This window comes from Telmatherina bonti (assembly GCF_933228915.1).
Source record: "Telmatherina bonti genome assembly, chromosome: 6".
Classification (NCBI taxonomy): Eukaryota; Metazoa; Chordata; class Actinopteri; order Atheriniformes; family Telmatherinidae; genus Telmatherina; species Telmatherina bonti.
Window position 1 is genome coordinate 24,618,979 of NC_136624.1, and position 72,089 is coordinate 24,691,067.

The 72,089-nt window shown below is 37.4% G+C and overlaps 3 protein-coding genes across 3 annotated transcripts; 1 reads left to right on the forward strand and 2 right to left on the reverse strand.

Annotated features, from left to right (window-relative positions):
- Positions 1–532: 532 nt before the first annotated feature.
- LOC306757581 (suppressor of tumorigenicity 7 protein-like) lies at positions 533–16,891 on the forward strand (the record flags this gene model as incomplete). Its single annotated transcript, XM_079242672.1, has 15 exons — positions 533–701; positions 1,138–1,220; positions 1,708–1,867; positions 1,952–2,006; positions 2,175–2,290; positions 3,262–3,340; positions 4,383–4,471; positions 4,698–4,798; positions 4,916–5,030; positions 5,120–5,192; positions 5,775–5,877; positions 13,513–13,663; positions 13,810–13,902; positions 14,007–14,146; positions 15,953–16,891. The coding sequence occupies 15 exons, from the start codon at positions 533–535 to the stop codon at positions 16,046–16,048; spliced, it is 1,623 nt and encodes a 540-aa protein (XP_079098798.1). The 3' UTR covers positions 16,049–16,891.
- A 4,967-nt stretch (positions 16,892–21,858) lies between these two features.
- Positions 21,859–30,352, reverse strand: LOC306757421 (protein Wnt-2b-A-like; the record flags this gene model as incomplete). Its single annotated transcript, XM_079242468.1, has 5 exons — positions 30,088–30,352; positions 27,465–27,685; positions 26,435–26,712; positions 24,719–24,983; positions 21,859–22,088 (listed from the first exon to the last, which is right to left on the reverse strand). Exons 1-5 carry the CDS (start codon positions 30,222–30,224, stop codon positions 21,859–21,861), a joined length of 1,131 nt encoding a protein of 376 aa, XP_079098594.1. The 5' UTR covers positions 30,225–30,352.
- Positions 30,353–35,881: 5,529 nt separating this feature from the next.
- On the reverse strand, positions 35,882–50,014 carry LOC306756878 (CTTNBP2 N-terminal-like protein). Its single transcript, XM_079241782.1, has 7 exons — positions 49,914–50,014; positions 47,070–47,174; positions 39,696–39,929; positions 38,019–38,126; positions 37,650–37,838; positions 37,346–37,516; positions 35,882–37,232 (listed from the first exon to the last, which is right to left on the reverse strand). Exons 1-7 carry the CDS (start codon positions 49,917–49,919, stop codon positions 36,279–36,281), a joined length of 1,767 nt encoding a protein of 588 aa, XP_079097908.1. The 5' UTR covers positions 49,920–50,014; the 3' UTR covers positions 35,882–36,278.
- Positions 50,015–72,089: the final 22,075 nt, after the last annotated feature.

Here is a 72,089-nt window from a genome sequence, read left to right on the forward strand (position 1 = left end):
TTGGGCTCTACACATAACAACTTTTTTGTGTGTGTGTGGTTTTTTTGTTTGTTTTTTGTTGTTCATCAAAGTAAGCATCACTGTTAAAGAAACACCATTAGCAACTGTATCTTTACAAGACTTTACAGCTTCTATTGTTGTGACATTAAAACTTATTATTTCCATGATTCACCTCAAAAAGGAAGATATGTTCCCCTTTTTTTGTTGCCCGTTTGTATCTTTCATATAGAAACAAATAATCTGAAAATATGTATAAGAAGGTAATTTTCGTAGAAATTAGTTGAAAATGTAAATATTCATATAGAATTACTAACTGTGGACTTAATATGTGTTGTCGTTTCCTACATGTTTATTAATTGTGATTGTAATGTCGAGTAGTGTTTTTAATAACTAAAAATACAAGTATTCAGCTGTATGGTAATATTCCTACAGTATTGTGTAGAAAGTATTAGTTTCCGGTTGTGACTTCAAACCACAGGTACTTTCTGGGTCACGTCACGTGACTCCTCTGTTTACAGACATCCGGAGAAACATGGAGGACACCACTGGCAGTAATCCCCAATCTCTCGGATTCACAGAAAAATTGAAGTCTTGGCTTTCTTGGTCATGGACTTATGTGTGCTTCATATGGTTCGGCATGGTGCTGATTATGATATATGTCCTATGGAGTCCGCTGAAACTGCAGGAAAGTCTTACCTCAGGTGAATTTAGGCAGCTGCTAGCTAGCTTTTGTTAGCCTTCGGGTAACTGGCTTTAGCTGTCTGCGGTTCATTTGACAGCTAGTTGTCTGAGGAGTGGAGGGACGAGTAGAGTCCACTTTCTGCTTAGATAATATATGTAATGTGTCAAGCAAAACCTATGGTGTTTTTTAAAATATATTCTATTTTTATTTTTGTAACCGTAACAGATGTCCTCTGCAATCAGAATCAAGTAATTTATTTTCATATTAAAGTATGCTTTAGTGGGCTTGAATGCTGGTCACGGTGATCAGCTATCTGTTTCCAGTTTACAAAAAAAAAATAAACTACCAGCGTTTGTTTGTTTTATGTTTCTGTTCCAGTAGCTGTTTTATGGTCACAGAGTATGTTCACAGCTCTGGACACACTTTTCTTGACTTCCTCCCTTTTTATCTTTCAGCCTCAGTGTTTTTGAATACACTCACACCCAAATTTTATGTGGCTCTAACTGGAACCTCCTCTCTCATCTCCGGGCTCATCCTTGTGAGTTATTTTAACATTCCTTGCGCTGATGGATCCTGCCATGTATCTTAACAACTCGTGACATTTTGATAGTCTGTGATTACACTTCCAAAGCAGTGAGAAATAAACCTGCTTGATAAAAAAAAACAAAAAAACTACCAGATATTTTCCTAATTGGGTGGTTCCCAAACTGGAGTAAAGTTGTATTTGGATTTGTGATTGTAAAATTTCTTCAAACAGAAATATGACACATATAAATAAAGGTTTACCTCTTTATTACTAAAATAAAAAAGATTCATGTTGCTTATCAAAGATAAACATCAGAAAAGCTTACTCTTTATTTTTTTGTTACACCATCATGTCTTTTTACCTCATTTTGCATAACTTAAAGGTGACTATACTAAAATTTGGGATACATTTGCCTGGTGATGTAGTAACTTATAATAACTTATCATATTTGTTTTTAAAGCATGTAAATAATGACTGTCATCATATGTTGCCCAAATAGATATTTGAGTGGTGGTATTTCCGGAAATATGGGACCTCGTTCATCGAACAAGTGTCCGTGAGCCACTTGCGTCCTCTGCTGGGTGGAGTGGAAAGCAGCTCTACAACTGGTCTGTTCTCTTCAGTTAATGGAGAAGCAGAGCCTAGGCCTAGTGTCTCTGGTAAAGATATAACATGTGGTACAAACTAACAGTAGCACTATACTTAATACTTTGCACACTAACAAGTTGTCCTCTTTTTGGTAGAATGCAAAGTGTGGAGGAATCCTTTGAATCTGTTTAGAGGCGCAGAATACAACAGGTTTGTGTGGTTTTAAAGGTGTGATTAAAACACACAGTTTCATTAAAAATGATTATTCATGATGTAGTTTTTCCCCATTCCTTAAAATGTGGTGTCTTCAGAGTCAAATATTTAAATTAATTGTCAATGGATTTGTTGTAACTACTGTACTTTACTTATGCACTCCAGGTACACCTGGGTGACTGGGAAAGAGCCTTTAACTTACTATGACATGAATCTGTCTGCTCAAGATCATCAAACCTTCTTTACTGGAGACACTCAACAGTTAAGGCCAGAGGATGCTGGTGAGTTATTTTAAAGTAAAAGTATGTCCATACTTTTGACTTTAAAAAAAAAAATCTATCTATCTATCTATCTATCTATCTATCTATCTATCTATCTATCTATCTATCTAATATATATGTATAATATATATGTATGTATATGTATATTATATATATATATATATATATATATATATATATATATATATATATACATATATATATATATATATATATATGTATATATATACATATATATATATATATATGTATATATATATATATATATTTATATATATGTATATATATATATATATATATATACATATATATATATATATATACATATATATATATATATATATATATGTATATATATACATATATATATATATATATGTATATATATATATATATTTATATATATGTATATATATATATATATATATATTTTTATATATATGTATATATATATATATATATATATTTATATATATGTATATATATATATATATTTATATATATGTATATATATATATGTATATATATATATATATATATTTATATATATGTATATATATATATATTTATATATATGTATATATATATATATATATATTTATATATATGTATATATATATATATTTATATATATGTATATATATATATATTTATATATATGTATATATATATATATTTATATATATGTATATATATATATATTTATATATATGTATATATATATATATATATATATATATATATATATGTGTATATATATATATATATATATATATATATATATATATATATATATATATATATGTGTGTGTATATACATACATGATTGTTTTTATTTCTTTATTATTTTAAATGGGAGATCTGGAAATACTGCAGAAAAAAATTGTGGAGCATTTTAGTTTTGCATGTCACTGCTTTAAGGTCACATGAATAATAAGCTTAATAAGCCTGTGTTCACCATCTTCTTACAGTGATGCAGAAGGCCTGGAGAGAGAGAAATCCTCAAGCTAGGATCAGAGCAGCTTACCAGGCCATTGAAATAAACCATGAGTGAGTTTTACTCTGCTCTTACACAGGTTCATATCAGGTTCCATATATTTCAAAACATCCTGCAGATCATACAGTAAAAATAAAAAGAGTTCATCATATTGCCTTGGCATTGTCATCACAGCACAGTGTCAGAAAGAATTCATCGCAGACTAAGGTTAAACGATAAAGGTTTGTTTAAATTTAAATTGCCATTCATAAATCGCAAATTATAAATTTATAAATTAATAAAGTATTGCATTATGAAAGCAATACTTGATTTTTTTCTACTAAAAAAAAACAAATTAGGTGCACACTGAACCTTTAAAATGCAGAGCTCAGATAGCATGTCAACATCATTTAAAACCTACAAATAATATGGGCTCTATTTTAGGCTGTAATATACATCAGAAATTACTTAAGTGACGAGAAAATTTGGCTTAGTAGATTAAATTCTCTCTAGGTACAAGTAGATTTGTCATAGAGAAAATTTAACCTTCAGACGTGTTTTGGATGCAAGGGAAGCTGTTTATATCTTAACTTTGCATCCTTGTGTTTAAATAAAAAGCAGTTTGTATGTCATGTTGTAATCCTCCATCTGATGTTAGAATATGCACACAAACAGAAGCTGGAATTCAAAAGATGAAAAACAAACAAATTGCAATAATTTTATCAAACAATCACAACATATTATTTTTCTAAGCTGTGCACACCTTTTTGACCCTATTTGAGGGTGGTGTGTCAGCTTTTTCTTTTTTTTTTTTTTTTATGAAGTTCTCAGTTGATTCTGTTATTTACTTTTTTTCTTTCATTTTATTTTGTTGCCAATAGTTGTATGTTTGCTATAGTGGCTTATATCCTGTAATAGGCGCTAACATGTGCTGAATCCTCTTACTTTGTTGTGAAAAACCCTTTTCCTAAAGTTGCAACTGAATACAGCCCACACCTCCCTTTTATTGGCAGTCAATAAAAGGGGCATAAATGGCATCTCGATGTGCTCTGTAAAGAAAAACATGATAGTGGACAGTTATTAAATGCACCCGCATCTTGTTTTCTACTTGTGCAGATGTGCTGCAGCATATGTGCTTCTAGCAGAGGAAGAAGCCACAACCATCACAGAAGCTGAGCGCCTCTTTAAAAAAGCATTGAGTATTGGTAAGGATCATTGTGAATGTACTTTAAGAGTCAAAATCATTAATTATAAAGAAAAACAGAGATAGTCAACAAGAAAAAGGGTAATAACAACAGCTGGTAAGGGTTTTTTTTTACGAACTGGAATGTAATAAAAAGACCAACATCACTGTGTGTGTTTTCTTATCTCCACTCCGCGACATTAATGATAGTTTTCGAATACCTCATTTTTCTTCTTTGTGATTTACAGCTGGGAAAGATATCAACTTACTGGTGTACATTAAACGCAGGCTGGCCATGTGTGCACGCAAGCTGGGACGTATCAAAGAAGCAGTAAAGATGATGAGAGATGTGAGTTTCGTTCATACACTTTAGAATCAATGCTAGCCAGTAATATGTTGACTTTTCAATACTAAAATAGTTTAATAAAGGCAATTGCAGAACAAGCATGTCTTTTCTCTTTTATAGTTAATGAAAGAGTTTCCATTGTTGGGAATGTTAAATATACATGAAAACCTCTTGGAGGCACTTCTGGAGCTTCAGGCATATGCTGATGTTCAAGCAGTCCTTGCAAAATATGATGGTAAGATGTAAACATTAGCCAGCAATTTACTCATTATTACTTGAGACATAAATTGCTTATGTCACATGAAACTTCTGCCTCCTTTTTAGACATCAGCTTGCCTAAATCAGCCACTATATGCTATACCTCTGCATTGCTGAAAGCACGGGCTGTTTCAGATAAGTATGTTATCTTTTGGTTGATATTGTGCCAAATATCTGTTAGTCTCACACACCATTCATTTTCTGCATCCTTTAAGATAACTGGACATGGCTGCACTAACAGCAATCTTTAAAGTAACAGCGTGAAGCTGTTTCTGGCCTGTACCAGTCAGGCCAGCAAACATCTCAAACACAACTGTCTAGCAATAAGTTGCATCGATATTGGTAGGATCAGTTGCATGTAGAATAAATAATGAACACGTTGGGCTTCAATCTGATCATTCTTTCCCACTGATTTTGATTGGAAATGTACTTTTTCTTTTCTTGTCTTTAAATCTTGAGTGAAGTAGATTCATGCACTTTAGCTAATTTCTCTACATTTTTCTTCTTTGTGGCACTGTGAACCATGCTGCTATTTTCTGCACTTTCTTTCTGTAAGCTGGTAAAACTATGTTCATATATGACAATAGCTAAGATAATAAAAAGATAATAAATACAAAAATAGACAAGAATTAAGTTAGTGTTGAGACACTGACAAAAAAAAACCCACTTTTTTTTTAATTGTTAGCAGTTGTAGTCTTATATATAAGCTGTATTTCCTCAGGTTTTCTCCAGAAGCAGCTTCCAGGCGGGGGCTAAGCACAGCAGAGATGAATGCAGTGGAGGCCATACACAGAGCTGTTGAGTTCAATCCACATGTGCCAAAGGTCAGTCATTTGCCAAATAGCATCTTGTGGATTCTTAAAAAATATCTTCTGTAATTTTTGTTTTTTGTTTTTCTTTGTTTTTTTTTGTTTTTTTTTTCCTCACATGGTCATACAAAAGGTAAACAAGACTTTACAAAAAAAAGAAAAAAAAAAGAAAGCCATGCTCGAAAGGGAGCAGAAAAAAGAAAATTCTTGTAATATCTGCCCCCCCCCTTTTTTTTTTTAATATTATTTCTATTTCATTTTGATATTACAATTTGGATGAATGATAGATATTTGAATAGATCATTAGCTTGATGATCATTAGACTCAATCTTATATAACATTAAAGTTCGAAATACAAAGGTTTATTTCGGTAGCACTTTTTAACCTGACCATACCATGCCTAGTCTTTATATATGTATTGAAGGACATGTTGGCTGTTATTGGTGGTGGAAGTGGTCCCCTTCATTGTAGACATACTGGCTGAACAGGAGATGTCAGCGTGGGTCCTTAAACATTAAAATGTCAGAGTTTCTTTTCCTTTCTTTTTCCTTGATAAGTTGTTTAACATTAGATATTAAACATTCATGTGTGTTGTGTTTGTTTGCATTTTATTGCACTCTTGCTCTCTGCCTTTTACCCATATTTACTAAATGCTCTAGCATATTGCAGTGCCATTGGAAGCATGCTTGGCGGACGTGTGTTTACAGTTCAGTGCTTAGTTTGAAGCTTTCATTTGAACAGTTGTGAATATATGTCGTCATGGTCATTAAAATCTGAATCATCTGCAGTTCCATGTATAGCCAAAGCAAGAAGAACAAGGGACTACACCTGGATATGTCAGGCTGTTTTACATCAGTTCCCACAGGATTAGATGTCACATACACACACAGAATAATAGACTGCTAGTTGCAGCAGAGTTTTGTCCCAGTTTAGGCTTTGTAGTGTGATGTTTCATTTTACAGACTCTTTTTTTTTTTGAGAGAGAGAGAGAGAGAGAAAGATAATCAGTGTGTTTATATGTTTGGACGTGAGAGATGACATTCATCACTTTGATCCAGCCTTTGATTTTTAAAGTGAGGGCCCTCATCTTTAGTGTCTTTCCAACTGCTCCCTCCCCATCCTACCCAGAGGCAGCCGGCCTCTCTCCTCTCATCACGTACCCTCATCCTATTTCTTATCCTCTCATGTTCCCTTATCCCCTCTCATCCTCTGTTTGAACCAAACACGCAGTCTGAACTCGACCACCGCTGCCAACTGTCAAAATGTCTTTTTTTTTCTTTTTCTTTTTAATTTAGGTGAATTTCTGAATGACTTTATAAAATTTTAACACATCTTTCATGAAGGATTATTGGAGGGTTCTTCTTTTAGACTTTAATCCAGGAATCTGTTGCATACATAGTTAGCATCAGTGATAAAAATGTAATATTTTGGGGAGGGTGGGGGTCTTTTTGTGTTGTCTGGCATGTCTGAATGATGAATGCATCTGTTACTTGGCTTGGACATTTTTAGATGTGTTCACCATTTGTCTCTCAGAGCAGATTCAGTCTGTTTGGTGTTGCAGGATTTCTGTCTGACATGAAGAGATAACTGCATTAACAGCTAAGTAACTCTGTTAATATTAACTCATAAATAAATTCATTAAAACCTTTTAACAAAAACACATATTCAAATCTGGCTACAGATATGTTCATTCATTTATTTTCTATGCCGCTTAGTCTAATTCATGTTTGCGGGGGGCTGGAGCTTATCCCAGCAATCGGCAGGCAAGAGGCAGCGTGCATCGCAGGGCCAACACAGAGAGAACACACACATACACGGGGAGAACACGCACAAACATCCACATAGAAATGTAACTATTCGACATTTTCCCCGAGCCGAGGCGAGAAACGACAACATTCTTGCTGTGAGCCAGCAGTGCTAACCACCACACCACCATGCAGATAATAGATAATTCTCTTAATATTGAGACGATGCTAAAATACAAATACATGCAGAGAGTGCATGGTTCCATGCACAGTTGAGTCAAGCTAAGGTCAAGACTTTGACCTAACCATTTAATTGGACCAATGCTGTCTTCCCAGTATGGATCTACAAGAGAGGAGTGTAGTTATTGTACATCCAATAGGGCAGCACATAGACCATAGTAGAAAATATTCAAGATACTTTTTTTTGCTTTTATTATGTTCTATTATATTAAGTGTTGCTAAAGTCATTGCACAGGCATTGTTTTGACTTAAATAGTGATTTTTTTGTCGTAGCTGTTGTAAGATGCTGCAGGTAAATGTTATGAAATCAGATCAACAGTCTGGAAATGCTTTAAATAGTAGTCATACAGTTGACACTGGAGTGTTTTCAGTCCCAATTTTCTTTTTTCTTTCTTTTTTTTTTTTTTAACATGTTTGACTTGAGTTTGTACTGGGCATATTCCCAACGTCCATGTGTGTAGCTGGGTGTGAACGGGTTGTTTTTTTTTTAACCTCAAGGCAAAAACTGGGGTACACAGTTGTGGTATGCTAGTATCCCTGTGCAATGGATCTGTGCAAAAGTGTGGATCCCACCACATTTCTTTATATTTAACTTCAGGGAGTCTATCTTAAAAGTTGTTCAACAGTAGTTTTACAGACTTGCTGAAGATTTTCTTTCACTCATTTTCAGTTTAGTGCTCGTTCCAGACCGTTTTCAGCCTGATTCTCATTCTGAGCCATAGACAATGACCTATGAATCATTCAAGTATAAAACAAAATGCACTTAACTCAAGTGTTTTGTCTACATAGAACAGACAACTCAGCAAAGAACAGTGGTTTCCTGGTGATGGTGCATGGCTTTTCCACAGAATTTGAAATGTTTGCTTCAATATTTCGACATCTTCATGATTAAACACACTCCTTCGTTAAGAAAAGTCCATCTGAGGAAGATGGGAAACTATCTCATCTGGTAAAAAAAAAAAAATGCTCATCCTGGACAGGATATGATGGATTAATAGCTAAATTTAAGCATGTACAAGAATTTTTTCAACCTGCTGGCAATGCTAAAGAATTGACCAGCATCAAAAATTTCCGAGAAATTCGACACCTCAGTTAGGATTCAGGTATCTGTGAAGGTCAGTAAGGGATGCTGATAGATGAAGTCATCCAATCAGAGTCAGAGGCATCTTCACTGTCCAGTCAATACGTGATTCCTGATTTCAAATCAGTTCAGGTTAGACTTAAGTAGGCAGCCAAATCCTGATGATCCCTAACATAACATCCCCAAAACCAGTGGCGCCCTTAAATTGGTACACCACTAAAGGAATATGCTTAGCCAGAGTGTTAAATGATGCATGAAGTGATGTGGGTGTATTATTAAGTATGCCAAGCTGATTTATATTTGAATGTCATGCTAGGCCACATCACATCTCTGAGCTATATACACACACTAATCCTACATGAAACACACACACTTTAGTCTATCAGCTGTTTCAATGCACACAGTCCCCCCACACTCTTCCTTTCACTTTTCCTCACCAGTTCTCCTTGCTTTTAATTCTCTTCTGTTGACTTCCATTTTCCTCTCCCCTTCTTGTCTTCTTCTGTTTATCTCCCACTCGTTTATCCATCTCACTGTTCATTTTGTTTAGCTTTTGTTATACCTGCCAGTGTTTAAGTAACTTTCTTGGACTGAGCATTCCTGTTACCTCAGTCTGTTTTACATTTTCATGTACAGCATCTTTGGGTTAGTATATGTTCTTTTCAAGGAGGTCGGTGTGACCTGATCCCCTTTATCTTGCTAGTTTGCTCCACTTGGAAGGCAGTTTTTTTTTTTTTTTCTCACCTCATTCTGGATGACATTCTTTCATCTAGATTGCCTGTCAGGGCTCAGAAAAGCCAGGTTTTTCTTGCTATTGCTCGAAAATTGGCTATTTGGTTTGAAAATTGAGACAGAGAAGCAGCTGTGGGTTTGTTTGGAATGAAGATGGATGAGGTTGGATTCAAAGGGAGTAGTTATAGGAACTGCACTTTTGTTCAGGATTTGACTAGTTTGGGGCAAATACTATGATTTTTCTGGTACTTTTCCCTCTTGTGGAGCAGATAATAACAGCGCTTATGTTGTGTATTGAAGCTCTTGTTCTTGTGTTTCTAAACATGTTCTTTAACTAGACATGTGTTTGTCCATTACTCACGCCGCAGCTACAAAGCTGATGTCATTGTTGACTGTGTGTCCCATTGTGAGTGCTGCAGATTGGAATCAGAAGGAAGCTTATGAGTTATGCTCTGGGCTTTTGACTGCCCAGGGATAAAAGGAGAACACATGAAACCCAATCCCTTCATCAAAGAGGCGGCGGTGAGTGGAGAGGCAGACCTCAGAGCGAGGAGGTGGGGCGGGTGTGTGACTGAGGTGTCACCAGGTCTAATGCCATGGTATGCGATGAAGGACAGCTGAGCAGTCAGTCTCTCTAAATGGTTAATCTCAAAACCCAGAAGACTCAGACCTGTTTGTACTGTACTCATTTTCAGCAGCAGATACTGCAAAAAATATTATAGATGTTGGAATTGCTTAAGGACAATTAGGTTAGATTGTGATAACGCTCTTCCTAAAATGTCAACAGTGAGGTTTAATATTGCAGCTTAAAACTTGTTTCTCTACCTTTAGTAACACTGTTGCAAAATAGTTGTTTTATTCTCCACAACAGACGAGTAATGGGTTTCCACGGTGATGGTCGGGTTGGCTGACTGCCTCAAAACTTGTACCTTGGGAGTAGAGCATGGTGAAATGTTTGTGCTCGGAATAAAGGAGAGCAGAATGGAAAGGAGGATAAATGCAGTCAGTCAAGTGTCTTGGCTGCAGATTTTGCTGACAGTATGAGAGCAAACAAGCAGCGTCTGGTCGTTTTTAGCTGCTGGTTCTTGTTATGGCCGCAGCGGATCTTTAGATAGAAAAGTGAAGGTAGAGTAATTCTCTGGAATGCTTGTGTTAAGAATGGAAAGGTGGGGTGTTTTCTCATTGCTATCTGCTTTATTGAGCTTCCTCAAGGTGAACATTTACAGAAACCCATCTTGACCAGAAAACAGGAAAAAACTGGATTTTTCAGAACAATGTCCCAGGTATGCACGTTTTACTGCACATGCACGTTAGTGTCTGTCACACTGAATTTATGTACATATTTAAAGTGTTTGTTCAGTGCTGTACAGATGAAGCGTATGTGACTGCTGACAAACTCCACTGTGAAGATGTGAAGATAGAAATGTATTGTGTAACTGCAGATTGATGGTGAAGAGGTTTTGTTTTGGTGTTGGAGCATTGGAGGGAAGTAAATTTAAGGACAGGACAAGGACAGCTGTCCATTTTGTCCATCTGTATGTGGGATGGTGGGAGCGGTGTACAATACAAATACTGAAAAATATCAGTCTCAGCATTGGTTTTTGTATCAGATGGGTGCGAACGTGGCAGTCCGATGCATTATTCTGAAGAATACAAACGGTTTGGGAGCAAAAAGCCAAAAACTGAGATGACAGATTGGTAGTGTGTACTTTTGATCAGTTATTTAGACTTTTATTCACAAATAAGAAGAAAAAGAAAAGAGAAGCTAAGAAGATGATGACACACTTTCCCCTCCTTCATGAACAAAAGCGTTTTTAAAACCGGTACTGATGTCAGTGTGAGTGGCATTGAATCAAGTTTTACTGTATTGCTCACTACTAGTCTGGAAAATAGAAACCAGGCTTCTTGCCTGGCGAGCTTAAAAAATGTGAAGACAAGCTGTTTAAAGATGAGGATGATCCCAACTAGAAATCATGGGGGGAAGGATGCAATCCAGGGGCTAAGGGTGGAGACAGACAGGGGGAGATGGGTGAAGCAGCATGGTCCGGCTGGCTGGCTGAGCCGGTGACCATGGAAGGGATTAGACAGGATTAACTGTGGGGTAACCTTCCCAAAGTGTCAGTCTGAGATCCTGCGTGCTGTGAAACTGGCTGCCTGGGAATCCAGCCCAGGGGGCCCCCTGCACATTGGTTTTGTGTAACTTTGTCGCCTGTAATACTGAGCATAATAAAGATTAATTAGGTAGAAGGCCAGGTTTATCAAAGTCAGAGTGTGACTACTAATTACTTTTTTTGGTGTCAAAGCTACACATTATTTACACGTATTTCATTCAGAAAACACTGAACCAAACAGTTAAATCAGATGGACGGTTCTCTAAATTAAAGCTGCTGGATGTGAGTCTAGCACAGTGTTCAAACTGACTCACTGGGACTAACTTACTGAGCAATCTGAGCGGTGGACGTTACACATTCACAAAATGAATTCAGTACACCGTAATAATAACACACAATGCTTTGAGAAGGTTTTCTCTCCCATAATGATTGCAAAATAAGATGACAACAACAATACCTCACATGATGAAAATACATTATCAGTATAAAGGGAGTTTAGTCAGGGGAGTTGCACAAGAAGGTGGATTAAATAAAATCTTAGCCTGGAAACGAGAAGATTGTGTTAACAGAACCATTAAAGCTGCATGAAATTATTCTGAAGCACAAAGTCGAGACTTGGATGAGCAGAGTTGAGCCTCTGCAAGGAGTTGCCTACTTCTGATTGCACACAAACAAAAGCAGCATTCCATCTGAGTTCACTTTCTTGCCTCTTGTTCAAAGTCACAAGGTTAATATTCACGAGGCTGTTTTGGTTCAAAAATATCTGACAAAAATACCAGCGTTCTTTGGCTTGTTTGCCTTAATCCAATGAAAGATTTTCTGTCCTAAATCTAGAGAGGTGGTTCCCAACTTGCACCCAGAGAGAGAGAGAGTTGCACGTATATGAATTTATTGCACATTTACTGGATTATGAGAAGTTTATGTCAGGATTGAATGCAAACAACAATACTGTGTAACACAAGGTACAATAGACTGCACTGGTTGCTGTGGGTTGCAGGAAATAGAAGTAGATTTAAAAGGGTGTTTTTACTGCTGTACAAATGGCAGACTGGAAATGATAATAAAACAGTTTTGCTCTCAGATTGAGTCCTGAATAAAACACCATGCAGTGCAAAGATGCTCGTGCTTTGTGCACAAATTTTTGTAGGTAGGGGAGGAGTTCAATGGAGAAGATCTGTTGAGTCAGAAAATGTAGCAGAAGAGAGGTTGGAGATTTTCTCTAACCAGTGTCCCCCATTAAAACCATTCCTAAAGCAGGCACATTACAACATTTTAGACCACAATGTCAATCAAGTACACCTAGGGTGCATATATCATTTTTATGCATTAAAACATTCTCATCAGATTTTATTGCTCATTAAATATTTCCAAAAATGTAAAGAAAAACTAAATGTAAAACACAAAGGAAGACTTCAGAGAGGTTTAGCACTATCTGACAGCTCCAAAATGTCTCAGCACCAAGTTGGAAGGAATTTAAGGATTGCATTTACAGATACATGTGGAAACCAATGCTGAAAGACCACAAGCAGTCCTCATACAACATAACATGCCTGCATTGTTAAAATTAATACATGGACTAATTTAATTTAATTTAATTGCTGATTTTGCAAAAAGTGTCTTTGGAGCTTGTTGGACTCCTAAAGATATGTGATCAATGTAGGCACAAAGACTGGAGACGTCACACTGTTCAGTCAGACACTGAATATGCAATGTCTTTTTTTCCCCATTTTCCCATCTTTAGTACTTATTAGAAATGAAGAGCCTGATCCTGCCTCCAGAGCACATCTTGAAGAGGGGTGACAGTGAGGCAGTAGCATACGCTTTCTTCCACCTGCAGCACTGGAAGCGAGCAGAAGGAGCCTTAAACCTACTACATTGCACCTGGGAGGGCAGTATGTATCATTTATATTTAACCTTAGGAGTTTTTGTTTATTGGAGAGCTGTCCTTGTAGTGTCTAAAGCGCTTCGCTGAAAACCATCTCAGCAACTATTTGTGGAGTTTTAACTCAATGTCTCGTACCTTTCTTTGCCTTTACAGCCTTCAGAATAATTCCGTATCCACTGGAGAAAGGTCACCTGTTTTACCCTTACCCAGGATGCACGGAAACAGCAGACAGGGAACTACTGCCCTGTGAGTACAGCAGCAGCTTGACTATGTTATGAAGTTTTCCTCTGTACTGTCTGTGACAACGTGCTGTTTCTTTCGGTTTCTTTGCTCTCGCATCGTTGCTCCAGCCTTCCACGAGGTGTCTGTATACCCAAAGAAAGAGCTTCCCTTCTTCATACTCTTCACAGCAGGCCTTTGCTCTTTCACTGCCATGCTGGCCATGCTCACACATCAGTTCCCTGAGCTCATGGGTGTCTTTGCCAAAGCAGTAAGTACCATTTGTCTCAATTTCATCTTCAAGGTTATTGTCTCATCACGTCACATTTGATTGAAAATAAATTGGTTGATCTAATTATTTTTCTTACTGTTTAATTTTTATTTTAATTTCTTATTATGATCATAAAGAAAATGTTGATTTTATCCATTTGTTTATTTAACATTTAAAACCCTGTTGTAACTTTTGCCTTCCTCACTGCCTGGGAGCTCATGGTAGATGAAAGCCTATAAAATATGTAATTTCCCCGAAATATGAGCTGTAAACTAACTTAAACTTCTGGTGAATAGTATTGAGCAAAGCAAGTATCTAGCAGTAGCAAGTACTCTGCCTTAAAGTCACTGAAGCTATAAATGGGTGAAAGGGTTCATTTTTTGGTTTATTTACTGCTAATTTTTCAAATTCTCACCTTCAGTTAATCTTTTGCTTTTGCTCTGCTTGTATATTAGGTCTGTCTCTTCATAGACTTATTGACTTATAGCAAAACAAGGCCAAAGAGAACATCTAGTGCTTTTCCCTTTTGTTGTGGTAAAGATTGGGTGCAGACTGGATTTGTACTGAATTGGTTTGTGTAATTTTCAGAAAGCATGAACCTGTTGAGGGAGGAGCACAGAAGGGAAAGTAGATTTCAAGGACTCGGCTACTTTAGAAAGAAATTGGCAAACAGTGTTTGCCCTTTATTATTTCTTTATTTATGGATACCAAATATACAAAAGTTAAATATGTTATATTGGATTAGTACTTGATTTACCATGGTTAGCTGGGATGATACTCCCACACATAAAACTGTTACTTTCAAATGTATCAAGTGAAGTGCAAGTAGATTAGATATAAAATCATTTAATTTAAAATGGTAACAGCTTGCATTTCAATGCCATAAGCTCACTTTTCTTGCTTGTGTAATTCATAAAAGTAAAACTGATTTGATACATTTTCAGCTTATGATGAAAAACTTAGCACTTCATTTCTGTTTAAGTCATAAGTTTATCGACAGATTATATAAATATATTAATCTCTGCAATAAAAATCATAGAAGTTAAACAACTTGGATGTTGCTACTCTGCCTGCTTCCCTGGTTGTAGCTGCTAGGCTATGTTGAACATGTTCAGGAGTTGTGTCATCACACCTGTCCTTGTCTTTCAAAGGACTGAGTCAAATGAATGTCTTGCAAACACATCAATTGGTCAGAAACTCTTTATATGGTTTATTTTCTTTTTCCATTCACACATTGTTAACTTAATAAGCTGCATCTCAGTGGTCTGGTTGTGAATTTCCCTCTTGTGGAGTTTTGCTTTTTCAAATTTGAAAGTAACTTTTATGTCAGAGTTTTTTTGGGGTTTTTTTTTGTAAGGCTGAACTGCATTCATATGATATCCTTTTCACAAGTTAAGTCAAACTGTGGATGTCATGATGTGTAATATTTATATGTAAAAACTTATTGTTCTCCCAATTTCTCAGTTCTGGTCCTCCCTCGTTCATGTGATTCACCTGGTCTCATTAGCTCATTCACTCACCTGGGTCTCGTTTTGTATTTATACCCCTTGCTTTCTGTTTCCTGCGCTGGTTCATTGTGTTTGAGTTAGTCTCCGTTAGTCCCTGTGGTTCTCCATGTCTCCTGTGTTCCTGCGTCTAAAAGAATAAATCGTCTAGATTATGCATCCCCGCCTCTCTGGTCTGCATTTGGGTCCAGACCTCCAGCAGCGGATAGGATGTTTTAACTTTAATATCATGAAACTATATAAGACATCAGAATGCCTTAAAGAGTGTTTCTTTCTGTTTTTTTCTTTTTTCTGCCTTCAGTTCTTCAGCACACTCTTTGCACCACTGGGCTTCTTTGCAGACAAGATGGAAAGCTTCATGCCGTCCAGTTTTTGGCACCAGCTAACTCGGATCTAACCCCATCTCTGTCTCTCACTCACACACGAACACTGATATCACTCCAAATTGTCTGACAAAACGTCTCTGCTCTCCTGTCTTCAGCATTGCTGTCCACTTGCTGCATTGTTACTGATTATATTGGCGGAGGTTGTATCAACACAGCAAAAGCACTTGTAAGATACTCTCATACACTGTCCCAGCATCCAGAGGATTTCCAAGAACACATTTGGTGAATACTATATGCAACTGCTTCGCGGGGTCATTCACTTATCAGCTTGTTAGCGTGGGGAAATAAAGAACTTTTTTCGGTATCCCATGAATCTGACTTTAAAATGTGAGATGTTCCTCTTTTCATTAACAGTACGAAATTAGGCAGTAAAATCTTCCTGTGATGCCCTTGTTGTCAGATGAGTTAGTTTGAAGAAAAAAATAAGTAAAAAATGTACACAAAGTAATTCTCATGTGGAATATTTATATGTAAAAACTTATTGTTCTCCCAATTTCTCAGTTTAAAGTACTTTACGTGTTTCAAAAAGAGGATAACTCTATGTTCTTAATCAACCACTAGTGACCACCAGAAGTCCAAATCTAAAAATCTGACACCTCCTAAAAACAGAACTGTGATGTTAAAGTCTGTAAGTGGCTGCAGCGTGAACAACACCTCCGCAATGAAGCAGATCTATTCTGTTCTATCAGATATGCTAAAAAGTTTAGTGACAAAAGGTGTAAAAACTGACTGATAATGTAACAGCTTTCCAGAAACAAATGTGCCTGGTTTCAGTCTGTTTTAAAACTTGCAAATGTCATTATTAAGTCATATTGTGCTGTCAAATCATTCCCTTTTTTTTTTTTTTTTAAACATAAACCATAAAGAAAATGTGATAGCATTAAAGTGCCTTTTTTGTACACTAAACAAGAAGTCGGCATGTGCTGCAAACACATTACAGGAAGTATAATCACTGCTATTCTTAATTTGATTAAATACAGGCGTGTCAGGAAAAAGTGCGGTCAGAATTGTTTGCTTATTAGCAATACCAGATATGACAGTGGGTGAACATACTTGTATGAAGTTAGAAAACTGCACTTTGCAAGGGTACAAGATATGTGCTGTAATATGTCTTATTTTCATAATATCAGTTATGTTTACCTCAAATATAGGATTGTTTTTGCATTTTATTCTGTCTTGTTAAAATGGATGACAGTAATACTGACAATTCAGCAGCTGAATGAAAGGAACCTATGCTGAGGACAGGAGAATGTACTGTAATGTAACCACCCCATCTGTGGGTTTGACAGCTAAACTTAAAAATAAATGGCTCTTTCAGTTCAGTTTCCTTGTAATGCATTCTTGTTCCTTGTGATGCATTTTATATATAAACTAAGCTGCAGCTTTGATGTTTGCAGACATTAGTGACTTACGTTTTTTTTTTTCCATTTTGCAAAAATTAACAAAATGATATTCATTGTAACGTGGATATGTCCTGTCTTTTATATTGTGTGATGAAAAAAAGATCTTGTGTTTTGTTCAAACTGGTATTTGCTTTTTAAAAACAATGGATGTCATGGTAGATGATGATACCAGTCTGCCAACATCAGCAGCTGCTTTTATGTGGCATGCTCTTCGGTTCTGTTATCATACTCCAAACACCCTTGTGGTGAGCAGCTGCTATAAAACTAATTGAGGACTGTTAGTGAGACTTCAAGCGTTTCGTCTCAGTGCCAAGACGTGTTTTCAGGGTGCATGTTGAAACTTGAATTGCTCACTGACCCCCATGGCATGGAGCTTCAAAGTCAAGGTAACAGTAAAACAAAGAAAGAACAAAGATGGGGGGGGGGGGTATGTGTGACACAAACAGGCACCTTTTTATTTAAAAGTTGCACGTTTTTCATATAATTAGAAAAAATTGTGACATATTTCACCACAGCCAGTGGGATAAGTAAGATGTTCAGGTGTATAAGCTCATATTAAAAAGTCACATGTGGGAAATAGTGCCATATTGTAACATGTCTTCAAATGAGGGAAGTCATTTTAGAGGTAGAATGGTGAAGAAGAGGTTTAATTACCAGGTTTTTGCAAATGTAATCTTACCAGTTTGATGAAGTCATGGCCGGGAAACCATGCCAAACCAACTTGCCTCTTGTAAAAGAACACACTGCTTTTACTTAATTCTGTGGAAATCAACACTGGTATATTAACTATATTCTCAACTAGTTCACACTATTCCCATTGACCACCCAAATAATAATCAGGTCACCTTGGTTAACCTCTAGTGTGTCAGAAATCACACAAACTTTCCTTTTATTTGCAACATATAACAAACAAAACTGTGTTGCAGAATTAAAAAGGATGTGTTAAATTAATCAAAATGTTTATTAATACATTTACATTTCGTTATTTGCTGCGATGGACTGGCGAGCTGTCCAGGGTGTACCCTGCCTGTAGGCTACAGCTTCCCCACAACCCTGAAATGGATTAAGCGGTTAGGATAATGAATGAATGAATTTTGTTATTTAGTTGAATTGTCCCATGTTGTGTTTTTCATCTTGGTACAGCTTCTTTTTGGAGTAGTAAAAACAAGTTTTGCTCACAACTCACTGATTAAGTCCTGTTTTGTTAAGCCCCACTTGGTTTAGATATACAGATAACAAATCCTCACTCAAATTCATATGCATTACTCATCTCTGCATGAGAGCTGCTCTATCATTTATGCCTCTGTTACACTTATTTCCTATCCCAGTACTTTACTGCATACAAATACTGACTGCTTATCAGGGATTTATAGATCAGAGCGTAATTTCTGCAGAAGCAATTTGTTTTATATGTGCATGTTCAGAATAATCAGCTTCGCTGCTGTAGTAGTTTGGTAGTAGTAGTTCATCACTTTACAAGCTGATTCTGATCCTTTATGATCAGCGGTGCTTACCAGGAAACTAGCTGCACTTCAGCTGTAAATCAACCCCTATCACTGTATAATTCCACCCGAGTCACTGCTGTGCTGACAGTGGTGAAGGGGACTAAAGAGGAAATGCCAAATAGTAGCTTTACACAGACTCTGTATTCACACAATAAATCCAGTGCATGTGAGTTGGCTCAATGAATTTAAGGATTATTATGCATCTGACCATTAAACATACAGTGCACAGTGAAGAACTGTGTTACCTCCTTAATTATCTTTGAGAAAGGCACTGAATCTTAAAGTTATTGCCACTGACACGTGGACAACCCGCTATAACACCACTTACCAAACTAAATATGCAGCACCATAGCAGTTATATAATTAACTACAATGTCACAGTTATTTAATTATCCCTATTTTTGGTCACGAGAGCAATCCCCTTCCCCAGACAAAAAAAACAAAGAAAATCATTTCAACCCAACATTTTCAATTCCGTCTTTAGCCAAGAGAAGATAAATGGCATCAGCATTACTCATTTTGGTGTTGATTGGTTACAGTTTGTAAGCATGGGTGACGGTATTTCATCCCCTTGGTGTCCATGAATGTGAAGGATCTGTATGGACCACTCTGTCCCCGATGACCGTTTTAGATCTGAAATGTTGTTAAATTGAGATGCCCCTTTGATATCACTATGATGGCAGAGAATGCCAGCGATGCCACTCCTGTTACTTTTACAGATTTTAGCTGGATGGTGGGGGACAAAGCAGCTCGCCTACTTTATCAAATATAAATGTCTGATGAGTATTTGCAAAATCCACTGTCTCTTTGTGTAGTTTAGCAGGTTGCCCTTTAAGAGTCCTTATACATAATAGAATTGGCTGTTACAAGTATTTTGAGATTGTTTGCTCATACTAGCCATGTCTATCATCTGTCAGTCCTCTTACATTACAGGAAAATATACTCTGGAATTCCCTGACATTGAACTGACTGAACTGTAAACACTAACCTGGCTGTCTACATTATTTTTATCCTCTCCATGCCATAGCTGCATCACAGGGAAAGCACAGGAGGCCGTATAAGCTTGAAGAGAACGGAAAAGCTCTAATAGGAGTGACAGAGGGTGGATCAGCAAGGTTTAATATAGAGCTAGTAAGATATTTCCACACTTGCATTTCCAAGGTGAAAAAGCTTCCAGAGATTGTCATACACACCAAGACACTGTCCCACCAACCTTTGACAGACTACAAGCTTATACTGGACATAAAAATGAGTCTTTGGTTTTGACTAAAGGATATTACCGTCAGAATACTTTATTACTTTTTTGTCATAGAATAAAGCTACAAAATAATAATTCAGATAGTTTTTAATATTGTACCCAATAGATTACCTCTAGTTCCATCGTATTTCATCCAATCCCAAACTCCTGACACCAATCAGTACAAATCCAGAGGGGTTCTGATGTGATTTAGCTGATAAACAGACAGAAGCAATCATTGTTTCACCATTCTAATCTTTAAGAAAAATAAAGCCGCCATGCTTCCATTGACATTCAAAACAGGCACTTTTGCTTGCAATTGACTTTTGACTCACTGCACCATTTGGTCTTGTTTGAAGCACTTTAGTTTGGCTCTCGCCCTTCATTACGTGGACCTGAAACAATTCCCCAACTCTTAGCTTTCACAGCTTGATGTCACATTCATTTAGATCCATTAACCGTGTTGTCTGGCTGAATGACCAGATGTTAGAAAGTCTCATTCAAGTTCTGTAGCTACTTCTCTCTTTGCAACGTCTTGGCCCGGTCTCATGAAATACTTCACTTCTCACAAACCAGCCAGGGGCGGTGGACATGTGCACAAAGGGCTGAAAGCATGGTTGCATAAGATTGCGTTATAAATGCGGTCTGTCACAGTGTGATGAGAGAGTGAACATGCTGTGGAAGCTTTTGTAATGAAGACAAAGCAATGAAAAAAGCAGAATTTATAATGTTAAAATAGAGCCAATCAGATAGGTTTAAATTGGCAACAGAACTACACAGAACTCACACAATCGGAAATGTAATTATTTCTTGATAATTCAGGCTGAATGCGGAGTTTTCTTGTATTTAGCTGGCCTTGGTGCTTTGTTGAATGGTAAGCATTGTGCTGCTCTAGACTGAGCCTTTAGTTTATTTTATATTATTTCTAATCAAATATGTTAAAATGACTCATTGGCTGTTTCTGTGGTACACTTACCAATCTGAATAGCCGTCACCATCAAGAGGTATAGAGAAGAAATATTTAAATGAAGCAGCACAGCTAGCATGTATTACATGCATGCAGCATGTTGTACAACAGTACAAACACCAAGGTTCAGGAGACATTTTAGTAAATATATTTTTATGGCTCAACATAAAATAATCGAACTTAAGTTAAGAAAGGAGTTTTATATCCTGATGCATTTTTAATGTGATGTATGCACTGAATAGTGACTGTTTATTTTAAGGGATTTGTTGCCATACAAAAACATCTTGTCCTTCTCAGTAAAAACAGCATCAACATTGGGATACTCTTGTTTTAGACTAAATGGTATTGTTATAATAGTCATCTGTTTCACTCCTTATGCTCACACAATTTTATACTGTCAGACAAACAGATACTCATATCAGCCTTGGTAAAGGGTACATTTACAACTGCATATAATATAGTCAAGCATTTTACATCAAAGATGTAAAGTCGGTTCCATAAATGCTTGACAAATTGCTGTTTAAAACTATACATGATCTGTAACTGGACTAAACTTATGGTTTACCACCATCCAATAAGAGTTTGTGAAGTGTCTGCCCCAAGAATTGTTCAAATATCACAAGCTGAGGTAAAACAGTCACAAGATTAGAAAGTCATAAGAGCAGAAGCTAATGAGTCAGTTGCTCCAGAGTTTGGCCAGGTCTCCCTGCTAGGTTATGTCCAACCAATCAGGCCGCTTGTGGGGCTTGCAGGTGTGAACGTCCACAACGTCCTCGCAGTCTTTACACTCCACAGCACAGCACCACTTGAACTTGCACTCACACTTGGTGACCCGTTTGACACGCATGGTGTCATAGCCTCGTCCGCAGCACATGACTTCGCAACCATCCGTACCTCTTGAAGACTTGCTGCACACTCTGCCGGCTGTACCCAAGGAGCCTGGAAAGCCACAAGAAAGGTGAAAAATCTAGCAGTGTTTGTGTCCTAGGGGGTACATTGACCTCTGACCCCAAGCTCTTACATGCCAAATTAACTGGATAAACTTTATTAAAGTAATGTAACTATTTATTTATCTGACAGAAACAAAAAAAAAAAATCATTAAAACATTCTAAGAATTTTGTTGTGTGATGCATAAACTAATTAAAAATTCACATAGGCCTACATATAATTAATAACCAATTTCACACATGCAACTCACAGAGCAATAAGGAGAAGATTGTGATCAGAGCCACTAAAAAGCAGAAACAAGGGGGGTCTTCAACTCTGGCTCTGACCCTGATGCTACACATCCAAGACATCTAACATCTAACATCAACTCTCCACCCCAACTGGTCGAGGCAGATGGCCATTGTTCCTGAGCCATTCTCTGCCAAAGGTTTTTACTTCCTGTTAAAAGGAAGATTTTTTTTTTCACTAACTTAATGCATGTTCATGATGTGGGATTGAATGGAAGTCAAGATTTGATGCAATCTGTTGGTTTTCTTTATCTAGGCTACTTATTAAGACATTGTTGTGAAGTGGTGCTGTACAAATAAAGCTGAACTGAGCTGAAGTGAAAAGCTGAACACATGCTAGCAACTAGTACAATGAAACACATGCTAAATGCTGTTGACTCAAGGTAAAGAGAATCTTTGATATTTGTTTGTTAAAAAACAATGCTGTGCTGCTTGTTACACATATCCATAATCATCATTGATGTTTTGGTCTAGTCCATACACATTCAGCTTCTCGACAGTCTGTTAGGATGGCAAACACGTTATAGTGGTCAAGCTATGGAAGCGTCATAGGACTGAGGGCTGGAGTTAACTAAAAATATAAAGACAAAATTTGAAGACCAACATTTCAGAAAGGTAAGACTGCCCAGTTTCTGGGACTTAGCTATAATCAAAAGCCATTTTTACACTGTATCTGTTGCAAAATAATGCCTCCAAAGCAGCGATAGGAAACATTGGTCCTTAAACGCTACACTTCCACTTTGGACCCCTCAACAGCTTGTTGTCATGTTGTGCCCAGTCATGTTGACCATTAATCTGAATCAGGTGTGCAATAGGAAATATCCAAAACCTGAAGAAGTGCTACCCTCAAGGACTAACTTTGGTCCTAGTGTGACTTTGGTTGTGACCACCTCAACTTTAAGTTGAAACACTGAAAAAACAGAATATCTCAAAAATAAATGATTTTTTGTGACCACTTTCTGGCCAACAATGTGCTCTCAGCTTCTTAAGCATTTCACCATCAGGCAGGGGAAAACAGAAGAGATGAAGAATCAGCATAGAATTTCATTCAAGTCAGCTTTACTCATAGTGTAAGCAAAGACACAGTTACATTTCCTAAAATTGGACCTTCTCACATACAGTAATTCATCAAATTGATTTATTCCTAACACAAAAAAAAAGTTCTGCTTTCATTAATTCGGCATAAAGTTACACAAAAATGAGTTATTCTGTGTTCTTTGGTTGGCCAAAACCACAATCATCTAAAGCTAATTCCATTTGGGACAACTCTAACGATGGCCATGGCCGGCAGCTAATGCTGGCAGTTGACCAACAGCAGTGGAGATGTTGATGCTGAAAACTGAGGCTGTTTTCCAAACCAAAGTATCCCTTTTCCCACACTCTTCAGGGAGGATTAGCCTTCGCAGTTGAATAGCCTCAGACCCAAACATAATTGTGTCCATGTACTCAGGTGTAAAATATAAGCCTTAAGTTCAGATGCCAGGTCTAATAACAGTGCATCCCTGACGTAAAGAGAAGAGGATAAGGGGACATACTTCCTCCCCGGGCTCAGGGAGTGCAGTTTAATACTGACCAAAGGAAGGATTTGAAAAAGAAGCCTGCATGTATCCCTAGGCTGTGAATTCCTTTACAATGGAGATTAGCAGCAAAGAAGGTCATGGGCTACCTTTTTAACAAGATGGACAACCTGTCTTTTGAGTGAACACACCTTCATTGCTTCGCAGTTGTCAAAGTGCAACCAAGCTAACTGCAGGGAGGAGCAGAGGAATCTGTTAAGTTAGTACCTTCATGTCCCCTGCATATGTTATCTTGCCTAACCTATTAACAGTCAGCTCCTTCATGCTCTACTGAAGGCACTGGATCGGAGACGGAGCCTAACAAGGCAAAGCAAACATTAGGAATTAAAGGAGATGTTAAAGGTCAAATGATTGAACTTTAAGCTGTGAAGGAATGCAAACCTGCAGTGGTCTGATTCTTTTAGATGATGTGGAAGTAACATAGGACTCATCATCCGTTTGCAATTTTCCAAAACAATACTTTATGAAACATTTAATAAAGTGTAGCTCTATTCAATATTATTCATTTAATAATTAAATTCGAAAACATTTGGATAAAAATTGATATGTATGGCATTATATGTACCAGAGACACGTCACAGCAATGTTTTACTCTGATAAATAGACAATAGACTTTGAAAAGAAAGCACCAACAAACTGCTCATGTTTAGGAAAATTAAAACATCATGTAACTCTCCACATGCAAGAAAGATTATTTTAATTTCTACCTCTTTTACTTCTGCAAGAAAAAACAATATTCATCATTCTTTCACTCACCTGCTGCACGGTCCATGAGACAGTAATCTGGAGAGTTCTCAACATAGACTAATTCATTCTTGGTGCTTCCCCCAAAGTCCTTGTCGGCCACCGTGAAGCCTGTCCCATCCTGGTTCATTGTCACCTCGATGGCTGTGTTGTACTTCTTACGAAGGTAGTCTCCAGTTCGCCTGAAGTCAGACATAGCCAGCCAACAGGTTCTCAGAGAACAGGAACCACTGACCCCGTGACACTTGCACTCCAGCTTCATAAAGCGCTTCACTGCCTAGAGCAGAGGTCAGAGGTGACAGGGTGTTAAGCCTATGATGTTGCCTATGGCTTGATGTAGGTGTGATCACTCCAGCTGATATGGATTGTTCCACAGACTTTAAGGTTTTTAAGACCTTTTTAAAACACAATTGGTCTGAATGCCTAAATATTAACATTCTTTTTCTTTATTGCATTACACATTTTCACATTACAGTGTTTGTCAGCACTTTTTAACTACAATAATGTGCTGACTTCACCTGCTGTAAATTCCAATAAAATGCATTGTTTCATTATTTGTACTTGATAAACTACACAAAATAATCTATTCAATCAAAAATATGTTAACTAATGAGGCAAGAGCTGACAAATGTATTAAAAATATGCCAAAGTACAAGACTCCAAGTAAATGGAGCCTTTTGAATTTTACAATACAAATATGCCTTAATATGTGAGAGGTACAGATGTGGTTTGTTCAGAAATACTACATTTATTGATTTATTGATACACTGATTGCATTTAGCCAATCTCCCCGCTATAAAAAATTGCCCACCTGGTTCCACTGACTGTCAGTTGTTTCAATGAACCTTAATGCAGCAGGTTCAAATCTATAGAGTTGAACTCATAACCTGTGGTTCACGCTACTGCTAAACCAAGATTTTAAAACGCCAACACAGACGAGCGCTCATGTCCATCAGCTCAGTCCTGTAGCCAGCACAGCTACTGTGTGATTTTGTTCTTTTGCCTACATTCTAATTTAAACAGTGAAACGTGTCAGCAATACCATATTGTCGAAAGAAAATTATACAGTTTCCTGAAGTGCAAAATGAAGAGCAGACGTTGGTGTCAGTTTTGTGCAAACATGGAATATACAGTATTGTTATCAGAAAAAAGCCGTACAAATCATTACAAAAATATTTAGCAATCAGTAAAACTGCTTCTTTAAGCAATAATTCTTTGGCTTGATTTCTGAATAACGTAATAAAACACAGAGGAATGGGCAGACAGTGAAACCCAGGGTTTATGTAGCCTTTCTGCACTCTTATTTGCAGTATTCTCAGCAATGATCCAGTCAGCTTATACCTTACAAAGACAGCCTAATGGGATTGTAACTAATTATCCATTGATGAACAACACACAAAAGGGAAGTAGAGTATTTTACTCCACTCCCTAAAATCTGCTGCAATGAACTGAACTGTAAAATTATGGGAGAAAAAAGAGCTGTTATGTTCAACCCCCGCTGTATTTTAGCCAAATCCTGTCACATATGTACTTAAAACCTCAGGAAATTGTGCCAACTTGTTGAAAAACATTAGACACACTACAGGCTCTATAAACATATTTGTTTGTTTGTTACTTATTTGTTTAGGTTATGAGACATATTGTAACATTTTTTTTAAAAAATTGCCTCTTAAGTGAATACAACAGAATCAAAGATCAAACACTGGTACTGAAACTCCTGCTGCTCACCATCCGACCGCATCTGTTGTTGTGCAGGTTCATCAGCGCTCGAGCATCTTTCACCATCCTTTCCCGAGCATCCACAAAGGCTTTGGCAAATTTTATACCATAGTTGATGTTGTCACTGCAACCACCCCAATCAAAATTGCCCTTGTCATCGCTGGTCTGGCCACGCTTGTGACTGTCGCAGTTGCAGATCTTGAGCTCTCCCTGACTGCACGCCCTGGTGATGGCATAGACCACACCAGCTGAAGAGATGGCATACACAAATGCTGCCTCTCGGCTACCTGAGTGGACAAGAAAAAGAAATTGTATGAGATACTACAGGTAGAATATAAACCGAAGTGTTATGACACCTTAACTATAAACAAAAACATACAGAGCTGCATGAAAACAGCTTTTTTGTCATATTTAAACAGCAGAAGTCTCATTATGCTTTCAGCTTTTCATTAAGTGTATTTATGAATTGTTGAGGCTAAGATTGCAGCATTTCAGCTGTGAATTGCCAAGAAAATCGACTCCCCTTTCACATGTATTTTCATTTACACAGATGGTAGATATGTCATCTCTCAACTGTGTTTTCATGTCAGACCAGAAAAGATTTTAGGGGTTATTTGGTCTGGATGTCCCGCCCACCTCTTGTTCCCATTCCTGCTCATGCAATGAGGCAGAACTCAGGCGATATGTCAGCGAGCATAGCTTTGTCTGGCTGCTAGAAACATCTACCCAAATATTTACATCTTCTATTACTGTTTATACATCGCCAGTGTGGATCTCTCAATCTGCTACTTGTTTTCAGAGAAAAGCCACTTTCCCAATCTTTCTTGATTCCAGGGAAGGTAAAGTAACCCGCAACACTTTCCATTTATGTTTGCATTACGGGTTTAAGTTGATTTAATAAAACACCTATTAATTCTCTGCTTATCTGGTAACAAAGGAGACATTTACGAGGATGATTAACGGGAGTGTCATTAATTTAAAACAACCTCTGTCGCACACCACACAGATAGAGATCACAGCTGCACATGTACAGACTCACTTCGCAGCATCACCCTGCCAAAAACAGTGTGGTCCCTGTCCAGCGTGCTGCAGTTCCAGCGGTGGTGTCGGAACTGGTGTTGGCACTCCTTGATCCACTCTTTGGCTCCCTCGCTGATGGACTGCATGAGGTCTGGGTGCTGCTGGCAGAGCTGCCGCTGTTTGTTCACCAGACCAGGAATGTTGTCACATATTACCCGAGCACCAAGAGCTCCGATATACCTGCAGACACACATCCAGCAGATTGAATGATAAGTGAGGTGGGAATTGTATGATTTTTTTTTTTTTTAAATTTTTTTTTTTTATTCAGGATTTGGCTTTCCAGTGTTTTTAATGTGGAACGGTGGGACATCCTTTCCTCCCCTTGTTGTTTCACATACACCACTGAACAAAATTGTAAGGTGCTCCGATGTTCTGCCAGTTTAACACAGGTTGGACACCCTTTTATGAAAAAATAAGTCTTTGTTTATATTTATGTTTTATAACTCCACAGTCCTTTGTAATTGCAGGGAAAGAAGAATAGTTTTTGGTTACAGTGAGTGCAGGAACAGCAGTGAAATAGTATCCTTGCCAGAAAATGGCTAATACACTTGAACTGACTTGAAGTGTACTCTCATGTCCATGACATTGCTCCGCCTGACAGCTTTTAGTTTCACTATTAGTAAATTCTACCAGCTGAAATCAGTGTTTCCATGAGTGTCCTAAGAATTTTCCCAGAGGGCTCCCAACTTGACTTTAAAACCTCCAGCTAGCTAAAGTGTGATTGAGGGCCAGGCGAAGAGCAAGTCTGACCAGCTTCACTCAGTGAAGAGGTGGGACTGATACATTACTTAAAAATAAGGTTTCTTGATATCTGCTCCTTTGGCATTTTTTAAATGCAAGTCCTTCAGCTTTTTGAAAGAATATTATTTCACTAGTAACTAATACAAAAAAAAAAAAAGAAAAGTTTTATATATTTTTTTTTCAATACCAGGAAAATATATTTTTTAATCATAATTTTCATTCATACAAATGTATAATATGAACTCTAACCTTCAAAAACTGTCCATTAACATGTATAAATAAAAAAGAAAAAAGGGGTTCAGAACCTTTTAGTCTGCTATTAACAATTAAACAACTTTCTAACTATCTAATTGAACTACAAGTTACATGTAATTGTTTGTATAACTCTATTTAGACATTGAAGATTCTTACCAGTGCTTCAATTTTTTTCACATTTAAGCATCATGTCTGCCATGGACTGAGATTCTCAGGATATAGAAGAGGTTATTAAATTCCTCACGTTCAGTGAAAAGCCTTTGCTTCCTCCTTTTTCAGACATAATCCCTAACTTTGTAGCAACTCCTAAGATGTTGGACCACATGCTGGTGGCATTTCAATGCCGAGGGGGGTCTCTTATCAAACAGGCATGAGGACAGCCACCTACAGTACAAGTGGGTGTTCATTTCCACCATATGATTTTCTCCCTCCATCTTTAAGCCTGCATGCTCTGCTCTCCATCCGGATATCGTTATAGTCCCTAATCATAGCCACTTTTTTTGTTGCCTGGCCACTGAGACAGAGGCAGACGTAGCAGGCAGTTTCCACTCCTGTTATGGCTCTGCCCTGTTCTAACTGTGACTATCTGCCTGAGCAGTAAAGCAGAACAGAAGCACTACCTGTGTTTATTGTGTGTTGTACATACCAGCACTGCCAAAAGACCTCCGACTGTCTCCAAGAGGACACACACATAGAAAGAGAGAGAGAAGTGGGGTCCTGTGCAGTGAGACACGGCTCTCACTTAAATTATCATCATGGTTAAAAATAGGCCCACACAATGAAAATCATACTAATCATCAGGACATAAAGCTCCCTGGATCTTCCCTCTTTGTCTTTCAGGGTTAAATCTGAAATTCTTCAGTGATGTATTCCAATTTGAGACTGAAAATATATATTTACATAGACAAATAGGATTACCTTTCCTGGCAAATCATTATTCATAACACTTAAGTTATGCTACACTGTTAGAAAACCCAGCGATGCTTCACTTTGTTCAGGTTATGGGAAACAGGAATCAAACATGCAAATAATATATTTTCTTTTAAGAGTGACTCAAAACAGGATCAGGATCAGATCATTTAGGTGAGAAGCACCGAGGGGGGTTGTAAACTCCCTGAAGGTGTTAAACATCAAGAGAAATCATCAAGGGGCATTTGCTCATGCACCATTGCCTGCACCTGCCATTGACTTCAGGCAAGATAGATGGATGTGGGAATTTTCAGGATGTGTTGATGTGTTATTTCTATAAGCATCAACGCAATCTGAGATGTTAGGCACGGCAGGTTTCTCTGCTGAAGATTAATGGCATGGAGCATAATCATCCTATAGGCAAAGGAGATGAAAGTAATCTTTAAAAGGCAGCTGGTGTGCGGATAAGCAGCAAACAGGCTTCTTAAACACAAATAGATAATTTTATAACGTGTGACAAGCAAGTGTCGCACATGTATTCAAGTCAGTTAAACCTGTAAACATCTACATATCTTTGAAATGCAATCCTCTAACTTTTTGCAACATTTTCAACCAAAACGTAACATTATATTCTCTGCTAAAACAGAATCTCCATGATCAAACAAGATCCCACTCACCACCACGATGAATCCACCCTTGGCGTGAAAATGAGTAGGAGAAGAATAAAAATGGGCTTGGAGTGAAGTTGTTTTTTGGGTCCCTTTCTGATCCCCATAGCACTGCTGACGTGTGATAAGTCCGGAGATCTCATCATCCAAATAACGTTTGTTCCGCTCAGGTGTTGGTAAAAGATCCACAGTCAGGTGTGAATAAAGTCCCCGGCGCGTGCCCGCCGTCCATCATGGTGTAACAATATGAACTCCTCAAAGAGGAAAAGTGTTTTCAAACTCCATCAGTTAAGTGCTGCTTTAATACAAAATAACACAAAAAACCCGAGACAGTACTTCCACGGTCACATTCATTGGCACAGGAGGTTGCACTGAATGATCCTCGTGGTTCCACAGCCGCTGCGCTCTCGTGCCGTCCTGGATAAATTCACCTCCTTGGCTGATCCTGATTTAATTTCACTTCAACTGCGGCAAGTTGAAAGCTCTGAAAAATGTATACTAGCAACAGAACTGATCAAAGTTTCATAGATCAAATAAAACAAACAAACAAAAAAAGTCCAGAAATGGGTCATCCGGGAATGGGACTGTGCGCAGCTTTCCTCCTCCAGCCGGGAATGAAGATGCGCAACGAGATGTGCTGCGCTGCGGTGCGTCAGCTGTCTGCAGCCGCCTCCCTCATGCCTGCACCCAGCTCCTTGAAAAACTTCAACACAACTGAATGTGCAATGAGAGACTACAGCAAAAGTTTTTCTGAGTCAAATCAATCTCTGCCCGTGATGGCTGCTGCTTTCAAACGCAGTTCTCATCACAGGGTTTCCCAGAGGATCATCAGCCGCTCAGACTTTGATCAACTTTGGTTCATCATGCTAAACTTGGTGTCAGGAATTAAAACTCATGTGTCTTGACACATTCTTGAGTAGATCTGTTAACATCTAGTTATATAAGTTAAACAAAATGCATCATGTTCAGTCGTTTATACCCAAAAATAGAAGCTTTCATGAAGTTATTATTCCTCAATCAAATTTTGCAGATTAGAGTTGACTAAAGGTCTTTAAAAAAGGTTGATGGCAACATTATGGTTATTGCCACTGAAGTGCAAGCTTACAAAGGTAGCAGGAGGCGACCTTACTATTGTAAAGAAAACTGGATTAATGGGAAGAGAAAACATATTAGAGAACTAACTGGGAGAGATGGAAAACAGATTGGTTGAAAATAGCCTAGATGAGAAACAATAATCATGAAAGTAAATTGAAGCAAAAAAAGAAAGGAAATTATCTGCAATAACCCTAAATGCTTCTGCACAGTTTCTGTATATTTAGTTTTTAGTTAGTTATCAGTCCGTACAAAGATGCCCAGTGTGTTTAATTCCCTTTATGTGCAGTAGACATTGTATTGCAAAGTAAACTTTAACTCAGTCATGCATGATTTTTACATTTGTGTCTCCACACAGTTAAAACTCTGTTTAGGAAGACATCTGATTACAAACAAAATTGCAAACAGCTGTTTCTAAAATTTTATGTAAGGCCTGAGCTCAAGAAATACCGTTAAAGTCAGTTTGTGATCGTTTTCGGTTTGACGGGCAGACAAGGTTTTTTTTCTTTCATGTTTTTTTTTTTCAAAGTTGTTGCTGGTTGGTTGTTGTCTGTTGTTTTTAAATACCTCAGCATGATAAACTCTAATTTTGGCAAAATTCTCCAAATTACCAAAACCATTTAGCATTATTATATTTGTTTACAAACTGTTAGCAAACTAAACTCCTCTTGTTGCACAATGGACAGCCATCCAGTCAATGTTGCAGTTTTTTGTAGTGTGACCCCAGATATAGATATAGTTTTAATAGATCGGCAACAAGGATTCCAGGATCCCTCAGCAGATGGATCTCCTCTCACAGAGTTCTTCTTTAAACATCATCACATCTGTCTAGAATCACATGAAGAAGTAAAATATCCAAAGAAGTTTGTAAATCCACAAAGAACTGCAGCAGTTTCTTCCACCTATGTGCCAATAAACTTGAGCATAAGTACCACAGAGAACTGGAGTTTATATTTATCTAATTTGTTTGGTCTTTTTGTTTATTCCCCCTATTTTATTACTTAGACATGAGCTCTTTCTATCCATGGAACTTTCTAAGAGTCCACACTGTGCATTGATATCAAGCAAGAAACATACAAGTTCCTCTTTACAATGACAAGAACCAAAACTTAAAGATCCCATATCCACAGAGAGAAATAATGTCTGGAATGAAGCAGAAGAGGATTTGTAACCAAACTTGTTCGGCCTCGTCATTAGTTCCCAAACCAGACTTGTTCCTAGCTTTTAAAGAGACAACTTGACTTACAGTAAATGCGGCACTGCGGTTGACCTTTGGCACAGCTTATATCTATCCTGTGCTGTAATGTTTGGGTTTTCCATGTTTGGTCTAGCACCCAATATAGTCCCTCTCTGTTAGAAAATGATTAATAAGTTAAAGAAGATGCCTCTATACCATGTGACCAGGGGAGGGAGAGTGAAATATCCTCCTCTCCGTTCCAGGCACTTGAACCTCTCTTGCAATGCCAACGCAGTGCGTGTTTGTAGTTCAGCTCATATCAACAGCCCCCGTCCAGAGACATGTTTGTCTCATCGAGCCATTGTGGAAACATGGCTGACCCACCTCGAGGACATTTCTGGTTTGTATCCCTGAGTCTTCGGGGAGTCACTCGCTGCTGTGTGTGTCCAGCAGGTAGAGAGTCGCACACAGGCAAGATGCTATGAGCGCGAGAGGTCATTTTAATCAGTGCAAATCCAAGGGTGTTAGCTGGGGATGCTGGTAAAGGTCAATAACAATGCAGCTGCTTGAAAATACCACAGCCCAGACAGTGTATTAGATTGTGGATATGAGCTGTTCTTCTGGGATTAAAGAAGAATATTTAAAGTTATCTATTGGCTAATTTCAGAATTAGTTTCTGTCTTCTGACACAACTACATGATGAATTTCAGTACTGAAGGCTCCTGCCACTGCAGGGCTTGCTTTTTCTCTCATATCCCAGCTGTTTTGTCCTTTGCCACGTCATATCTGGATTTGGAGAAAGACTCAGATGCTCATTGCATGTGACCCTGTCTTTCTTTACCGCAGGACAAGCTATGGATTTTTACAATGACAACTCTATAACAAATTGCTTTACAGGGAACAGGTGATGTGGCGGGTAACACACATCACCCAGCCCTCCCTCCTCTTGTATCACACTTTGAGCCAGCTCCAGCTGTGGTCTTTAAGGGCTATGTGGGGGGTGGGGTGTGTGTGTGTGTGTGTGTGTGTGTGTGTGTGTGTGTGTGTGTGTGTGTGTGTGGGGGGGGGGGGGGGGGGGTGTTATTTTAGGTGCACCTCATGGCCCAAGTTAATTTTGGATTAAGAAAGAGGGGCAAGAAAAATAAAAGAAAAAATAAAGAGGAAGACACTAAAGTTGCAAGCCCAGCATAATATCAGTCATCACTTCTATGCACAAGAAAAAAGACATTCCGGTTACTTGAGACAGTACTACAATAAGAAGGCTGTAAATTTGTGGTGTAACACCTGCCAGGTTATGTGCTCCAATCCTTGACCTCCGTTTCATCATCTGTTTTGCACAATATGACACTGCGAACATGTGCCTTGTCTGCCGTCGTGGCAGAGTACATCGACTCCACACAGGATAAATAAATGCCAGCAGCAATCTTTTATATAAGTTAAAGTTAAATTATTTAGTTACTGTATCTTTAACAATGTTGTTAATTTGACTGTTATAAATTACAACAAATCATTCAGTCAATCAGTCTTTACAGAAGAGCTACACCTGCACAGAAAACCCAGAAAGATCGTAGTCTATCTGTTCATGAATGCTTAGATTTTAGATTTTATCCCTTTTCCATAATTATAACATTTTATCACAGAGTTTTTAATAAAAATCCTACGAGTCTGCAAAGGGACCACAGTACGGTCAAATTACAAATATGTTTGTGGAGGATGAAGATGATAAAGCTTGCTGGGGGACCAGGTGTGCCTGTGCTGGGTTTTGGATGCAGCAACGCTGTCTAACATTGGAATGTTAATTAGGTGAGTCCTGCAAAAGATAGGTGACCCGTCCTGTTAACCGGCTAACCCTTCCTCAACAAGCCAGGAAGGGAATTCGGTGTGTCAAAGAGAGCAAGTGATCACTGTCAGGCCATATTAAATAATAGTGTCTGAATGTGTGTGCAGGAGAGTGAGATACAATCTTTATTCTGACCAGGAAAAAAGACAATAAATTTAATCAGAAAGCACATCTGGCAAGATGGTCATTTGTACACACTTATTATATTGCAAACTATTTTTCACAAAGTTTTTCCTCTCCAAGTGTTGCCACTTCAACATTCCAGAAAAAGGCTACTTATTGTTTGAGCAACAATGAACATAAGACTTCAGGCTACTTTCAAATTTTTATAATTCATTCAAACAGCTACATTTATTTCAATATCCTTACACACCCACAGATCTCATAAAATCTTAAGTCAGTTTCCTTAAATATCAGAATCTTTTTTTTTTTGTTTATTCATAAAGCAAGTAATTAGCATACACTTTATTTCCCGAGAATGCAGATGTTATGCCATCCACAATGCCTTCAAATGTACTGATTTACTATTTATATAGATATAGATCTACTTATACAACAAATACCTAACCAACGCTGACCTCTGGAGGTCATTCCAGGGCATTACAATGCTATAATAATTCTTCCACAACTCAATATAGAACTTCTGAACCCATAAAGTAATTTATTAGTTGTAAATCAATTATTTTTTCCTGTTGTTTGTTACCCTCCATCACACACATACACACACACACATACACACACACTTGCATGATTTCAAACTGCTGTGATAAAAGTTTATATTTTTTATGTCAAATAATTTTCTTTAAGCTGAAGAGACACCAGCTTTTAGAGACATCAACAAATCACTGATTTCTTTTTAATATTTTACACAAATTTTTGGGTGAAATTATCCTAATATAAAGACTATCCACATCTTGTTTTTTTTTTTTGTTTTGTTTTGTTTTTTCTAACACTGTCTTAATGAATACAATATCAAAATGTATCATCTAAGGTATGATTTGATGCTAGTTCTGGTTATCACTTTTTTCAGCGCTTGAAATGTTGGTTTTATCTGATTAATTATAAATATGTAAATTTGAAGTTACACAAATTTGACTTACACACTTGATAAAAAAAAACAAAAACTGATGAGCTGTTATAAAGATTTCTTACAATTAAAAAAAACAAAGTTTTGAGTTTCCAAGTTAATTTATTAAATGTTAATTTCCAGCCTACAAAATATTTTCTGGGATCCGATAAAGGCAGAAATTACCAAATGACCAGTTGTTACAATAATCAAATGAATTGATAACTATTGAAAACATGTTCTTCCATATCTTTTTTTTTTACAATGACAAAGACATAAAACTTATCTCAAACATCTTTAAGATAACAGTGACAGCATATAATCCGAGACTTCATGATTATCATCACTATGTATCATTAAAATAATACAGAACAGCATAGCACTGCCTCTGACAGTAAAACACTGATCAGATTATTTGGTACATGTATATGTATATGTATATATATATATATATATATATATATATATATATATATATATGTATGTATGTATGTACATATATATATATATATATATATATATATATATATATATATATATATATATATATATATATATATATATATATATATATATATATATATATATATATATACATATATATATATATATATGTATGTATGTATGTATGTACATATTGATTTCCTAATGATTGTTATAAAGAGAAGCAACATATTCAGGATAAAGTACTGGTACTCTAATCGAATGCCTTCTCATCAAAGTTGTATTTTTATGTAAGGATAAACTGTAACAGCACAATGTGCCCATCAGAATATATTGGCACCTTTTTAAATCTCATGACTACGAGCCTTTAAGCCACTTCCCAAAACCGTACCTCTGCTCATGCTCCATAAAATCTATGAAATACAAACATTATTACAGTGTTTAAAGGATCTCTGTTCAAATACTTGTATAAATTCTCTTTCCAAGAACAAACCTCATCAATAATAATGAAATCTGGATTACGTCAAGGTGTCGTAAAGAAGAGCAGCAGCTGACAGCTTTATTCTCAACCAAAGGATCAGTTAATTCGATGAAACCACCATGTCCAGTTCTTTTACGCCTTCCTGGGCAGAGGTGAGGCCACAGCTGCCTGACATGTGGCTGTCAGATTTGGGCACGGCTGCTGGTGACATAGGGGCCTGGACCAGACCAGGCTTCTTTGGAGGAATGGGTGGAGGGTTGCCCCTTTCTGCCCTTGGGATGGTGGGTGAGCGAATCCCTTGGGAAACTGCGCCTGCAGCCCTTCCGAAGACTGGAGATAAAGGAGCGGCCAGGCTGCGGTAGTCTGTACCAAAAGGGGAGTTATTTGGCATGGAGAGCTTCGTGGCTGCACTCTGCTGGACGGTGGTGAAACGCGACAGGACTTGAGTGACAGTGCTCCGGGCCATCTGCTTGACTGGGCTGGCTTCTGCGGAGGAGCTACTGGTTACAGAAGAAGAGTCTTTCGGTGAGAGTGTTGGAGCGGTCTGAATACCCGAGGACTGCGGCTCGGGGTCAACAGCACCCTGGAACTTATGGCGCGCAGCGTGAAAACGTTGGTTGATTCCCGCCTGGTATGGAGACTGATAGTTTCCTAGACTTGGGCTGCCTGATGGGCATTTAGGAGGAGCGGTGCAGGGAGAGGAACAAACAAGAGAAGAAGAAGAAACATTACAGGAGGAGAAAGACGTCTGTGTCTGCATAACTGGAGGAATTTCACTTCCATTCAGCAGAAACGCTATCTCAGAGGGAATGTCGTCTGAACTATGAAGCCCATTTGTCTCCACTGAACAATGGTGCCCGTTCCCATTTGGCAGAGCAGGTGGGTGGTCTGTGTCCTCCTCTATGTCCTCAACCTTAATGTTGTCCACGAATGTATATCTGGGGGAAGCTTTTGTGGCCCACTGTTTTCCTGCTGCTTCAGCTGGAGTTGCATTGGCTCCTCTGATTTCCTTTGCCAAGCACGCCTCCTCCAGCTTTCTCTTCAGTTCTTCTACCTGATCATAAAGGACATTCATTTTCAGACACTTCTCATATGAGTTCATTTCCTTTTGGATAAAACTGTTTAGGTGTTCTCTCTCTAGTGATTAGTGTGTCTAAGTTTTCACACCTGCTCTTGTAGCTGACGGCAATGAGCTTCCTCTTTTTTCAGACGTGAGCGGAGTTGTTCACGCTCGGTGTCAAACTCAGCCAGTTGCCCCTCCACCCTCGCCTCCATCCTCAGAGCTCTTGTCCTCTCATCCTCCAGCTCTTTTCTCAGGGCTTGACAGGCTTCTTTTTCCTAAATAAGAGAGCCTCTTAATCCCCAGTGGAAAATATAACAACATATTATATACTTAACAACAGTATAATTAAAGAAAGCGTGCCAAGGATGCAAGGCTGAAGCGGTTTAGTTGGACTGAACATATAAATACCTTATCCAGTCTACGGCTCAGCTCAGTCAGCCGGTGACCCTCCTCCAGAGCCCTGGCACTGGCCCACTTGCACTCTTTGGCTAAAGCACTAGAAAGCTGTTTATGCTGAGCTCTTTCTTCCTCGAGCTGCTCAGTAACCCGCCGCTGTTCTTTTTCCATCCGGCGTACTTGACTCCGCTCAAATTCCAGCTGCACGCACAGAGACAAAACTTACAATCAGCAAACGTCTTTAAGTTGAAAGCAGTGGTACTACCAACGTACTGGTGTTTGGAGCACGCCCCGAAATTCTGCCAGTTACACACCGACTAGCAGATTTACATCGTAAGAATTAGGAAAAATATTTGTCATGAAATCTATGTTGTTAACTACCTGTTGCTGGAGACGCTCCCTCTCCTTTTCCAGGATGTAAGTGACATCATCTCCTTCTGCCGTGTCCTCAGCATGCCTCCTCTTTTCCTCCTCCAGGTCTGCAATAACCTAAACCACACGCAGCAGGGAGACAGAGATTAGGTTTGGTCAACTGCATGTTGACGGTTTTTATATGATCGCCACATTTAAACTCACAGTTATTGATGGCACACAGCTTTAGTTCAACCACATTCAAAAAGGCTCTATGTTTGATTGGGAGGAAAAACTATCGTGTCACATGCATTTTTTGTATTCATTAATTCTACTTTCAGTCTTTAGGGTATACCTTACTGGGGATCAATATAACAAACATATTAACAGGATAAAAAGACACAACATGACGTATGTTGAACAGAAACTGGAAAAAGTAAACATCACTGATCACTGTACAGATTAGTACTTTTAGATGAGAGAGTGTTTCTGGAATAGCTACATCTCTTGCTGAAGACTGTAAGGTGTCTTGACTTGGTTCTTCTGCTATATGTTCCACCGCTGATCAGCTGAGAACATCGGGAATGGAGCCAGATTCACTGGATTTACTGCTTAATGATGGACTTTACTTTTCTATAGACTTAATAGATGAAAGTTTATTTGTTTTCTAATCTTATAACTCATTCATTGATTCATTATCCGAACCGCTTAGTCCGATTAAGGGTCGCTGGGGAGCTGGAGTCTATCCCAGCAGTCTTTGGGCGCGAGGCAGGGTACACCCTGGACAGGTCACCAGTCCATCACGGGGCCTTATAACTCATATTTACTTCAATGTAGTTAGTATTTTGGGACTACACTGGTGGATCTGAGAGGAATGGCTGTAATCAGCAGCAGGATAAGTTGGGCAGCCATTGTGCATATAATGATGAGTAACAACACAGATGTTCTTCAATCAAGAAAAATGGTGAAATTGAGACAAAGTCAACAACCGTTGAATGCATCAGCGACAATGAAACATGGTGTTTATACAGCAGTGGAAAAAGACATCACTTTTTTATATTCTACCAGTAAAACAGGAAACGGGTGCCGTAATTTAAATAGAAATGTAGTAAACAAGGCAAAGTCTGATTCTGTACAATTCTAGCAAGCTTGAAAAATCAATGTTTGGTATTTACACTTTTATTCTTTAATACGATGAATCACCAGTGGCAACAACAGTCTGATGCAAAACACTGTAAAATTCATTATATTTAGCATTTACTAGAGTTGCTATGAACCATTTCAACAGGAAAACTGACTCCTGTGTGGCTGTGCTCACAGCAGCTGTTTGTCTGGCTCCCCACAGTGAACACTCCCTGATTTTCTTCACTAATTGCTGACTGTTGTTTACCTCAAGTAAGTCACTGACTGTTTACAAGTACCATGCACAACCGCACTTCAAAGAAGCCAAAATATCTCTTTAATTTATTTTGTGTTCCAAGATTTTATTGCCAGCAGTGCTGCTTCATTAATTTGAGCATTGTGCAAGTTTCACTTCCTCTGTTCATGTTTTGTTTCTCTAGTGCTAACTTTTATCTTTTGCTTCCACTAATTTGATTTGTTTTTAAGTTTGGTTTTTTTTTTTTTTGTTTGTTTTGGATTCAAGCCTGCATTACAGTCCAACTCGTTTCTGAGTTCTCTCACCAAGCGCCAGACGTAAAAACTCACCCGTCTGTGCCTGCTCTCCGCTGCAGCCAGCTGGGCCAGCATCTTCTCCTGCATCCTCCTGCAGTGACTCATCACCAGCTTGAGAACCAGCAGAGGGCTGGACATAGGGGAAGCACAAACAGGCTCCTTGTCCTGGCTCCCCACAGCTTCACTGTCTCTCTGCAGAGCCTGGAAAGGATCGCTGAGGTTGTACCTTCCATAACGTTCCTGGATAAACAATTCTTTGTGCTGCGCCTGCAGACATGAAAAGAAGCATCTTTTTTTAAATGGTGTGATTCTGCTTTGTCACAGATCTACATTCTCACAGACTCTTTGATACACAGTAATGTCACATCCAGTCATGTATCACGTCTTGATCTGTTCTCTAGCACCACCTTGTGGACGACTTCCATCCTGCGCCAACGCCAGGGCAAAGATTTCATTTGTTCAGGTATTTTTATTTACATCAGAACATTTTCAGTTTGTTATTAATTGGCGAGGATTGCTTGTTAATACAGCAACCTATGATTAACACGGTGAACGTCAACATTATAACAGTGTGCATGTTATTCTGATGAAAACAGTCCTTAGTTCAGCGTCTTCTTTGGATAAGAAGCAGCCTGGGAAATGTTAAGGTCACTACACTTTTCTCCATCTTCTTTCCCAACATGAAAAGTGAAGAGCAGTCATGTATAACAGATATCATCCCATAAAACAGGATCATGATGAGACTTATCAGTATGAATCCCTTGATGGAACGGTTATAGTTACACAATCTGCTGTCAAAAGAACTCAAACACTCGACACAGCGTGATCACCATCTGAAGTACTGGAGCTGTAAATAAGCAGCGGACAGGGGAAGAGGAATAGAGAGGGAGGAAATGCTTTGAAAAAACAAAACAACAGAAAGAGTTAGCTGGTGGAAGGAGCAACAGATGGTGTGTGTCTGTCTATCTTTAGCAGGACAGCTGCTCCAGATTGGGCTTTGGCCAATGCAGACCTGTTCTCTGTTTAACTCAGGACAAAAGAGGGATAATAGCAGCAAGGCATTTCAGGTTCAGCAGATGCCTTTAGGCCTGCTCTGAAAGGGACTGAAGTGTTAAAAATAAAGGGGGGAAAGATGGAGGAGGGCTGTAGAAGAGCCGTGTCTCGGTGAAGTTTCAACAAAAGAGGATCAAAAGATTAGAGAGAACAGCATCCTCTCTGGCAAGGTGAAGACAGAGTTTGTGATGATTGATACCAAGATTACTTGAGAAGTTTAGTTTAGTCAGGAGACAAACCTGTGGAGACATATCCAGCCATTCATCATGTAGAGCAGTTTGTGTTACAGCTACTTTTACCCACTTTATAGGATTGGTATCTCTGCCCATTTTAATACCTCTGACTGTCCAGTAATGTGATTCCATCTACTTGTGTAAACTGAGTCTTCAACAACCTTACTGGAATCCACTTATGTAAAGGGGAATCAGGTCAAAGGTTACTAAGACATGACCATGCAAATTAGACAAAATGCTTTTCATGACTCTTTATGATCGCTAAACTTTCTGAGTCAATGCTTGAGAACTTATCAGGTCATTAAACCAAAGTGAAATCATTTTCACCAAATCTACTAAACTGCTTACAGGAAAATACAACATTGATTGACGAACCAGTGCCAATAACAAAGGAAAGAAAAATCAAAAGTTGATGAAAGATTAGAGTCCTTATGACTGTCATTTTTTTGGACCTTTCATTTTGGCTTATCTGGCACAAAGAGACTGCATGGCTTTGCTTCTGTTATTTGATCCTGTCTGCAGAGGATAGTGTGAAGGTGGATCAAACAGCAAGGACGGCTGAAACAGGAAAACACAGGGTTCCCTGGAGTATTCAAAAATGCTTCTGAAATGAGGGCCTGATTGAAAGCCTCATGACCACTCAGCATCTCGGAAACTGACTTCTATGCAATGCAGAACATTCATAGCGGCTTTTGTCCTCACTTTGTTAGGATAAAGTGTTATTTATAATGCAAATAATGATTTGCCAAGACTAAGGCTAAAAATAATACAGCCTGAACAAATTCAATCTTTGGGAAGAAATCTGGCCACACACTTGGCCTAAATCCCTTCCCTGTTCCCAAAAGTGACTTTGTACTCTGATTAGTCACTTTAAAGACAAAAAAAAAAACTTACATTACAGTTTCCACATGACAACATGACGGCTATGTGCTAACTGCATTAACTACAGGAAAAAGAGAAGACAGAAGAGATTTTGTCATTAGTGTGATTGTTGTAAAGTACAATGACCAGTAAGACTTTTCTGGCTTTACAGAGTTTAGAAATAATGAGTCACCACAAACATGCACAAAAATTATCCAAATATATAAATGTCCAGTAACTGATAAACAAAACGGAAAAGGGACAAAATGTTTGAGTGGAAATGTGCTCCTCAACACACAGCACACACACAACACACAGCGTCTCTGTTCTCTGCTCAAACTGAATCCTTTTTCATTAAAACAGGAAAATGAATCTTTTCTGGTACAATATAACTCTCCAAGCTTACATTCCTCCAGATGACAGGAATACCACCCACACACCAGGACAAATATCATTTCCAGGGAAAACCAGAGGCACTGTTGTTTCAAAGATGTCCAAATATCCATATTTTGTACTTAAACATGCATGTCACTGCATGAGAACGCCTTACGGTACAGGCACTAATATTTTATTTACACTTATTCCAAAACTAATTCTGTCATTCATTCATTCATTTTCTGAACCCGCTTAATCAGAGTAAGGGTCGCGGGGGAGCAGGCAGCGTAAACCCTGGACAGGTTCGCGGTCCACAACTACGAATACTGATAATGATACTCGTGCTAATAATACTAATAATAGCAGCCAGAGACCAAATCTGAGTTAATTTTTATTCTGGGTCAAGATAGACTAAAAGGTTGTTATGCCAACCTTAACTACCACTTCATGCACACAGCCAATGGATGTCTCATAATCAACATATTCTTACAACTCAGTTTAGCTTAAACTATTCAGCAGTTTCCGAGACGAGGATGGGATAGGATCAGAAATCCCACTGCAGTTTTTATCCCACTTCAGAAACTGCATAGAGTCTGATTTATGTCTGCAAGTCTTAAAAATAACATAATTTCTATTTAAATAAAGTCAGCACAAAGCACACATTAAGATAATTAAGTAATTGGCCTTCAAATTATCCAGATTTCTTTATGTGTAATTCACATGGCACACACTACATTAAAGTTCTCTCATTAACACAAACTGAGCTTTTCTTCTCCACTCCTAACGTCTCTCCCCTGCTCTTCAATGTACCGATAGATGTGCAGTCCCCCCAACACAAAGGGAGGCTGTTTTCCTCTGCATCAATCCTCCACTGTTGCAAAGAGAAGAGCAGGGAGTGAAAAGAGGGATTTCAGGCAACATTTCTAAGGCTATTTAACACACAAATGTACCATGGTTCTTTTCAATAGATCAAGCTGTACATTTTCAACAACCATAACCATTCATCACACAGATATTCTGAATCACAGTCTTGCCTTATTATTCATGCCTTTGTCAGCTGCCTGTGGTGCCTGGCAACCTGTGTGTTTTTTTTATGTAAAGCCATGACTGCACTGGTTCCTGTCCTTTTTTTTTTGCTGACGCAAGTCTGGAGTCTTTCAGATGTGCAATGATGGGGACAAGATCTATTCTTAATGTGACAATGAGAACATGAAACAAGCAAGTCTTACTAAAGACCCAGATGCTTCAGAGCTGCTTTGTAAAAAAAGTCACCAGTAATGGGATAAATGCTCCATTGGTACTGATTTTAATCAGCTGATTATTCCAAACAAGTTTCTGCCAGTTCATAAAAAAAGGTAAAGCTGTTTGAAGTAGCTCCATTTAAAAACATGGTCAATCTAACTATGTCAACTCTACAGTTAATTAAAGGTTCACATCCATATTTGAGTCCTTTTATGCTTCAAGTAAAGGCTTCTATTTCTTTCCCCAACCAAAAGGACTTCTGGATCACTGCAGATCTTTGTGTGTCAAATATAAAAGTTGCCAAATGCTGGCTTCCTTTTGAAAGCCACAGTGTGAGCAGCTGCAGAAGTGAGTCAGAAGAGGGAAAAATGCAACAGATAGTTAGAATGCCATCGATAGTTCTGCATAATTAAAGATAGAGTACCATAAAGACAGAAAAAACCCACACAGTTAACCTCACATCCTGTACTTACAGTTTACTAACACGGTGTTACCATGGGGATAAATGTTTAGCTTGAGTATTTGCCACAGAACACAAGAAAATACCAGTGACACATCAGTTATATCCAGTGCTTTAAGTGGAACAAAATAAGTGGTGGTACTCCCTTCATGACTTGCTGTCAGTTTGTCGTGCAAATATGGGACAAAAACATGGCTGACACTTATATGTAGATCTATAAATTGATCTGTAGATTCATAGTTTTATTTCACAGAAATGACAAAAAAATAAACAGAGCAAGTTCTAAATCAAATCCACTTTTGCCAAATTCAAAGTGCCATGGAGACACTTTTATGAATTTCAAGCCTCATTGCATGGACATTAAAAATAACACTGAAAAGTAAAATCATTAACTTAAAGTTCATTAACTCTTTCATGCATGAATAAATAATAAAAACAATGCAACATTTTTCACATTTTTGTGAAAAAAACAACAAAAAAAAACAAAAAAAACACTGAAGTGGTTTATTTACAAAAATACCCTCCTCATTCATGAATATGCAAGAAAAAAGCTTGCAAATAGGTGCCCACTACAGGGCCACTATGCATGAAAGGGTTAAAAACATAAAAAGTTCTACATTTAGACTTATTTAGCTTATTACCAGACTAATTTAACAGTGTATTACTATTACACTTTTCCTCTGTGAAATATGTTTTTCCCAGCATTAGGCCTGGTCCAGGCCACATAGCAATATTATCTTATCTTTAATCTAGAAATAATCTTTAAAAACTCAAAATACTGACCAGCCGTACACTTAGTTTGCAGCATCTGCCCTTTGTTGTCTGGTGTAGTAAATGACTGTTAAGTAGTACTACTGTCATCACTCAACTCTGCTCCAGCTTGTAACATTACAGCCGCGATAGTTTCTTTTTTCTCCACCTTTCCTCTCATTCAAAGCACGTCTGCTTCAATGTAAACACAGAAGAGAGTGAACAACGTGAAGTGTGGTATGCCGTTGTGGGCTACAGCAAGTGTTGTGCGTCTTAACCGGTCTTAACAATACATTTCTTTTGAGGCAACTTTTTTATTTTTTTAATTAAAATCAACAAATATAAGTTGTAATATGTGGTGAAATCGTAGGAGGGTATACTGATTGCTGAAGAAAGCCGGTAAAAGTCCCGGTACGCACTAAGCTGTAAAAAAAGTCAAAGGGAAAGGCAAAGGGATAAAATTACGTGCCGGTTCTGCGTACCGCTGCGTACCGGCCCACTTAAAACACTGATTATATCTGACATGCTCGTGGTAACTGTACCTACTTTTCCAGCTGCTGCTGGTGTGCTAACAAGCATCAAAATATTAAGCATAGCAAAGGCTGATGGGAATGTTTTAAAGGTAGTGGAATAGAAAAGGGTTAGCAATATTAATGTAACTCATACTGAAGGAAAACAGAATTCCTGAATCAGGTTTTATGAAAAGAAACCTGAGATTCCTCACTTTCATTCCCATAACGGCTGAACTGCAGAGAGGTATGAACGTGCTTCTTTCAGTTTTGTAAACTCCATATGAAACACAAGGATCCTGTAGTGTGGAGTGAATAAAAATGTCTGACTTCGGGAGAACAGTTTCAATCTCCTCAGTTTTATTTTCCTTCTGATTATAATGACACCTTTATTAGACACTCGACTCTGATCCAGCGGCTGGAATGAATGGGTTAACAGTTTGCAGAAGGAACTATGAAGTAAGCGCAGCCATATTCCCCTCCAGCTCCAGTTAAGGCCAATGTTTATTTATTCACTCCTACTCGTGCTCACATTGAGTCATCAGGCACCCAGTGTGCTGTAACTCTTCTTGCCTTAGATGGCCAGATCACAGGGGAAATGAAGGAATTTGGTCTAGACACAACACTTGAGCATTCAGCAGTGGACTCTCAACTCTGCAGGCTGCTCCCCCATTTTATTTTTTCGATGACTGCAGAGCTCAAATGTTTATGGTGAGAATCAAGTCAAGTTGTTTCAGGCTTTCACCATTTTACCGTCACTTTTTGCTGAGGTTTTGCATACTGAAGTTGCTCACTCAGCTTACCATGAATTTGTGAAGTACCGCCACAGTAATGGGGTGTTGTTGCATTTTCCAACCATTTCAGTTAATGGGAAGACATACTTAAGGCAAAGCAAAGAGCCACGGATAGAGTGAGCATATGGATCGGCAGGATCATTAAAATGTCAGGAATTGATGTTATTACTGCAGAAGCTATGATAAAGGATGGCTAACATGAGTGACCGCCCCCAAATATGTTAGATGAGATGAAATGATCATCATGAGATGAAGGTGATCACTCAGAACTATTTCATTTTGGGGTGCAATGACCCTTCCATCAAAAGTGATAAGTGGACACAGACTATGACAGCAAAACAACCACCTCCCCCCAACAGTGTAACTTCAGCTCCTCACTACATGAAGTATTGTCAGGTTTCTATTCAAATTATTTTACTGTCACCGTAGATTAATACAATATAACTGGGTTAGCATATAGTTATGCTAACCCAGCATATAGTTAGCATTATTCCAACAAGATCTTAGCAAATACTCCCTCCTGTATTCACTTCTAACTACACACCATCCCATAAATACATGATTTACAGTAAAACTCACATTAAAATGTTTTGGGGTTTTTTAAAAAAAAAAAGAATGACACTATAGCACGTCAAATTATGGCATATCAGATATTACACATAGTTGTTCAGCTCTATTGCTAAATAACGGTGACTGTTGGATAGAAGCTGTTCAGCAACATCTGACTGTTTCATTTTTCTTGGGATTATAACATAATCTGATAATAATAATAATAATAATAATAATAATAATAAGAATCTAATTTAAAAAGCGCTTTTTAAAACACCCAAAGGTGAGAAACATTAAAAACCATGAACAGAGAACAACATTAAGATTGTGCGCTTGTAGCTTGATGGTATCGGACTTTTTGCCCAACTGTGTTTTTAATCCTGATTTGAAGAGTGGAAGAGAGTCCATGGTATGGAGATCAGGAGTCCCAGAGGTTTCAACAAATTCATTTAAAGGAAATATATCATACTCCAACCAACTGGGAACCTCCTTAATGAACGCAAGGGTGTTCTTCTAGGTCAAGAAGTAATTCTGAGCAAGAATCACTTTACATCTACGTCACGATCTTGGATTAATTTTACCTTTAAGGCTTCAATGACAAGGTCCCGGGCCTCCAGTTCTCCCTCCAGGATGCTGAAAAGCATCAGCAGTTCTGGTTTGGTCAGACTCTCCATGTTCAGTTTGGACTATAAAGGCAAAGAACAAAAAGACAAGACTTCTTAAAATGATATTTTATACATGTTTTATAGTGTATATCAGGGCTACCAAATCAGGTACGATGAGGGCTGCAGTCCTGCAGGTTTTCATCTATCTGTGCTCCACACATCTGACTCAACTGAATAGCCCTGGTTAGTATTATTATAGGTTTATTGTGTTCTCTATTATCATCTGCATAGTTATGTAATAACTGCAAAACAGGAAATACTGAGAAGCCAGTAATCTTGCTCCATGGGTTTTCCCACAACTATAAAACATTTTCCCAGGTATTCTTGCTTTGCTCTGAAACAAAGCTGTGTGTTTTCCAATTTCCCTTAAAACAGACATGTAGACAGACATCTGATCTTGCTCTGTGATTTATGAGCTTTATCTGGATATGTGGTTATTATCTTGGGGAGGGAAGAATTTAGCAAAGTAGAGTCAGTGAGTTCATTTTTCTTCTTTTGACAAGAAAAATACTATTATTTTTGGCCCTTTGTTCAAAAATGACATCTTTGACTAAATACATTAGATGTCTAGTACAACAAGCAAATGATATTTCTCATTTCAGCTGTTCACATATGTGGCAAAAATACAAGCTGACAAGTTGCCTGGGAGCAGACATAAAACTGATAACGTGCATGCAACAAAACTTTTAATACTTTTGTTTTATTGTAATCATCCTGGATTCTGTGACAATTTTGTGTTACATAAATGTATTGTGGTTGCTTTGTAGTGTCTCTACGCTCTAATCCTTGGTTCTACTGACAAGCCCTGCGGTGTCCACGTCTCCAACATCCAACCACATTCTGCCCAAGTGAATATATATATATATATATATATATATATATATATGGGCCTCTCTTTGAAATAAGATCAAAGCCGTTGATGTTATTACATTCAGCATCCTTCTCAGATGAGATTCATCATATGGGATGTGTACAACAGATTAATGTCACAGTCACTAACTACTTAATAGCAGACATATACTCCAGTTTGGACCACAGAAATATCATTTATGTCACTAAAGCATTTATGTCTCTCTGCTGTTAATCTGTGATCCACACCTGAATCGGTATTTACTCAGCGTGCTTTTGCTCTACTCTAAACTCTCTGTGGTCACCACAGAATTCCACATCGTGAAGTCATCACTAAAGGGTTGGCTGATCTCTTTGAGCAGGAGTTGGCTAATGAAAGACAGGAATCCCAGCAAAAAGCAGCAACATTTTCTAAACATCTTTAATAGTACAAAATTATAAAAGGAAAAAAAAATGTGTTGTGACACCAACACTTGTGAGGGTACGCACAGTGGGCATGCCCTCACAAGCAAGGCACAAAGTGTTTTTAGGCCTGCCTTTTAGCAGCATTCATGGTCTGTAGCTTAACCACGGGAGTAAAATGCTAATTAAACTACAGTCTATATGCCTGCCTTGGTTTTGGTTTAAAGGCTTGCTTGCTAATTTCACAGGCCGTCATAATCACAGTCAGAAGTGTGGCCATTGCATGTGAGACCTGCTGAGGCCAACAAGTGTCATTATGCTTGTTTAGATCCTCATCGTTTTAATGATATTCCTCCTAATCCCCTGAGTTAGAGTTGGTAATCATGAGGGTACACAAACACATGGTAGCATGGGAAACACAAATATTCCCACATGTTCTCCGGGCTCCACTTCCGATGACGAAAGCGCTCTGTTCATAATCCTTTTATCCATGTTTGTTTTAAACCATGTCAGCCATTGTGCCTCATCGGCAACACTGTCAACTCCTTAAAAACACACAACGGCTTTAAGTGCAAGAACATTTGTTTTGCTTCAAAGCAAAGAGGCTGATTTTAGCCAGAAGCTGTTTGTTCCTTCTGTATGGTGTAATGGCAGGAAAAAAGGTTCCTCTATCCTAATCCTATTAAAGTCTATCAAATGTAACTCTCCTTTTTTCTTTTTTTTTTTTTTTGTAAAAGTCTAAGGATAGTTTCTAAGCTCTAAAGAACATGCTGCTTTACAACAAGGATCATGCTTACGTGTGGAGTATATTTGCACAGTTAAAAGGTTTCAGTAGCCAAGTGCCATTTATATATGATACTATTCTCAATATCCTCTGGTTGAATTGGGAATTTTCAGTTTAATTGGGGAAAAAAGCAAAAATGCGAGTGGTAGTCTTATTAAGTACTTATTCTGCTATGAAATGGGGTCAACTCAGGGGAAGCAAGGCCTGAGAGGTCTGCTGCATTTCCTTCTTGGCTGACCAGATGCAGCATGTCTGGAGACTAAATTGGATTTATTAGCTAACCCATTTTCTATACAGGCCACTTGCTTCCTCGCACAGCTTCCTACCTGCTTCTAAAATGAACATGATAAATAATAGCGGAAAAGTAGCTTCTAATTATAAGCCTGGTGTATTTTGGGGGGTTTATTGTGGTATTATTTATCATCTGGAAGCACTGCAAATGAAGTCATTCAGCATCGTCACAAGGATCAAACGTTAATCTTACTGAAAAAGAGCGTAAAGTTTTAAAAGAAAGTTTTCTTAAAGTTTAAAAACTTTGGTGCTATGAATGAATAGAATTGCATGTTAATGTCATTTGTTCAAACGCTTTGACTAATTTGGGAAAGATCTTTTTTCTTTCTTTCTGTCCTTTTTTCTCCTTTTGACTAAAGGCGATGAACCGCTGCAAATGATCCTCAACAACTTAGCATGAGCTACAAAAAGAAGTTGTCAGTGGGTCTTCCTACCTTCATTTGGTCCGCTGATGTGTTTCAGACGTCCAGCATGTACTTTTCTTCTGTCAGAAGATTTGTTTCACTTGATTTGCGTCTTCAGATCCCGAAGCAGCGGAACACTGGAAGGCCACAAGTAGCACTTTGAACGACAGCTGAGATAGCCAATAGGCGAGGAGCAGCTTTAAGCAATAGCCAATCACAGATTATCTTTTGGTAACATGGCAGTCAGTGACACCCCTCCTGTTGAATGTGGGTTGGATTTCTTTGTTTAGTTGCTCGCTCTTACATTTTCCTTAATAGCCTTCAAAAGGCATGCAAACTATTTTAATGACTGCTGAAATTCTATACCAAACGTGGGTAATAGTCTCTCTAACAACTTTATAAATCCGCTGACTTGTGTCGAGATGTTCCTGAATAAGCTCTTAGAGGTTTTTAATAACTCATAAAAGTTTTGGCTTATGCATTTGAATTAGGATTTGTACTGTGGCATGTGGGAAATGTGTATGTTCATATTAAACTTGAAAATTAATAGTATGGAAATAAAACTAAAAGTTTTGCAACGATAGTCAAATTAAAGCATGTCTTGTATGTATATATATATATATATATATATATATATATATATATATATATATATATATATATATATATATAATATATATATATATATATATATATATATATATATATATATATATATATATATGTGTGTATAGAGAGAGAGAGAGAGAGCGAGAGAGAGAGAGTATATATACTACATAGTATATATGTAGTATATATATATATATATATATATATATATATATATATATATATATATATATATATATATATATATTTATATTGTAGAATATATGTAATATATATATATATATATATATATATATATATATATATATATATATATATATATATATATATATATATATATATATATATATACTATTATATATCACTATTATCGACTGCCACCTGGTGGTAAGAGCCTGCAGAGCTGCAAAAATTTAACTAAATGGGAGAAAGAGGGAGAAATGTCACCAGATCCCTTTGTAATCTGGGAAACCAACTGGACTTACATTGGCACACATGCCCAGTTGAAAGTCAGATTACATAGAAAACAAACAACTTTAGGCATTACTTTTGAACACCTTTTTTTTTTTTTTTTTTTTTAACATATCCTAAATCTCTTGGATCTCATTCGCAGTTCAGGGACTAGACAAAGTTGACAGTGCTGCTTTAACTCGTCAGAGGTAATACAGCTGTGTTTTTTCTTTTTTCTTTTTTTTCTCTTTTTTTTGTAGGCAAGATCTCCAGACATGACAAAAAGCAGATGAGGTATGTTTTGTTCTGTAGACCTAAAGATTTATTGTTGGGTCAGCTGCAAGCAGGAGCTCTGTCTGTAATACATAACATCTGCCAGTAGAGTGCAATGCTTACACAACGCAGGCCAAGTCTTTATATGGCCAACAATGCTTTTATTAACCTTCACAAATGCCAAAAATACAGGATTTTCATCATAGCAGGGGTAGAGCATAGCGAACAATCAGTGGTTTTATGTGTTACTGTCAGGAAGGTCTTTTGCCTGATCATTAGCATCAAACAATTCTCAGGCTCTAATCTAAGACGTATCACTGCAGTCCAGCACAGGAAGAGAGAACAAAATGCACTCCAGTGTTGCAATTCGGTTTGAAAATTTAGGACGCTTTAACTATCATGAGTGAGCTTCCTATCTTTGCAGCATCTTTGAGGCTTTTCATAATTGTGTCCCTTTTTTTCACTTGGCTATCTTGAGGGTATACAGAGAGCGAAGTCAGAGAACTGTCTCTCCTGATTGGCTCCTGGTGCATGGAGCCTCTCCAGCACTAATAGAGAGTCTCTATTTCAGGCTCCTCAATTAAGCTCCTCAGTACAGCCTGCTGACTAGCTGCTGTGGAGGATCTGTGTCCTCAGATTCACTGTCCCATGTCCTTGTCTTCCTTTTTACAAACAACTGATAGCACATAGTTTTGCTTAGTTTGGCTTAGTTCAAAAATAATTCACAAATTTAGCCTTCTAAGTCTGAACAGCAGGAATGTTCTCTTGTTTTGTCTGGCAAATTAGAGTTGGTAGAGACTGATGGAGAATGGAAATGACAAAACTATCTTTTCGAACTTTCACTGTCTATTGGTGTAGTAGGGAAATATGAATAACACAAGTTTGGGATACTTGTTAAACCTTGTCATTCATCTTTATTAAATAAGAATGACTAAGATAGGTTTTTGTGATCATAAAACATTTTCCAAGACAGCCATTGACTAGATTAGCACATGACAGTTCACACACAAGACCCAACAGATACACTGTGTTTATACTGTAAGAAGAAACAAGTAAGAGAAACAAAAAAAAACCCCTAAATAATGACTGATCAGTCATTCAAGCAGTTAAAAGTCACCAAGTTTGAGTTTGTGTTATGATGACACATGAAAGACAAGTCATCTTTTTGTTTCTTGCCTATGAAATGAAAATATTATAACGCTTTTACAAAGTGTTATCTGGAGGTGGAAGCAGGAAAGAGTTATTTTGTAAATTTATCCCAACACATAAGGAAAATTGTATTTGACCATTTTTTTCTTTCTTATAACAATTTTTCTTGGCAATAAATCTCACACAGTTGGGGCATCTGTTTTTTTTCCCCTTTTAAATAATCCTGATGGGAAAATGCATGTGTGGGATGTGGAGCACAGTTGACTGTGTGTCCATGAAAGATTTTTCTGTGCCGATGCCGGACAGATTATTCTTCTATTGACTCTTGTTTTGAACTTCTGGCTCCCCACCTTTCGGACTATCAGGTGCCTGCTTGGCACCTGATTAACCGCACCGGTGTGTGTGGATCCTGCTGCAGCAGTTGGTTGGATCGTAGGGTCAAAGTGCTGATACTGATTGCACCGATAACGTATCAGCTTTAGGTGGAGGCAGTGTGACGGTGTAGGACGGCATCACCCTCACCAGAAAAACAAGATTTATAATCATTGGAACTGATCTTAATGCAAAGAGATATAGAGATAAAATTCTGCATCTAGTGGTTATCTCATATCTCCACAGTCTGGGGACTCAATTCTATCCTCTATAATAAAAATGCTTGTCCCCCAGAGAGCAGGATTTACCAGAGACTACCCCTGTAAGCTGGAAGTGGGGAGGATAGAATGCTCTACCTGCAGTCCTATAGTCAACCCTATTGAACCATTGTGTGTCTGGGTGTGCTGTTGCTGCCGGCATGACAAACACAATCACACTGGCTGACTTGTTACAGATTCTGGTTTAGGAAAGAGTTGCCATCAAGCAACAATATGTGACCAAACTGGTGAAGAGGTGCCAGGCTGTTGTGGCCATATATGGTTCCGCCACATGGTACTAAGGCCCTTTGTTTTGCTAAATGAATAAATTGTTAAATTGCCAATATGGCTTGCCTTTTGCGACTTTAATTATCCAACCCATTAAATGACAACAAGAGTAAATAGCGAGATAGGCTGTTTGGTATTGGCGGAGAAAGTTTGAGTTTGTCACGGGTGCAGCAATTTTCCCACAAATGTGTTTTCTTTACAAATGTGGTATAAATTTTAAAGGTGCCAATGAAATGTGTTACCACAAAGCATTGTTACAACCTAGAAAAAATTAACCAAACACACATTCCCTTAACTTTTGGTTTTTAAATTTAAATGCAAAAATACTAGTGATTGCGGCTGCAGGAAGATAAAAAAAAAAAAAAAAAAAAAAAAAAAACATACCAAACTCAAGCATACAATTATGAGGATTTTAATGTTTATAATAAATCTCAGTTCTCCTTGATAGATTATGCAAGGGCATATTGCAAAGCTTCAGACATGTTTACTTACCAGTCTCACACAGGAATAAAGTAATGACAAGTGTCTTTTGTCCTAAAATAAAAAAAAAAACAAGACTTGATTTAGTATTATTATGATGATTATTCATTACTCAGTTTATTCATGCTTGTCAAAAGAAATTATTTATAATTTTAGGTACTTTGTTGAGTTAGTAAGACAATTAGACATCCTTAAAAAGATTAAATCAATAGGAGGTTCTGGAATTTTGTTTTGCATTTGAGAACAAGAGCTTTGTTTTGTGACATTTAGAGCAATGTAATAATACTCTGTTTTTATTTCTATTTATACCTTTCTACATACCAAGAAATTTGAATATTAAAAAAAAAAGCAGAAACAGTGAACATATAAGCCATGTTAGACTAGTTGATGAATTAGCTACACAGTAACATTTTCCATGTGACAAATTGGGTGTACTGCAGTACACATTCAGGAAATTTATCATGTTTAGGCAACTATCTCTCTTCACTTCTTCTGTTGTAATCAGCTGAAATATTTCTGCTCCAGTGTTCAGATTTTTCTGTAAGTTTCTGAACCTAAATCTGAACAGATCATTAAGATTAAGCACAGAACTGAAGGAAATTCAGGACAAGTCTTTCCATCCATATTGTACTGCATACTCCATTTCAGGATCACAGAGAAGCTGGAAGACAAAATCCCACAAGTTAAATAAAAAAAAAAAAAAGCAAAAATGTCTACTTTTCATCGGAAAATATTCCTCAAATTTCATCAGGACTGCATTGGCCTTCTTGACCCCCGGCACCTGCTGCAACCAGTCCAAATCATGAATGAATATCCTACAAAACTTCAATTTGTCACGCTTGCGTAACATTATACCTTAAGTGGTAATCTAAGTGAATACTTTATCTTCATTTCACACCTGGCACTCCATCATAGATGCCCGACACAACGTGAAGATGACACACCGTAGTGGCACAGACACGATCAGAGGAGGGGTGGAAAGAGGGAGCAGTAAATATAGCATCAGTCTTGGCAGGAGCCGACAACAATCTAGGACCTAATCTGAGGTAGTTATCAGCATCTGTTGCCTGGCACCCAGTTCTGTGGGGGGGTGGAGGTGTTAGTTATTCATCTGTTGCTCCATATCTGTCTTTTTTTTTTTTTTTTTTTTTTTTTTTTAAATTCTGAAGATCTATTTAAGATTGGGTGGATGTAGCCTTTGTCTGTTGGTCCGCCATCAGCAGTACATATCTGCTTTGTTAAGCGCACCTGATTACATCAAGAGATTAAAGTTTATAAATGGATTTGTTTTGCAAAGTGCATTGAATATAGTGTATGCAAATTACCTGAATGTCTGACCTTGAAGCATTCCTGATTAATCATCTGCATATCTCCAGAGTGGTTATGTGTCTTCAGCAGCAGACTCCCGCCCATGTCACCAATCTGTTTCTTTTTTAATCATGTGGCAGCAGGTGGATGTGAAATTTAATATCTAAGAATCTGTTGTGTTTGTTTATGAACTTTGTCTGTATGTAGGCACGTTGGTTTGCTCACAGGGTTTTGATGTAAAGACTGGACCTTTAAAGTCTGCACATCTATTGAAGCGTTCCCTGCTATCACAATATTCAAGTGGATGTTGACTTCATCTCCGAAAAGATAAACATGATTTTCTGAAAAGGTTTAAGACATAACCAGTCTATTTAATGGATGAAACAGGTCTCTGAGCGTGGACAAACTGCAGCCCACTTGAGAATAAGCTGTATAAAATTGGAGCCCACCACAAATAACAGAATTACTGGAAAATAAAGGACAACAGGGGTTGAGAATGCTTTAGTGCGATCAGCTGTTTGACAAAAGCTGTTTCTCTCCAAATACACAACCATCCTTGTTGGTTTGTGTGTCCTTGTTTTAAAACCCTCAGTTATAAACTAAGATAAAGTAGATCATGGGCTTGTTTTATAAGTCTGGCTGAGTTCAGTTTTTCCAACCTTTGAACTGTTTCTGTAAATTTTGAAGGAAGAAAATTCATTTGTTGAATAATTTCATGAGAACAAATTGTTTTCCTCACTAAACCCATTGAAAATTATACCTATTGTGAAAAGCAGTTATTCCAAATCTTTGTCCATGAGGACCTGGTCCTGCAGCTTTTAAAAGATGCCCAGCCACAACACAACTGAATCAAATCAAAGGCATATGAGAAACTTCTGCAGAGCTTGACTTTAACGTCTGCATAGGTCTGAATCAGGTCTGTTGCAGCAGGGAAAATTCTAAAACCTGCAGGATACAGGTCCTCGAAGACCATCACTGAGGATCCCTGGTGTAAAGCGAACTAACTTAGATTTCCCTTATGAAAACACAGGCACCAAGCCAAATTTGCTGGACTCAGTACATTAGCTGACAAAACATATAATCAATGTGATTCATCTGCTAAAATCATCTAAGGTGTAAATGGAATGGGGTTCTGTTCCTTTTCCTCTCTCCTACTATCAAACAAGACTGAAATTGTCTGAAAATGTTATTTGAACAAATAATGACACAATATAGACTGTGTATGTCTCTATTGGAAGAGGCAGCCTGTTTATTCAGGCAACCATTCGGGTTTAAAGCACCAGATAGCAAAGCTGTGAAAGGTAATTCAATCACATAATGGCTCCTACACACTCTGAAAGCCTAATTCCTTGTATCTTCTCCTCTGTAAAAAGTACGCATTGTGAATTTTAATGAATGGAACTTGAGCACATTTGTTTTATTCTATTTTAGACAACTCTGTTTATGACTGATGGAAAATAAGCTCCACTAGATTCAATATAATAACTCAAAGAGAGAAAGAGCCTGCATTTGACTGAGTATTATGAACACAGAACTAGATTTTATACTTCATAAGAAATATAAAAGCTGTAAGAAAGCAAGAGCAGTTCTTTATGCTTTTTTCTTTGATACTACAATTCACATTGAAGTACATCTACTGACCTTAACAGTATCAGAAAATACTGTTGAGATGTAGTGATATTTTCATAAGTGATAATGTCAAGTGTTTAAAAAGGCTTTTAAAAATTAATCTAGAGCTCCTCTTGGGAGTTTTTTTTTTCTTTAAATATGACGGTCAAAGTCTTGTTAAGTATTTGTTATAAAATTAAAAAATTCAGTACATCCGCATAGTTATAAATTGTCATCTGAAAATTAACCTGCTGATGTGCAAGAAGGTTAATAACAGACATTACAGCAAAACTGTTTGGCATTTATTAAAGATGGTTCATATGTCAGATTCCAACATTTGGAAATGTGTGCACATAATTTTGGTCATTTTTATTCATTGTGATTAATTACATAAATCTTTGTTGTAGGACTGGAGTGGGAACGAAGCTATTCTCCTCCATTAACTTTGAACATGTTACACACCCATCCGCTAACCTGACCTTCATGTCCTTACTTTGTAGCACACAGTAATTGACAATTTGCTAAGCCCAGCCCGTTTAATCACTGCAACTATGCCTGCCAATCTTCCAGTTTTCATACAGCAATTGTGCAATTTATTGAAATAACCAGTCAATCTAAATTACTGTGTCATTTTATTTTTTTGAGAATATATATTTGACATTTCATTTAAGATGTTGGGGAATGGAGAGTGTAAGTGCATTTTTGAGAATAGGCAAATTGAAATAACAAGCTACACAGTGAGATGTTTTTTGCTCTTTTTTTTATTGGAACAGACGGATGTAGTGTTCCACCTGGATCTTCCTCTTTTCCTTTGGGCAAAAATCCCTCCAACAGGAGAACAGAAATTTACCAGATTTTAAACAAATGGCTATGCATCATAACTCAAGGGCTGGAAACCAGTAGAGGCCCATATGTTGACAGGATGACTGAAGCACTTGAGAACTTTGGTAAAGAAGCTTGGAGATGAGAAAAATGAAGTCATGATCTGTAGAGAGTCGATGCCACTCATAAGGATGACCTAATGGTTAGAGGGACCTCGCAGATCTGAGCAGAAATGGAAACACATTACCAACTCTGAAAGTAGGAATGTGTCTAGGATGAAGCAGGGACTCAACAAATCAGGGACTGTTAGGCAGGAAGCTTGTGCTGCTCTGATCCTTCCAAGGCTTGGGCATAAGGTTGGTGAAGCATGACCTTATCAGCGGACTGAGCAGAAGGTGAGCAATGCTGCAACCTAATAAGCAGGGGATGCTCTATAACCTAGAGATGTGCAGCTGAGCCTTTCCTAAAGTCTGGCAGGGGGATGTAGGCAGTTATGTTCAAGGTATCAACTGGGTGATGCAGAAACTGGAAAACTATCCTGTACTACATCAAAGATTGGCGACAGTTCTGCTGCAGTGACAGATGCTGTTTCTAATGCAAAAACTGCTTCTTAAATACTTTTAGTGTGGTTTGCTCAAGCAGCTGAAGAAAAAAAAAACAAATTAAAATAGAATAAGAACAGTACAAAAAGACTGTGCAATCATAGTAGCAAAAAGGTTTCTACATAACTTGCTAATTTTCAACAGCTTTTAGTGCTCAAAGCATTACCTTTGAAAATAATGTCATCTGATACTGCTGAGGTAAACATGGGATACATACAGAAGTTCCTTTTTTTCTCTTTCACTTATATTTGGTCCGACAAATCAATAGTGAAAGGATAAATTGCTTTTCAAATAAGTATCCCACAGGACAAACATGGCGAGCTGATAATCAGCTGGTCTGGCTCTCAAAGCCAGCCTCCTTTTACTTTTATGTTCAAATAGTGACTATTGATTTGGAGACATAAACACTGAAGACTTTCAAAGAATCTCTCTTCCTCCCCTCTGTATCAAATATCTGTTATAGAGGATTTACTGGTGTATTCCTGTTCCCAAGGAAAATAAGATCCGTGCAAATGCTTAAAGAATTTATTCAAAGACGCGAGCCCTTAAAGCTGGAGGATTTGTCAAACAGACCAACATGTGCATGTCCAAACAGAATATTAATCAATTTGTTTCAATTCTGTGACAAGATATTTTGAACTCATCAACGTCTGTGTTCTAGACGCAATCTGCTGCTTGACTCAAGTAAACACCATCTGACTCTTCAGGTGAATCAAGTCATTCTTTCAGTGATGTGAACTGGCAGGCTGCGACTGCTCATATAGTGGAGTGTTTTCCCTTCGCTTGGTCATTACCACTCACCGGACAGAGTGGTTCAACAGCACATTCAGACCAGTTGAATCAGATTGTTTACCTGCCTTTTTGACATAGGGTCTCTTTGAGGAGTGCCCTGTTTATGTCTTTTAAGCAGCCCGCAATGATCCTCTCTGTAAACACCATTTTCTGTCTTTTCATCAGTGATGGTTCGAAAGACCATCAAGACACATCTTTTGAAGTACTGCTTTTTCAAACAGTGAGGAAAAAGTTTTTTTTTTTAAAGACTTGCCTATGATGAATGGGGAAAAAATATAGTGTCTTATCTAAAATGTATTTAGATAAGGCATTTTCCCCGTATCCACACATACCATCCCTTGGAGGAAATTGAACACAGCTGAAAATTAATCCTGCTTCCCCAAAATTTTAAGTATTCAGTCATGCTTCACTCTAATCTAATTGAGTTGGAAATTAAAGCTCCAGAATAAGGTTAGTGACAGAGCTTTTATAAATGAGGTATAATAATAGCCAAAGAAAATTGGGTTTAAAGATATCATCAAGTCAGTGTTGGGATTACTAAAGTCATACTGAAGGTAAAATATTCCTGGACGAAGGGTTGTAAATAGTAGTATTTTGCGCATGAATCTACCAATATGTGAGAAAATATGTAATGCTATGATTTTTGTGCAATACTAAAAGTAAATTCATACAAATTCACATATTCATTGACAAACTACACACACTTGTAAATGAATAATTTACAACAGTTTAATGCTGCATGACCAGCAAATGCTTGTTTCAATCATGCCCTTTTTGAACAAACTACTAGTGCTGATCTCTCTGTATCTTGCCAAATATCTGAGTCCAGAGTTTAATTTTCACACTTTATCCTCAAGTGACAGTGCATCATCCCCCAGTGATTGGTTTCCCAGAGCCGAGGAAAAGATTCAGCATTCAGAGGAAAGATTACAGTCAGCTCTGTGGTGGAGACCAAAGTGCATTCTGACTTCATGGGTATGGTTGAATAGTCAAAAAAAATTACTTCACGTTGTGTTTTTACTAAGAAGTTTTCAAACAAGAAGCAAGAAAAAATATCAAACTTCACAAAGATAAAGCTGTGTTGTGTGGCTGTACTGAAACTAGAGATGTTGGTTTTCAAAAAGCAATTTAAAAACACTCTTTGTCTCATTTATAAAAAGCCAAATGGGGCAAAAACAGTTCTTAATTATCAAAACAGTCGCAATTACAGATAAAATCCGATGATGCGTGATGAAAAATTTATTGCAATGTCACCACATGTGTTGTTGCTGAAAAGGATACGATCTGAAACCAGCCTTCTCCTCATCAAAGTCATATATTTAAGCTGAGATTGTGTTTGACTTTCACAGCCCTTCAGGTCCAGATCAGGAACGGAGCCTTCAATCTGAAATTATCTTTGTCTGTGAAAATATCATCTAAATGTCATCACAACATATCATTCCTTGAATCTCTTTGTGAGTGAAAAATCTTCTGACCCATGGCTGATTGGTGACAGTGTTGCACATTCTTTGATTTCTGCATGTCTCTCACACTGTTGTGAGCCCTCGCCACCGAGCTCTATCTGCAAGAATGGTAAAGTCTGCTTTGTAAAACATGCAAAGGTTTAAGTGTTTGTAATATTTACAATGATTTCTTTCAATGGGTAGCACAGTGAAGAAGGTCAACAGTTTGAGCTTCAGCTGGGAGAAAGTTTGAACAATAAGACTTTCTGTGTGCAGTTTGCATGTTCTCCCTGTATAAGTGGGTTCTCTCCAGGTACTCTGACATACATGTTGGGTAAATTGGTTACTCTAAATTGTCCCCAATTATTGCTGGGATGGGCTCCAGCTTCCCTGTGACCTTTAACTGGAACAAGCAGTGAAGAAAATGGATGTAATTACCTCCAATGGCTGATTTATTTATTTTTTCTTGACTTTTATAAAACAAATGCTAAGCTCCAACCAGCAGGTACTTCTGACAGTGTTCATGGAAATTTTAAAAATGTAAGTGATCACAAAGAGAACTCTTGATTGTGATGTTAATGTTCATTACTTTCATTGTTTTTACATTAAAAAACAGAAATTAGGGAGTTCATGTTGTTGTAGAATGGGGGCTTGTGGGTTGCTCTGTGTGTGCATGTATGTGTCTAGGTGTGTGAGCGAGATTATGATGAGTGTGTTTCTAAACTGTTATGTTGTTTACTTTGGTGTGTGGAGACTTGTTTTATTTTAATATGCATAAATTGTCTTTATCTTGTGAAGCACTTTGTGTTGCCTTTTGCAGGGAAAGCGTTTCATAAATAAAGTTTGATTTTATTTTATTGTTGCTCACTTTTGTCATTCATAACGCCCAAACAAAGATCGTGTAGACAGTCATTTCAGATAGCAATAAAAAGGTTATTTAGTGCTTCATGTTGTACGAAATGTGACTTCCTTTATCTTTTCAAGACTTTTAAAGTTGAAAGAAAATGAATTTGACTAAACAAAAGTAAAACCAGTTGTTTGTAATATTGCAGACTGGGACTCGTCAACATGTAACATCATTGTGGCTCAATGATGATAATTTAACTCTCAGAATTGATAGACTTAAAATAAAAACAAAGATTATTGGCTTGATGATGTAAAATATTGTGCAAATGTACCATAGGATGAATTCTAATGACTTCCACCTTCCTTTCACACATTTTACGCATTCATGTTTCCTGAGGATGAATTCTAACTACAGCAGTTCACTTTGACTTCTCCTGCAATGTGGCATCATGGGAAACTCATCATTTTTGCTTGTTTTCATTTCTTTTTCTTCTTCTTTTTTTTCTAGGCAAAAACTGACATTATTGAGTTAATCAACTTGTCATTTGATCACTTGTTGCTCTGGCTGCCTCCCTCAGAGGGCAGTTTAATGGTTGCCTTGCCTTTACTTAATGCTTTGATGTCTCTGAAATTCGTCCACACAAAACGATGCAAATAATTATGCGACAACTGGGTCAAGACAGAAGAGACCAACTCGGGTTTTCAGTTCCAAGTGTTGGCTCATTTTCAGCTACCAGCAGGATTTCACAAATGCGTTTGTGTGGGGTTGTCATTCATTTGCAAACGATATGCATGCAGGTGTACATAATACGGTGACTGAAATAAAAAACATGAACGTTATGAGAGCCAATGTGTACTGTTACATGATGAACTTTCTCTCATCTGGCTCACTGAGGCTAATAAATCTGTCAGCTTGGACTTCTGTCATCGGCAATGTTCATTAGTCTGTGTAATTTATTACTTTGTCAGGAATCAGACTTGGAGTCCTTGGACCATTGACTCTGCTCATAAAGGTTTTAATTAAAACACTGAACTGTGGTAATAGCGGGATTTTTCTTAAGAGCGCAGGAATAAGATGACAAATAAAAGTTACATTTCTTTTCCACATGTTATTTAGCACAGTACAAGGTGATGCCACACTTGATTATACAGTGTAGTCAAACATATGGAGGCTTTTTCATCATGTAGACACACTGTTATTCACATACTCACACATTTACTATTGCCTTTTCAAATTGAAAAATGAGCCTTTGGCCTTTTAAATGTACTCATTCATTTGACATCACAGCACAATTAATTAGATTTACATCCCGAGAAGGTCACATGTCATTAATTTAATGTTTCCGTATGATCTGCCATTTAAATGATATATGTTCATCGAAACAGAATGCCTCTGAAGTTTGCTACAAATAAATGACTTAGATATTACAGATATTGCATGATGTATTTACATTCACAACATGCAGTAACAAAAATATTCCCTGTAATATTTAATACACCTGGACTTTCTGGATCCATTAAGTGTTGACAGATTGGTTCTCCTGTCAACGTCAGTATAGGTGGTCATTTTTCCTGATATAAATGTTGAGTGTGCACTGCTGGTTGCTCTGATTTTCATGTAGTATTTTGTGCGGTGTTTATTTGCTCTGCATCACTAAGCTTAAGATGTTCCCGGAGAAAATTCTTTTTTTTTCTAAGTGGTGTGCTTTCATGAGCAGCTGCTACACCACAGCCAGTAAGACGATGCTGGTCAGAACTGCAGTTAATTCATCTTTTGTGTCTGATTTTTTACTTTTTCTTTGCATTCCCACAACAGGATGGATTCAGATGTATAACCCTCTGTTGTGCAGATTGTGTTTTGGATAATGAAGGCTGAGTTTAAATCTTTTATACTTGAGTCATAAGATGACTACTCTAACACAATCAATAGTACTGTCCTGCGATGGACTGGCGAGCTGTCCAGGGTGTACCCTGCCTGTCGCCCAAAGCCGGCTGGGATAGGCTCCAGCTTCCCCGCGACCCTGAATTGGAATAAGCGGTTCAGAAAATGAATGAATGAATGAATGAATAGTACTGTCTTTCATGTGGACTCATTTATGTACACCCACACTGTCTCAATGGTTCTACAGCCAGAGAGGTTGATGTTCTGACTTGCTTTCTCTCTTTAAGATTCGGGTTGCACTCCGCTCCATCTTCTTTTATGATCTTTCCTTTTTTGTTTTCTCATACATCTCAGGCACACCGCCTGTCAAGTAGTTCATGTTCTATAATTGTTCAGAGGACACATGTGGTCCATGTCCACCTCATTACTTCCATTTCCTTTTACTGACCACCTTCTTCTGCCTTTCTCTCTACCAAGCCATTATTCATCTGTTTCTTTTTCTATCCAAATAATTATCCAAACTGTCTGTGGCTGTATGGGCTAGAAAAATAATAACAGCTCCTTTCATTCCTCATTGAATCTGTCCTGAATTTGCATTTTTATTAATGAAAGTGTGATAATGGCTGGAGACAGAAAGGACACAGAATGCTCTAATCATTCTGTCTCATGGATTAATGTACATTTAGTATTATATTATGATGAATACTCAAAAGATACCTGCTTAACATACAAATCACATGAAATCCAACAATCATCATGGATCATGCATTTACAGATGTTTCAGACAGTATAGAATAATGCAGAAAAAAATCATGAAAAATAGAGTATTTTGACTCATTCATGTAGTTCCCTATAGCTTAAGTGGGTTTTGCAGTTTTTACTGAGCGTGAACATAAAGATACTGTCAGTTTTTAACAAAATGAGAGAAAACTGAAAAAATAAATCCTGTTGCACATAATTCAATCAGTCAATTAAAACAGATATTGATGCAAATATATTTTATATACTTCCTTTGAGATCATGATACAGTTTGAGTGTCAGTTTTATGATTAGACTTAGTACAAACGTACTTCAAGGATGTCTGAATTTAAGCTTCATGTTGTTACTTTAAACGACAACCACAAGTAAGAAAGAGCTGTTTTGTAACAGTCTGCATCTGAAGATGCTTCCCACTCCTTGCCCCTTCACTCTGATGCTACCTCACCAGAAGGAATAACAGTGACACCGATTTCTCTTTGTATTTTTAGCAGCTACTGCAGATTGAAGTTGAGGTGACGAGTATTCTGTTGGTTGTAATTTGCAATATGTGTCATGAGAAATCACTGCATCCTAAATATTGGCCTTAAATGAGAAATAAAGCTTTCACTTGTCCCTTATCACACCACCAATTTAATAAGCTTAAAGATATTCTAAAGCAATATGTTCAGTTTCCTCCATCAGAAAAAAACTCTTTCATTTAATCCACTCTAGTCTCACACAAATATTGTGCAGGTTTTGTGGCTCTCTCCATCACTATTATGGATGTGTCTGAGTGAAGCTGTGAGGAGCATTACAGTAAATGTGACTTAAGTGCGAATGACAGTATGTCATTCTATTAACAGAATGAACAAGCGATTGGCCCAAAATAACACAGATCTGATCTGTACATGTTAAGACAATTCTTGCTTATATGCTGTTTGGTTTTGCTATAAGCTTAAAATTGGTTATTAAGATTTTTCACTGCTGGAAAAGCTGCCAGTGATTCCCATGAGATGAAAAAAACAAAACAAAACAGGAGATATTAATCCTTTATGGCAAGTTTATTGTGACCGTTCGAGTGAATTTCATGCAAGTTAAGCAAGTGGGATTCCTGTTAATTCAAGATATTCTCATTTATTCCCACTGTTGTAAACTGACAATCCTATAGGCTTCTGAGATTTGACATCTAGGAGATATCTTATTTTCCACAGGGACATTCTGTTGCAACTGAAGTGTAAAAAAAAGGGTTAGTTCCTGCACCATGAAGACACATGGGATGGAAACAAAGAAATACTCTAGAACATTTCTGACATACTCAGTAAACATCTTCTATAGTCTCACTGTAGAAGTTATATTCATGCAAGTCAAGTGATGTATATAAAATGAAAAAGAGTAAAGACACAAATAAGTGATGAGAGTATTACCATTCATAAACTATGGCAGTCATCCAACGGTAAAAAGTGGTCGCAGGTGTCGGACAGCAAGGTGATAAACATCGTAAAAATCTCAGCTGCTGCTTTTTTATAAACAAAAATGGTTACATCTTCAACTGAGAAAGATCTGAACACCAGATAATAATTTAAACACGTATTTAGCCTCATCTCTATATATTTAGATGATGTATGCAACTTCTTTTTTTGTGAATTCAAATTTCAGCAGAACCAAGCTCAATATTCACAGAACAATTCAATATAAATGAACTCCAAGAAAGTTCTTGCTGTACTTGAGTGGAGGCAAGAAAAAAAAACACTCCTGTGCAGAATGAGCAAGAAAATCTCGAGCAATGAGGCAAAAAAGCTTAAGCTCAACATCACTTCCTTTACATAATAGCTCGCATTTAATATTATTTTGGTTGAAGCCCTTTGTGCATCAATTCCAGTTTACTTTTCTTGCTTTTGTTCCTATATTTTTCTTCCTTTTTTTTAATATTTGAAAACTTCTTCTGTTACTGACTCATGCCAAGTGTTGAGATGCCACCCTAGAGGTTTGAACATGTCATAGCGAGGGAAAAGAGTTTGAAAAATTATCCACAGCACGCACAGAGTTATGTTGGATTTTGGCAGATTGAGGTAATGTGTTTAAGAGATTGTTAAAGAAAGGAATAATTCCACTGCAGACACTGATAGCAGCAGTGTAGGAGGCAAAGTTAGTCTCTTTTTGAATGCATTCACTAATTGCCTTTCCCTTTAAATTCTGTGTAAAGCAGGGCGGGCTGTGATGTAACAATGGATGTTAGAAAAGCCTGAATTTGTACATCATGGCTTCTGCTTTAATGAAATGATGACAGAAAGAGCATCAAGGGGCAAACATTTCTTTTTCAGTCAAAGAAAAAAAGTGTTTACACTACAGAGGAGACTCAGAAATGAAAGGGCTTGGGGAAAAAAACATGCAAAAATGTATTTCCATTCTTCTCTCCGTAGTGGTGTAAGATCGCTGATAAAATCAAAACAAGCCTCTTCAACAGAAAATGTTCAAAGACTCATTTCATAAATATTTTACATAATGGACCAGAAATGAATCACAATAACTGAACACCAGAGTCCATCAACAGCATGTCTGTCTGAAGACTGAAGCCACATAACCTCACTTTCTCCCCCCTCCCCCTTTATTTCTCTCCCCCTCAGCTTCCCCCATAGCGGCCACACACAAGGCTATTCATTCAAAGACCCTCCTCATGCAGGCACAGCAGTCCCCTGAGGTGCCTCTGTACACACCACGCTGCCTGGGATTGAAGTGCGAGATTGAAGAAGCCAGTGAGGCTCATTGCATCTTCCTCACTGATGATGGGGATCTACAAGGCTTCCTTTGACACTCACTTGCCGCTTTGCTTGTAGATTAAAGAAGAAAGCTTATTTGAAAAATTATGGTAGATGGAATTTTTTTTTTTTTTTTTTTAGTTCTGGTTAACTCGTCTGCTTATTAGAGAAAGAAGACTTTAAAAAAAAAAACCACTACATTATTATTGACAGGCTTTCCTTTTGACAGTATGCTGCAGAAAAAAAGTGGAATGTCACTGACCTCTTCACGTTATGATATGGTGATGGCAGCTCAAAACATCAAAGAGACTACAAAAGTGAGGCAAGTGCAACACAAATATGAAATTTTAAACCAAGAGTCTCTGCTTCAGTCTCAATGGAACTGATCCTCAGTCACCCAGCTCCCACTTAGGAATGTGTGGCCACATTTTCCTCAGGACAAAAAAAATGCATGCTATGCTACAAGTAAGACTGTGAAGAAGCAATGTTTTATGTTTCTTTCTCTTGCAGTGTTCATGTGACATGATAAATCCCAGCCATCTGAGTATTTCTAAAGCTAACAGTGTGGCTTTTAAAACGGAGATGATAAGAAGGAGATACCCGGTCAAACAGGGCCCAGATTCAGGTCTGTTGCTTCACACTCCACATATGAAGGCCCTCCTTCAGTATTTCTTTATTGGGAATTTAGGCCCAGTCTTAAAGACAAACAAAAAGTGCATGAAAGTGTAGAAATTTTGTGTGTATGTGTGTGTGTTGGGGGGGGGGGGGGGGGGGGGGGCAGGGGGGGGGGGCAGTATACTATAACTCTGGTAAATGGTATCAGTTGAAATGAAAATGTTTAACCAACAAATCAAATAAATGCACCTTGCAATGCGATGTGCATTGACTGCCTTGAAAAATGCAATAGATATTTTATTCAATATTATTATTATTATTATTATCATTATTATTATTATTATTATTATTATTATTATTATTATTAATAATAATATTATTATCATTAATATAATTATCAATATTATTATTGTAATACTCAGGACTTCCAGCAAGGTGAAAGACTTTGAAAAACTACTGCCTTAGTAGCACACCCTTTACTCAGGATGTTTTAAAGATACCAGCATTACCACTCAAACGGCTAATTAACATATTTTACATGCATGTTTTGAAGCAATATCTCAAGTTAGACACAGCGATGTTATCCGTCTGTCTATCTGCTATAGCTGTCACATAATCTAATCCGCTGTGTGTCGGACTTTTACAACGTCTATTCTTTAAAATGCTTTTTCTGATAAGATGATGATGATGAAATTAATAGAAAATGGTGGACAAAGGGATCCATCTGCAGCTTGTCACAGTCTTATGTGTGCTTTGTGATAATGGTGTCTTTTTGTGAACTGTTGCAGGATTGATTGTGATTGGCTAGTTGGCATCATCGATGCAGATTTGAATCACCTGAAGCCAGTTTAGGACATACAAGCTCCAGTATTCCCAATTTCTCTGCTCACCTATACTGTTGCTTGGTTTCTTTTCTGGTTCTGGTTTGGGTTTGCACTTGCACGCGCTGTGCTCACTCATCCATTCATCTTAATATTACTGATTTTACTGAACATCCCCTCCTGCTATGGTGTAGTGAAACTTCATGGATGTGTTGGGTCTTTTTGGCCAAATGCTTCGCTCAAAGTTGCATTCAAAAGCACTTGCCTATTAAATCCAATGGGAAAGTGTGTCAAAACCTTTGGCTTGTAGTGCATGAGGTATCAGCTCCTCCTGGTTTCGTTGGTTTTCCATTTTTGGTCCTTTAACTCTCAGGTATAAAAAAATGAAAAAAAAGATCACAATAGGATAGATCTAATGTTTTTACTTGATTAAAGCAGTTAGAATACTAAAGATTGTCCAGTGTACTAATGTCTCATTTGCTTTCAGTCAAATTTTTTCACATTATTTGAGAGGAATTTAATTATGGTTTTAAAAAAAAAACCATTTTATGACACATTGATATCTGAATTGCAGCTTATTTGAAGAACCTTCTTAAAATCAACTCTAAAATCCCTAGTGATGTTCCTTTGTGTCCACCGTCTGCACACAAGGACATCTTGCCAACTACTTTTCAGTTTGTCATTATGTGAGGCCCTGTAGAATCTGGAAAATGTAAAATTATAGAGATGTGGAACTTTAATAGATGATTTTTCAGTGACGTGCCCCCTAACGACCTTTGATCAGACACCCATCTTGCACCCTACCTGCACTCTTAGCTAGGATCATTGACTTGTTAGTGAAACCAGTTAAAAGAGCCAAGTCTAGCAGCAACTCGTCATCATTTAGTTGGTTGTATTCTGCAAGTTTAGCTATATTGCAAAAAAAAAAAAAAAAAACTTAATCTCTCAACAATTTTCTAAGAGTCCCTCAACTAAGCCATTTCATGTCAGTGTGTTGCCACAGCTCAAAGTGGTTGCAGCCACCCTTCTCCAGTTGTGCACAGAAAAAGCTGTCTTTAAAGAAATGCAGTGTGAATAGAAGAGGCAATCTTCCTTGCCACATCTTTCATATGAAGCATTTTACTGCATAACGCGTGTTAGTGGATTATACAGTGATAAATGAGGAAGTTCAGGGAGGCATCATCCCCCCCTGCATTAGGACAAGGAATCCATCTGAATGGTCAACCATCGCAGGGGCTCTGTCCATGGTGATGGACATAATTTTCCACACCTTGAATTATGTTTTCTTGATAACGTTTTTTTAAAAGAGTGGAAAATTTTCTCTTCTTGTGTGTGTTCTTTCATGAACCATCAACTGCTTCTCTTTTGTATTTATATTGCCAAACACCATCCAAATATATGGACAACTAAGCTGTGTCACTTGTATCTGTTGACTCATGTAATAAGCAACTCTCAGAGTCCACAATGTCCTTCCAAAGTTGCAATGTCAAATCCTCGACCATGGATTTAGAGTGTCATGTGACTTCATAATTCAATAGCTGGAGAGTTTTGATTAAAAATGAAGTCTTGGGACAATGAGTCAGCTGCTTCAACAAATGCCTCTTTTATAATCTCTCTGTACAGAAGGTCTTCTTGTGCTTAACAATTAAGTGACTCACCCAGAAAGATGCTTTAGTGGCTGTTTTTTATTTGCTTTTGTGGTCAGGTGTGAGAAAAATTACGGCTGTCCAAACAACTGGGATTTTAGTTGTTTTAGCTTTTGCTTTCACACCTTGTTTTTCTGGGGGAAGTCAATAATGTAGTTTTTATGAACAGTTTACATGTCCTCTCCAATTTAATGTGACCAGGCTCTTTGTCATAGGACAATGCTCGTGCTCCAAAACAAACAAACACAAAAATTCTGCAGAAATTATTATATTATATATATATATATATATATATATATATATATATATAATATATATATATATATATATATATATATATATATATATATATATATATACATACATATATATACATATATATATATATATATGTATATATATACATATATATATACATACATATATATATGTATATATATATAAATAAATAAATAATAATATATATATATATATATACTTTGTATATACATATATATATATATATATATATATATATATATATATATATATATATATATATATATATGTATATGTATATATATCTATATAAATATATATGTATATATATATATATATATACATATATATATGTATATATATATATATATATATATATATATATATATATATATATACATATATACATATACATATATATATATATATATACATATATACATATACATATATATATATACATATACATATATATATATATATATATATATATATATATATATACATATACATATATATATATATATATATATATATATATATATATATATATATATACATATATATATATATATATATATATATATATATATATACATATACATATATATATATATATATATATATATATATATATATATATATATATATATACATATATATATATATATATATATATATATATATATATATATATATATATATATATATATATATATATATATACATACATATATATATATATATATATATATATATATATATATATATATATATATATATGTATAATACAAAGTATAGGGTACAAATAAAGTCTGGTTTTGGAGGAGATCGGCTGAATGCTGGATGTTTGTGAGAGGGACAGTGTCCCTTTATTGACTGGTGTGAGATAGTTGCTCAGCAGTTCTGGGTCTTCATTTTGTGCTTAATGATGCATCAAATGCTTGGAGCAAGACGTTCTGGACTGAAGCTAAGTCAGTCTACTTCAAGGACTCCTGTTTTAAAGCCATCCTGTTCTGATATACAATAGAAATAGTTTGTGGTTTGGAACTGAATCTAGCACTTGTTTTACGTGTTTCAGCTGCTGTCAAGTGGATTATGTCTCCATTCCAATAGCTGTAAATAAATGAAAAATTCACTGACATACAAAACATGTTATTTTCATTTTGGCAAAGTGGAAAATAAAAAGACTTTTTTTTCCAACTTTTCTGTCACTATTTTAGAATTTATGGTAATCCTATTCTTACAAATTTTGAATTTGCATCACAGATCACCTTTAAGAGGTTCAGTCCAACAATGCTGCATCTGTTGTCATAATCGATCTCGATGCATTTACAAGATACGAAAGCTTAAGAGGTTATGATGTTAGAAGAAACTTTGTTTCACACTATTTGAATCTGTTATCAACCATAAAAACGTCACCTGCAATGGCAGCACTTATTGTACAGATGTCGGACGCAGTTTAAGTGACAGGTGCGTTTGTCTCAGAGAACAGTTGAAGTGATGCTGATGGGAGGAGGAGTGATGACTGGGAGCTGGCACGGAGAGTCAGACGCACTTTGTAGTTTGTGCTGCAGAAAAGGAGGCTCGCTTCTCCGCTCCATCACATCTCACTTTTCACAACTGACTGGCAAACAAAGAAGCCAGGATGTAGAATCTGTCCGGGTCGCATAGCTCGCTTCAGACCGATTTTTTTTTTTTTTTTTTTTTTTTTTTAAATTCTTGCGGTCCCAGTGAGTAGTTGAATTGTGCCACCTCGGAAACATTTCGCGGGATTTGCTGAATGATCCACCGCGGAGGAGAGGTGCTGCTCGCCGTCTCTGCTGGCTTGATGGATACGGGCTTCTCTCGTCTCACTCGGTGTTGCTTTAAAACTCTCATGTTTCGGTTCTGAAGAGTTGGGATTTTGTCCCCCCCCCCTCCCCCCCAATCTGCCTTTTGGTGGGTAAGCAGTGTTTGGCATCGCAACCCTTTTGTGTCAAATAAGGAAACGCTCAAATTGTGACAGAAGTTGAAATTTCACAGCTGCCTCTGTGGTGGGAAGTATCAGTGTTCAGTCCGTGCAACGCGCACGTGCATGGAGCTCCATGAAAAGGTTAAGTTACAGAGCCCAGCTGACACTTTTTTAGAAATATATATCAGAGATATTTGTACAAATGCATGATCATTTAATTTCAAACTGAAATATGTGA

What these genes read in the sequence shown, in the direction of transcription:
- LOC306756878 (XM_079241782.1), bottom strand. An exon ending in TTGTCATTGAAGCCTTAAAG is followed by an intron (nt 39,930 to 47,069) that starts GTAAAATTAATC and finishes TCATGTCTGCAG; the next exon opens with GCGCAGCACAAAGAATTGTT. An exon ending in TGAGCCGTAGACTGGATAAG is followed by an intron (nt 37,517 to 37,649) that starts GTATTTATATGT and finishes TCTCTTATTTAG; the next exon opens with GAAAAAGAAGCCTGTCAAGC.